General features: G+C 41.2%; 1 protein-coding gene across 1 annotated transcript; it reads right to left on the bottom strand.

Annotated features, from left to right (window-relative positions):
- Positions 1 to 28119: 28119 nt before the first annotated feature.
- On the bottom strand, positions 28120 to 57326 carry LOC148032938 (SUMO-conjugating enzyme SCE1-like). Its single transcript, XM_087683621.1, has 5 exons — positions 57037 to 57326; positions 56830 to 56913; positions 44077 to 44229; positions 43881 to 43994; positions 28120 to 28834 (listed from the first exon to the last, which is right to left on the bottom strand). The coding sequence occupies exons 1-5, from the start codon at positions 57103 to 57105 to the stop codon at positions 28772 to 28774; spliced, it is 483 nt and encodes a 160-aa protein (XP_087539747.1). The 5' UTR covers positions 57106 to 57326; the 3' UTR covers positions 28120 to 28771.
- Positions 57327 to 72089: the final 14763 nt, after the last annotated feature.

Raw genomic sequence — 72089 nt, 5'->3', positions numbered from 1 at the left:
GATGTCTGTGAGTCTTGGCGGTTGAGTGTAAGCTCGCCTCTACAATTATCCATATAACGCACAATATGTTAAGTTGTAGAATATCTTAGGTGTCAATCTAACGTGCCTATTCAGATGCTATGTGGTTGCCATCCTTGTATCAAGTACTCTTTAATACTTACATTTTTATGCAATGTATTAAGTGAGGTCAAGATCTTATTCATTATAATACAATTCCTTTTTGTGAAATTCTCTTATTATTCTTGTACTACTCTTTCCATTCTATTTCATGTAAATGGCATGATTAAAGTGATGCCTTGAAATTAAATCTTACTTTGTCTCGATGCACATACAATGTGCATTTCAATATCAATGTTTATATTTGTTTATAAAAGTATAAACATCTCTTAACGCCATGTTGATTTGTACAGCATATTGACGATTACTAGTTGGACCTAAGATGCTTTCTGTTTACGACTTAACACATACTTATTTACATCTATTCCCTAGGTTATAATTTCTAAGAGAAGAATAAGTATTCTCTCGATAGAAATACGTAATAGAAAAGATAAAGAAGGGAATTGGATCATGGGTATGTATCATTGTTTATTTTGGATGTATATGCATCCAAGTATGAACTGAACTTTCAAGGTGAAAGCATCTACAATTGCAAATATATCAAAGCACTAGAAATGTAAAATTTTGGCCCTTAGGAAAAGGAAGGTTGATTCTTACCTTGTAATAGAGGCATTGGTACAACATGTATTCATGCAAAAGCAAATACATATTGCACCCACTGTAATCGTTCAATGAAACAATGCAAACGGTAAGTCTTTCTAGCACATTGAGAATGAGAAATTTTATAGTATCTATATAACTAGTTGTCTTCTATTTATAGAAGTATATTCTTTGAATTGTTGTGATTAGCAAAATATTGAGATTTTCACATGTTCTTTTAAGTATAACCACCTCAAAATTTGTAGACTGCTCTTTGAGGGGCATACAGCCAAGGAACTTGCAAAGAATCTTATATTTTTCTATGCCTCCAAGTGCATATTACCTAAGGGGAATCGAGAATATGGAACCCTTGAGTCCATACACTTATCAAATCTCAATAGCGTAGAATGGTCATTATATAGTGGCAACATTTTGCACATTTGTAGCATAAAAATTTCAGTAGACATATTGAACTCAATAGAGCCAAGCACTTACTAAAGAATATACATCTAAGTTGGTTCATAGCAATTGCAATTTTTATGTATATGTTCAAGGAATGTGAGGGTTTGGGATGTATCAAAAGCACATATGTCATGAAAAGTGCGTTTGGAAGATTATATAATAAGGATTCTATACAAAACTTGAATGTTGAAAATCACTCACAGTCTTGACACGGTAGAGTGTCGAGTCACAATGAGGGACATGGCTTTTAGATAAAATCTTACTCTCTTGGTTTCCTTTTTTCGTACTTTGGGATGGATCAGCTAACTTTCCTTTCCAATTACAAGTATTTTTTCGCACAATAGACTTTATGCATAATGTTCAAGTATCATAGATGGAGGATGCTCAAGGGTAAATGGTTATACCTTGATCAAGACATGTGCAAAAGTAAAGTTGTGGATGTTATTGTCATCTATGAGGGCCGTGGGCCCCAAGTATTGCAAATGGAGGATGATTGGCCATTCAATATAATATGCTAGAAAATCACAATTTTAATTGAAAATCCATCTACTAGCTTCTATTTTAAATTAGATGGTAGAAAGATTCGAAGTTGAGCTAAGGGTATTATTCCCAGTGGGAAGTGCCTAGCTCCATATATTTTAGAAATTGTAGAGCCTCCTTAAAGTTCTAACTCCACAAGTTATAATACCCAACACTTGTAAACTTTTAGATTTTTTTGGCTAATGGAATATTATGGCTTTCCAAAATCATATACTTGTAATATTTTTAAAAAAATATTTTTTAAATTATCGCGTATTTATGTAATTACATTCAAAACTATTCAAATATATATGTGTACACATACTTTAAACTTTGAGATAAGATGCATGCCCCAAACTACACATGAGAGATAAATGCCTATCCTAACCTTGACTCTTTTGAACATGTATATACATTGTTTTATCAACATAAGACACATACATCCAAGCATCCACCGAGTGACATGGAGAAGGCACCTCCCTTTCCATGCCAATTTATAGAGTTCATGTGTATTCTTGCAATTTACAATGAAATTTTTTAACATATATAATATCTTTTTATTGACATCTGATATACACATGTACACATATGTAACAAGGGAGAGGGGGGAGCTTCTTCTAGATTGTAGCCAATGCAATTTGCAATTTCCACATCAACACGTTTGCGTATGTATGTAAACTCTACAAATACGTTTGGTAAAGTTGAAACTAAATATCGTATGTAAAAAGTCCTTTAATGGTTTAAAACTTAGGATTTTAAGGTGGAACTACTTTAGTTCTTGTTTTATTGTTTCATTTCACACATTCTCTCTTCATCTCTTTACATCCACCACATCTCTCTTCCTTGCTGCAATGGATCCTTGCGTGCACTTTGATGCATGGATCCATGAGACTATCTTTGCCAACTAGGGTGACGAGGTCTTTAAGGTCTTCTCAAATAACTTCAACCTTGAATGTGTGCTCTCACTATTGGATCCCTCATTCAGGTCTTAGAAGACTTTGTAACCACCTGTCGCCACACCTACACATACTCCATCAAGGAATTTGACATGACTTGGATACCTCTAGAATAGCTCATGGTATTTCAAGCAGGTACGAACCACCAAAAAGTAGTAAATAAGTGTTTGGCCCACGTGAATCCTTTGCACAAGGTATGCATTGTTCATATGGGTAATGCACCAGGTACAACACCTTTGGAGCTTGTGGAGCATGATTGTGTATTAGTGATTTACGTCCTTGCATTAGATACACCCATAGAGGAGGAAAGCGATGAAGATACAACTCCATAGGTTATTGCTATCACATGTAGAGGAGAAGAGAGAATTAAGGAGCCAATAAATATTCAAGAGGAACATTAGGTGGTCAGAGCAAGGGTTGGCTCTCACAGTGCCATCCTCTTTAGAAGAGCCACATGTCAACAAACCCAACCTTGCCTCCTTGACACCCATTGAAGTAGACAGCATTCAGCACTTGCATCAATGTATTGTAATACTTGTAAATGAAGAAAAAAGAGTTACCTTGTGCTAGATATTGAGTTTAAAGCACTACAACAAGATCTATTCAAACCAAGGCCCCAACTTCCTACTAAGGAGTTTGTGGATCCCTCTGCCTATAGAGGTGCCTCGTTGTTTACACACAAGGAAACGAAGATACAAGATGATTTGGAAAATGTGATATTCCTAACTATCATACATTTTTATGTGATAGAACTTGACCCTGGGGTGCATCAGATCTCCCAAAGTCCATCTATGAAATCTTGATAAATATTATACATGCATTTGCCATGTCTGAAGTCTTGGCATTCGATGTCATGCAGCTTCCCTATCCAAAGTAAAGTTGAAATGAAAATCTTATATCATAGACTTAAGCATAGTAAAGCAACCTACATTTTTTAGCTTTATTTAAAACATATTACATGTTATGATAATAATAATGTAAAGAATAGTTGAGACTTAATGTAAAGACGTGGTCTTTGATCTACTTTTCTCAATTTATTAATGTGCCCTTTTTCCTTCTGACAACAGGCATTTCAATTTTGTGCAAGCTTACAAAATGGCCACATATGAGCTTTTGAGATGATTGAATCCCCTGATCCTTCATATGATGCAATAATCCCATGCATCAACGTGTGTATGTGTATGTATGCATTTTCAAGTTATCTCATCTAGACAATGTGTCTCCACATGAAGGGAAATCTAGTAACACCATTTGTAGGGGGCCTCAGAGCAATGGCACCTCTTGACCACTTTAACACCTAGCATGAACATTTGAGCAGAGAGATGGTCATTTTTATGCTAACAGTGTATCAAGATGGTATAGTTGAGAGTGCATTAGGATAGTGTATATGAGTTTATAGGTCTCCATGATAGTCGGCAAGGCCAATGGCATATGGATTCTATTACACATGTTACCTTTTTTGAAACTTCTTTATGTTTCATGAGAGTCGTATGTTGTTTGGAAGATCCTATTTAAAGCATTTCTATCACTACTCCTTTTCTTTGTTCACTTTTTTATTTTTATTATGATAGAGATACTCAATGTGCTAAAATGGCAGTTTTAAAGTTATTGCTTTAACTTGTGCTTGATATTACCCAAATGTGGACAATCATAGACTATTGAAAATAACAATTATTCATATCACTTTTTACATTATTTGTGAATGCCCTTATGATTTAAAGTAAGAAACTTCACAGAGCTACTAGATATGCAAGGATCCTTTGTGATGCATGAATGGAAAATGGATTTTGAATGGTTGTGAGAAACAAGGAGAGTGTGTGAGAAGTTTTGTGATATCCTCCTTGAAGTAGTTGACTTGGAATTTTCTTGGAATACCATCAGAGGAAAAAGAGACAAATGGAAAACCTTGCTATTGTTGAAGAAACTGGGTGTGATAAAAAATTTGTAAGTTGGTATGTGTGTGCATACCTATGCATGTGGATGCATGCTTATGTGTACATGTGCAAATGTGTAAAGGTGAGGTTAGCGGCAAAGAAGGAAAGCATGGATGCATCATGATTGCCAGCGCTATATATTGGTTGTTTTGAATCATCATGAGTAGGCAACTTGAGGATATATGGGCTAAGCTATATCTAAACTAGACCAAGAGAAGTGTTGAACGAGCTAGCAATGCAATCTCAACTCAACAATCCTCATTATTGTCTATATTATCAATATTGTATTAATAAGAGATTAATAACATAATCATCACCATCATAGCCATTGACATCATCATCCTCTTCTACCATAACACACCATTCTCATCATATACACCTTCTTTATTGACTTCATATTACACACACACACACACTCTCTCTCTCTCTCTCTCTCTCTCTCTCTCTCTCTCTCTCTCTCTCTCTCTCTCTCTCTCTCTCTCTCTCTCTCTCTCTCTCTCTCTCTCTCTCTCTCTCTCTCTCTCTCTCTCTCTCTCTCTCTCTCTCTCTCTCTCTCTCTCTCTCTCTCTCTCTCTCTCTCTCATGTAAGGGTTGACAACAACAAAGAAGGGTGTGGATCATGCCCTTAGTTTATGTGAGGAAGAGCCCAAAGTACACATTGTTCCATGTTTGTAGAGTGTGGAAGATAAATGCATGATGGAAAAAGTTCATTGCTAGCTCAAAAGATTCCTTTACTCTTAGTATTATTGAGAAAAAGTCATTGCAAATGATTATATGCACAATATATTAATGACTATAGACTTCATTGACTATAAAAAGATGGATGTGCAAAGCTATTGCATACCATGTGGCCAACCACGAACCCAAAATATAGATGCATAACCATTGAATTTCCACAATCTTTTAACATCATTCCATCTTAAAGAGCATAATAGGAGCTCACACCATCACCCACAAAGCTGTAATCAAAGAGAATCCTATCACAACTATGGGAGAAGATGATGAAAGCTTTCTAATTAAGCTAGCAATCATTAGAGAAATGCACGCATGTATGTTCAAAAGGTTCTCATAAAGCTCAAGAATCAAATAGAGAACTACTTGGATACTTTGAGATTGTAGACAATGTATACTATACTATAAATTTTGTACTTCACAAACCTTAAACCAATCCTATGTGGCATAAATTGCATGGTCCTAAGCCTTCTTTTTTTCATTTTAAAAATCACTTATTTCATATCAACTATTACCTCTCTCTCTCTCTCTCTCTCTCTCTCTCTCTCTCTCTCTCTCTCTCTCTCTCTCTCTCTCTCTCTCTCTCTCTCTCTCTCTCCCCCCAAACAGGCATGGGATGCTAGCACACGCCTACAGAAAACGTGGAAAGGTAAAGTGTTTTCAACAGGATGGGTGCTGGATATGCGAAAATGGTTTAAAGGGTGGGGAGTGGATAGATATCTAGATATGGCATCCAAAGATATATGCATGGACACATTTCAATCAAACCTCTTACGAGTATATCAAGAAAAACATCAAAGCAAGGGAGCAAATGGCAAACTTGCTTATTACAATATACATATCTATCCTTCATGTTGGAAATCCTACATGCAGGTAGAGGCACAAACGCAGCCATACATAGCCAACCTACTCTCAGTGGTATTTAGACGGAGTATCACACGACTTCGAACTCAATCACACACTTTATTGATCGAGATAGGTGCATGGAGTGGACAGGCAAGAGAGATGAGGTTATGCAAGCTGTGTGGAATACATAGTGTAGAATCAGAGGAGCACATAATTATGACATGCTCAGCATATGCACACATACGTGCTGACTTTGATATCCCTTTACAGGGGCCACTTCACCAATTTCTAACCACTACTCCTATATCGAAGTTAGGGGCTCTCATCACCTGCATGTTACACTTTCGAGAGAACTACGTTGCATAGATCGTTCTTTCACTGTAGCTACCCTTTCCTACCATGGGGGAGGAGAATCATTGTATATCTGGAAAGGTCCCATGGGTCATAATTTGGCCTTCTATGGACGATAATAAACTTCTCTCTCTCTCTCTCTCTCTCTCTCTCTCTCTCTCTCTCTCTCTCTCTCTCTCTCTCTCTCTCTCTCTCTCTCTCTCTCTCTCTCTCTCTCTCTCTCTCTCTCTCTCTCTCTCTCTCTCTCTCTCTCTCCAACTTGTATTTATGTCACATTTTGTGATTAGAAAGAGAACATGGTATTGGGTGCAAGCACTTGCAACATCGGCCATGGTTACCAGTACAAATGATGTCATTTGTGGATTTGTAAGGGAGCAAGTCTCAGGCTTGTTAGTACATAATCACTTACAAAGTCAAGCAATACACAGCTCAATCTCATATTTCAACTAGAGGAAGAAGATAAGGGATAAGATGCAATATAGCCAAATTAGTGAGGCATGCAAGCATGTTTCTAATCATAGTGACACACGAGCCTAGAAGTATCAATACACCACATGTCAATGAAAAGAGACATATGTGGTGAGAGTGTGGTGAGGGCAACATGGTCTATGGTGGGGTGGGTGTATGATTGGTGGGGAGTCAATGAAGATGAGGTAGCACTTAATCTAGAGATTCTTATATGAAACTATGAGGTGAATATACTCATCAATAATGCCACATAAAATAGAACTATAATACTCCATTGTTAACCCCAACACAAAGAAAGCAAAAGGAAATAAAAAAGACACAGGGAAAAGGCGGAAAAAAGGTAGCTCGACTGAAGAAAGAAGAGGAGAAAAGGCCAAAAGCGCAAGGGCAACCTTAAGAGTCCAAGGCAGCTGCAAAAAGGGGAAAGGTGCATTTTAAAATGCAAAGGCGCACCCTGAAATCTTGTAAAAGAGTGCCAGGCAGTGGAAAATCTAGAAAGCTAAAATAAAAGACAAAGACAAAGACAAAGGCAAAGGCGCACCAGGAAAAGTGCAATACAAAACTCGTGTAAAAGAGCGCAAGCACATCGCGGCTTAACTCAAGGAGTGTTGGGCTCTCACTCGTGCAATTTGTAAATATAGATGGGCGGTGGAAAGGAAGCTAGGAAGATAGAAGGACAATGGGAAAAAGGGCCTAGGCTACGGCCGTAGGCTACGGCTGGCCATGTAAAAAAGGGAAAAGGGGATGACCGCCCAAAAGGGATTTAGGGTTTTGTATATAAACTTGAAAAGTGAATGAGAAGCTCATTCTTGTGTGTGGCAAAAAGTGGCTCTCCTCTTCTTCTTCTCCTTGTTGTTCTTGCTTGCTTGAGCTTGTACTTGAGAGAGGGAGTGTGAGAGTGTGAGGGAGTGAGTGTGTGAGGGTGAGGGACTGTGGGGTGGAGAAGCTCTCCATCTTCTCCTCTCTTCTTCTCTTCTCTTGTCTTGCTCGTGGCTATGGAGCTTGGAGCGTGGAGCTTGAGGATGGAGCTTGTTTGAAGCTTGCACTTGGATCGTGGAGCTACCGGAGTGTGCAGGAGAGCAAGTAACTCAAACGGCATGGAGGTAAGCTAACTACACCCGTAGATATGGATGGCGCGTCAGCTATGTGAGAGGTAGCCATTAGTGCTCGGCTTGGAACGCTTGAAACAATAAGCGGTCTGTGGGTCTTGGCAGTTGAGCGAACGCTCCCACATTTTGGTTCCATTGCCGGGACAACAAATTCAAGCTTTGAGCGCTTGCGCACTTCGAATCGAGCATCAAAGTAAGGGTTTTCCCCCGAACCGGTGCTTGAGATAGGTAGAAAGTGAGGGGGTTGAAGATGGTATTTGATCTCCTTGGCAAGTAGGTTTTTGCTTTCTTGATATGTATGTTGTGAGATGGAGTAGAGTAGGTATTTACTTTGTCATTTGGATGCATTAGAGTAGGAGAAAACAAAGAAAAACAAAGAAAATAAGCATTAGGGTTTACTGTTGCAAAGCAGGGCAAAAACAGGGCAAGAATCGTGCAAAAGTGGTAAAAAACTCGCTTGTGATGCCTAAGGTTGACAAGTGAGCTATTGGGGGTGTCAATACCATACCCGGGAAGGGGTATAAGGGCCATAAGTGGCAAGAAAGGCCACATTGTGCATTGTAGGGTTTCAGAAGAGCAGGAGAGAAGAGAAAAGCTTGGTGAGGGAATCCGCTTCAATCTTGGCATCGGGGAGTCATTTGGCCAGCCCTGGTAATTCTACCCCTTCCCCTACAGTAGTAGGATGGATCTGGAGCTGCTCGACAAGGGGGAAAGGCCTCCAGCACCCGGCACGATGAATTTCGTGAGAATCGACGAAAAGACGCACGACGCCGGCGTATCCGAGTAACGACGACTCTGGTCCGAGGCCCAGACTCGGCCCTCGGACCGCTCAACTCAACCCACTCGACCACTATCACTCGGACGCCCACACTCGGGCCGTCCGAATCGAGTACTCGAACTATCTTAGAGTTCTGCCTCGACCCACTCGGCCCTCAGACACCCGGGTTCGCTTTGGACGGTGGTTACGTACAGTCCTTCCCACTCGGCCCTCGAACGTGCCGAATTGGGCACTCAGACCCTGCAATTCGGACCATTTGGATCAAGTGTGCAGTTTTACCAACTTTTCAAAAAACTTTACTTGACCCGGCCAACACTCAGCAGCACGAACTATCGGAAGTCCTTCGAACACTCAGAACTTGATTCTGGCACACGGAATAGGCAAAATCATAAGGCGCGGCCACTTAGCAGCTAGAGGTAGGCAGTTGCGAGACCAGGGACTTAGACGCAGACTGCTGAGTGGAAAAGCCTAATTAGACCCAAAAACGAACGAAGCAATGAATTAGAAAAACTCTGAACCCCGAAATTGACCCCACAGGCTACATAGAGCGAAAGGCGCATCGTAGACCCACCACTGGGCTGAAACTTTGAGCAAGTGGTTCACGATTTGGCTGAACAATCCTCCAAGTTATGCATGGTGTTTACCGTAACGGCGCTGCCTCCCGGACCCCCGCAAAGGGGGCTCTGCCCCCTCTGTATCCTCCCCAAGTAGATTGGAGAGAGAACGCGTGCCGTGAGACAGGCCCTCCAACTTAGACCCTCGGGCAGTAATGGCCCTACGCGAGCATGGATGCTCACTTGGAAAGGAGCAACCAAAAGCCCGCACCCGAATAAAGGCAAACAGAGACCTTAGAACCTTAACATGCCAATTTAGCCATCAAGGGCAAAAAGGCCACACTACAAGGACACATGTACTTTGTGTTCAATCTATGTCTAGTCAAAGCAAAATGCAACATCATCAAGCTACCAATGCAGAGATGACTAGACATGACAGTCCTGACGATAGATGTACCCTGAGCAGCGCTGCACAAACAACCCAATATCTCTGTGGAGAATCCACGTCTGACTATGCAGCTAGGGACTCAAGGGCATGTATCAGAAGGCTTGAAGCTGTAAACCAAGACCCGGACGATGAAGACATAGTACCACCTACTTATCTTAGGGTCAAACTCACCGCAAAAAGAGAGCATAGTGTTGATGCTCTCATTGATGGAGCAAATTTCAATATCTTGACTTACGAAGCATGGACTCTACTAGGTCAACCAGAGCTCAAACCGACTGATGCAACTTTTAAGCCTCACAGGGAAAACCCACAAGCACTTCTAGGGAAGTGCAGAATCCTTGTAACTATTGAAACAGAAAGCTTGCCAGTCCTGTTCTATGTTCCTCCAAATAGTGAGAAATATGGAAAGGAAATCCTCCTAGAAAGGCCCTTCAAAAAGGCAACGAAGTGTAAAGCCGACTATATAGCACAGAGGATACACCTAGCACTACGAGGTGTGAGGATAATCGCGACTTTTAGCAAGGATGACCTCACCAAACCTCGAGGGAAGGGCAAGGAGCATACTGACATACCAAGCAAGCCTAGTAATGAGAGCAGGGAGCTGTTGAAAGAGTTGATACAAGCGCAGGTTGAACGGAGAGAACCAGTAAGTGAGGCCATACTTGAAACAAAGAGGTTAGGAGATAAGCCCAAGGATAGGGCTTGGACTTACAAATATCGTAGAAGATCACGAAAGAAGCCAAGCCTTACAGACGAAGGCATCCATGGAGAGCTGGCACGACGTCATGATGGATATCCAAGGCGTTGCTTCGTGCTCAAGGGTATTATGCAGGCAGCCGGTGGATTTGGGTGCCAAAACCCCCTGCTAAACCACCTCGGTCAGGAGCCCAAATTAAGTCAAAAGAAACAAGGCATGGGAGGATCTCTAAACGAGAATCCGAGTCTCGGACCAAAAATATTGGAGTGATTGAGCCCCTCACGATTGAAATCAATAAACCGAACATGACCCATCAAATACTAGATCCTCAGCCTAGCATGCCTAGCAAGCAGATATCATAGGGATCCGTCAAATGTGCACGAGGTCCACTAGTGGCCAAGGAGCCTTTGACTTACCAAGGGGACAAGGAGCACCACAGGCACAACGTCACTCATGATAGGGCTGATTGCTCGGCAAAGCTAGCGACGGAATCCTCCAACAATCACAAGCAAATCATTCAACCGGTGCCAGGTCTGCCTAAGAGTCCTAGGTCCCCTACGTCCTCTCTTCCCAAACGGACCTAGGAGGCACTACGACAGTTGTCAATGGTAGGGGCTCACTCCCAACCTCTATCTCCATTAAAGATTCCAAATACCCAGGAGGGTAAACATGACACTGACCGTAGCTCTCGGCCCAAGAATGCTCCCGTGCGACCCAATGTGACTGGATCAACTCAAGATCGATCCCCACAAGTGAGTGTTCAGAGGACAATAAAAGACACGACCACGTCCGATCGCCCCAAGGACTCCACACTGCGATCCACCAAGAGTAACCAACCCACTAGACTAAACGCCACTGCTCCCAACCAGGGATCGCAGCAATCACAGCCCTCGGTTGTGACCACACCCCTTGCAGAACATGTCCCTAACACTTCATCTGAGGAGGAGGTGCCGCAACCAGTATCCTGGACAACTCCAATCCGTCCCAAGCACCTAAAGCCTAGGCTTGAGGAGGAACCCCTCAAAGATGTGGCCAAGGAGATGATGCACCAAACCACTCAACCTAGCAAGACTATTCAGCGGGCCACGGCTATGTCCCATGAGAACACACTAGAGAAAGGAAATGCTAAGGCCCAACCAGGCACAACAACGATTGAGCTAGTCCAAGGTCCTGAACCATTGAGAGATATGCCTTCACTAACCAAGAGAAAGAGGAGAAAACAGCGCAAACAACAGCAGCTATAGGTGGTCATGGACCCCAAGAGCATTGAAACCAAGAGCGTTGGAGAGCTGGGGAATAAAGCATCATGTCCATCCACCAATGAACCCATCGATGTCTCTCCTAATAGCGGTGAAACCTCAGGCACATCCGTGTGCTCTAAAAAGTTAACACAGCCATTACCATCAACAGTTGCTTCCAACACTCAATCCACCAACAATAGAACTCACATCGACCAATCAAGAGTGGAGATAACGCTGCCACAACAGGGCGACAAACTCATACCAGTCATATCCAAAGAGAACCATGACGCAATGACGAAGCCTCAAGAGAAACATGGAGACCCCAAGTGCATGAGCACTCCTAGCATTGATCAATCTTGCTCTTCTAGGCCTGAGCCCCCAGCTACGCTAAAGCCCAGGCAAACTCCTAGAACCTTGCATGAAATGGCAACCGAGCAAGCCCTCGTCGAACATAGAGGTGTCACAGAATGCCTAGCTCAGTTGGATGCCAAGCTCACGGTGTTCGCACGTGTCTATGTCCTGGCAGACATGCACGCATTCCCTCAAGAGCAGCTTGGAGACTACTTGCCCTTTCCTTTATCTTGGGAAGAGCAGGAACACCTTGACGAGCACTATAGCAGGCTCCTGCACGAACGCTTGCTACTCATCTCGGGCGAGGAAGCCGACGAACTGCACTTAACTATCACATTCAATGAGGCGCTCTACCAACCGAATCTCTTAGACATAGAGCAACTAAAGCGATTGTCAGCAAGCCGAAGTCGATTTGAGCAGCGTTGGTGTGAAAGCCGCATTGCAATGGCCGAAATAGGGGCTCAGATCATGACAGCCTCTGAGGAGCGATTGGCCAAATGGCGATCCCAAAGAGACCCAACCTATGTGGCACCAACTTCCCTTCGAGTGTGCTGACTGCCATTCGGGGCAAGGACTTGGCTGAACCAAGCCAAGAAAACCCTCTGCTTGATAAGGTTCTCACTAAGGAGGAGTTACACGTCGCCAATGGACTCGGACAAGGTTCCATGCTACTCGATGTGGCGAAATATTTATCAGTATTGAGTAAGCTGCCACGTGTACTAGATGCGTGTGCCACGCTTCAGTACAATCTCGAGTTCTACAATTGGTTTCTATCCTCGTGAAGTGATAGGGATTCAAAAAAAAATGTATACATATATAAATAATGATTTTTGTGTCGCCCTGTATAGACATTATTAACACACACAAGCAATAAAGAGCCAGGCGCGGACAGAAGAATCGAGGCCAACAGGCTATGCTAGGCTGGTCCCCCTTTCACCAGATCATATCCGCCTCCGGGCAAAGGGCATGCACCCCGCATTGCCACCATGGAAAGCCCTAACCAACATCCCTAATGATGTAAGCAGGGCGCAGTCCCTCTCTACACACTTTTCCCTTCCCGGCCTATCCTTCCGAGGATGAGGCGTCCAAATGCAGGACCAACAACCGATGTAACTAGGCGTGAGTCAAGATCTGCTAGTAGTTAGAGGCTAGAAGGATACCATTACGGGGGCCATCCCTCTACAACGAGTACAACATGTGCCGCACCTTCTCTTCTAGTCATATGCGTTTGACAACCCACACTAAAATCCCTCCTATGCGAACAATCTTATCCTATATCACGGCCTAACCCTTGGATTACATCTTGCAGGCCCCCAGAAGGAAAACATGGAGAACCATGGATAGCTGGCGTGCAGAGACACTCTTCACAGACGAAGGGAGCATGCGGCACGCGCCCCTCCACCGGTGTGCTATGTACCCACTCTCAAGAGATATGCAAAGAAACGCGGACCTAAACGGCACCGCCCTGGACGAAGGCCTAAAAATCCTCGGACCAGGAAAGTCAAAGCTCAGCTAAGCATGCAAGCCGTGGCAACACCAATTGCACAAATCCCCCACGAGCGCTCAAGCACCAGATGCCCAAGAGCAGGAAAGGTGGTCAGGGATAGGAAAGAGTTCGATGAATTAGTTAAAGGCATTTTGGAACTGGTGGCGGCCCGGGACTATACCATCCATATCCCAGCCGACATGTGCCCTACCCGACCTCAAGACAATCCCACACCAACACCAGCCTAGTCGCCCAACCAATCGGACTTGCCCCACCTAGTAGAAATCGACTAAGCCCTAGGATGTACGAGCAGCTTAACAAGTTATCAGGACCTAACTTTTTGTCTTTTGATGGATGCCGCATCTTTAACAAGCGATCGCATGGGCAGTGCAATTAACATCATAGCATTTCAGAAAGTCATGTTTTAACATAACTACATCTGTTGAATTACTTAACGAAATCAAGCATGTGCTCTCATGATGTGACAAGTGGATGCAAGATAACACAGGTCTTTGTCCAAACATGTTCAATGCCTGGGTCACTACAAAACCACGACTGTGCACTAATCGCAACAAAGTCACGCTGTTGAACGTGAACAATCACCCTCGCGAGTGCCCACATCGCACGAACCCACGCGTAGTCATGGGCTACACTCTCTTCTTAGGTCACGCTCTACACTCACTACGAGGGGCAACGGCTCCCCTAACAACGAGGCTAGGGCATTCATCACGGTCACATCCATTTCTCGAGCCTCCGAGGCTTGACATGTCCCGACCCATTGAAAGGCTCATAGCCCCCGCATATTGCAATGGTTGTACTGTGGCCCAAAAAATAAATAAATAAGCACCCACGCGCACATCACCGCACCTAGGAGTCCTCAAAATTAGGTGCGTCCAGTGACCTTGGTCGGCTGGCTCCGTCTCTAGTCCCCTAGTCCCCTGGCATCACCCACAATACTTCAAGGCACATCAAGAGCAGGACAGCCCTAGGAAGCTTGTCTCGCCTATGGTTAAACTTGTCACCCTAAACCATTCCCACAATTCCCTCTCACACTCCGCCTTAAAACCATGGCAACCAATTGGGGCACGCACTGCACGAATGGCCATGAACAGTACACCATTCTCATCCACAGGCCCAATGTCGCCCACCTACAGCTCGTACACTATTCACGTGCCCTATCCTGCTACGTCTACAATCACAATGCACACGATGGCGCACCCACCTTCACATGTACTTCTTTCCACCATGGACCACTCTGCTTCATCCACACGACGTTATGAGCCACCAGGCCGCAGTCTTCTACTTACGTAATATCTAAGTATGCACGGCCACTCACATAATATCTGCACGGAAGTCTATACACAGTTTGGGTCCTCAAGTGCAGGACAATACTCCAGGCTTGCTTAGAGTTCGACCTGTCTCCCAAACTAATCAAAATATGTCTTGTGCACGATAAGAAGACTAGCACTACCCTTAGGGAGAAACCACATGAGAGGTTTTTTAATTGTAGATATTGACGACTCCAACGAAGGTGTCGGTCGCTCTTCATCAACACTCAACTCTGAATTCTTATCCTTATCACCCTGTAAGCCTGCCAAGAATCATCATACACTGAATCCCCCACCAACCACCACTTGTACTCCATCCATGCAACCCCCCTAAATTACAGCCCTACCACTGACTCCCATTGCCCTACCGCCCACAACTTAACCCACCAACATGCCCCCAACGACCTTCCTCCCCACCACTACTGACACTCCGCCATGGCAACCCCCGACGTCCTTGCCACCCACATCTTCAGTGCATGCTAACGCCTGCTACCTACGACGGTGAGTGCCATGGGACTGGCACTCGTCTAAGAAGGGGGTAATGTTAACCCCAACATGAAGAAAGCAAAAGGAAATAAAAAAGATGCAAGGCAAAGGCGGAAAAAAGGTAGCTCGACTGAAGAAAAAAGAGGAGAAAATGCCAAAAGCGCAAGGGCAACCTTAAGAGTCCAGGGCAGCTGCAAAAAGGGGAAAGGTGCATTTTAAAATGCAAAGGCGCACCCTGAAATCTTGTAAAAGAGTGCCAGGCAGTGGAAAATCCGAAAAGCTAAAATAAAAGACAAAGACAAAGACAAAGGCAAAGGCGCACCAGGAAAAGCGCAAGACAAAACTCGTGTAAAAGAGCGCAAGCGCATCGCGGCTTAACTCAAGGAGCGCGGGCTCTCACCCGTGCAATTTGTAAATATAGATGGGCGGTGGAAAGGAAGCTAGGAAGATAGAAGGACAATGGGAAAAAGGGCCTAGGCTATGGCCGGCCATGTAAAAAAGGGAAAAGGGGATGACCGCCCAAAAGGGATTTAGGGTTTTGTATATAAACTTGAAAAGTGAATGAGAAGCTCATTCTTGTGTGTGGCAAAAAGTGGCTCTCCTCTTCTTCTTCTCCTTGTTGTTCTTGCTTGCTTGAGCTTGTGCTTGAGAGAGGGAGTGTGAGAGTGTGAGGGAATGAGTGTGTGAGGGTGAGGGACCGTGGGGTGGAGAACCTCTCCATCTTCTCCTCTCTTCTTCTCTTCTCTTCTCTTCTCTTCTCTTGCTCGCGACTATGGAGCTTGGAGCGTGGAGCTTGAGGATGGAGCTTATTTGAAGCTTGCACTTGGATCGTGGAGCTACCGGAGTGTGCGGGAGAGGAGGTAACTCGAACGGCATGGAGGTAAGCTCACTACACCCATAGATATGGATGGCGCGTCGGCTATGTGAGAGGTAGCCATTAGTGCTCGGCTTGGAACACTTGAAACAATAAGCGGTCTGTGGGTCTTGGCGGTTGAGCGAACGCTCCCACATCTACAATATCCCAAAGATGAGCAAACATGCAAACGTGATGCAAAAGAATGAAAAAATAGCTTTGATAGGTATAGAAGCCAAAATGCAAGTGCTTGTGGCTAAGATGATTCGTGGTAGTTCATGATAGCTATAACACCTCCTAGGTAGCGGTGTGGCATAGTAGCAAGCCAAGGTTTTGATTATATGACAATTCTAGGATGCAATGTATCTTAGTAGCAACAACATTGATTGTCACAACGTTATGTCTTCTGAATTGTTGTGGAAATTGTGTCTTCTAGAATTTTCATGGATGTGTGTAGGAAGTCCAAATGAAATAGCAAAGATGGCATGGTAGTTGGAATGATGATGCTAGACTAGTATGCAACAACACCTCCCATAAGCTAATAGATTTAAACACTATAGTGACAAAGATTGAGACTTGGACTCATCAACACAATCTTGTGTGTGGACACTGTTTCATAGACACTTTATTAAAAAGGAAAGAGTACTACCATATCATTAAAGAAAAAAGGAAGAAAGTACAATGCTTTATAAGAAAGTCTAGGTAGCACATCCTCCTACTGTGCTTATGGGATTCTTGTCATGAGTCATCATTGCTCCTTCCAAAGAGACTGAAGTAGATGTGATTGCAAACATCTCAACACCCCTCCTCAATCACAACCAAAAGTACAAAGTTAGTGAGAGCAACACCAGTAAAGTGTGGGCACACCATAGACATGGCAAAATACCAGAGGTTGTTGCAGAAAAGGCTAAGTGTGGATACCACAAACATGGTGGACATCCAAAGGCTGTAATAGGGGCCTCACAAAGTGTACAGAGGCTGTAGTACAAGGCTACATGACAAGGCTTCTTTTCTTTGCCACTTATGATGGCCCAAAGACCCTTTTCTTCGTTAGGATAAGCTTGATTCAAGTCTGCCAGGTGTGAAACCCAACCCCCTCAAAGCCAACTATCGGAGAGTCATTGCCCATGTTGGAGTTTTAGGGACAGTAACAAGTTAGCTCCAAATTTTTCAAATTTCAGCAGCAGAAGAAATGATCTTGAATGTGCTAACAAGCACAAGTGCCAAGAAGCACTAACTTAGTATCAAGAGATACTATCTTGATAAGCTTGTTATTGATGCTGATCCTTTGATGTAAACCCTTCAACTTGAGTCCCCTCCTTGCTGATGTGATGGACAAATCTTGCTGGTAAATCACTTGAATATTTGTTGGATACTCAATTTAGAGAGAGAGAGAGGAAAAATCTCCAATGGAGTGGAAAGAGTGGGATTGATGATGTTTGAGGTCTTCAAATCCACTAAGGTCTCCACGAATTTTCCCTCCTTGTGACTTGATGGGCAAGTATTTGCTCAGATCAAAGTAGCAGGCACTTTGTTTGAGTGGCAGGAGAGAAAAAAGGAAGCAAGTACAATGCTTTATAGGAAAGTCTAGGTAGCACATCCTGCTACTGTGCTTATGGGATTCTTGTCCTGAGTCCTCGCTGCTCCTTCCAAAGAGATTGAGGTAGATGTGATTGCAAATATCTCAACACTAGATGAGATTGGTCCCTACCAAAGCCTTCCACCATGCTATTCATACCTAGTAGATGAGGATATTGGTGTTATTCTCATGATGGATGAGATGATGAGGCTCATACCACATATGTATGAGTTGTGCAAGGTTTTTCGGCACAATATGTTATATCATTGGAAGCAATACTTCCCATAGTCATCTTCTTGTAATCAATTCTCCAATGGGTGGATGATCAAGCAAATGCAGATGTGTATGTCTCATAGCTGGTCCAATGCATACAAGGCACTAAAGAAGAATAGGGATGTTTGGACAAGGAGGATTACTAGAGGATCATGGAGGAGACCACTTTCTCTCCACATAGATGGTTGCAATAGGAGGAGGCAACAAAGGCATGACTAGAAGCTAGAGTGGTCCATTTGCTTGGCAATGGCAACTAACCTACCTAGAGGATTTTGTAAGTCTCTAGTTTAATTATTAAATTTTTACCCTTTTTTGTGTTGCTTATAGTATTGGCATGTTTCTAACAATGCTTATTTATGTTCTTTGATAGAATTCTATCAAAGATTGGTAGCCCATTGTGCTCAAAAAGACATATTGGGAAAAGCATGGCCTAACCACCCTCATCAAGAAGGTATGACATGTCTCTTTTGATAGTCTAGAAAAAATTTTATATTAATTATGTCACATTTAACTTTGGATTAATGATTAATTGTATTGTAGAACCCCTATGAGGAGCCTTTGGCATCATGATAACCTCATGGCTTTGGCAATGACTTGTAGCAAATCTTACAATCCCTCGTCGTTGGTTGCTCTTGTAGAGTCAGCTACTTGGAGCACCCCCTTCTTTTTTTCCTTATGTTTTGTCCTCTCCCATCTACCATTTTAAGGCCTTATGGCTCATGACGTTGTATCTTTTTGGAAGATCATCACTTATTATTATATACATCTCATATTTTGTATGCAATTTATATCAACAATATTTATATTGTATGCAAATTATGGTAGTTCTACCCATTATCCACATCATCATTGCACATGTTTTTTTGTTACTAATAGTGAATATCTACACAATCTACAAATTTCCATCAATATGTATTTGCTTTTGTTCAAGTATTTGCAACATCTTAAATAATGTAGTTCAAAAATTTAAGTAATGGCAAGGTTTGGTTGCTATTCCAATGTGGCCCTGCCACGTTTCCCTTGCAACCATCGCTATTAGCATTAGTATATTTCACTACAAACATCACTAGTAGCATCATATATAATGATGCAAATAGTGACGCTTTTCTAGAGATGCTAATAGCAACAAGGGGAGTACTCTTTATCCCAACCAAGTATGTCATTAAAACCTCGTTATTGGCCATATATGCTATAGTCTTATTAAGAGACGTGTATTTGTACATATGCATCATTATATTCTTACATATACATTTTGTGTGTGTGTGTTAAATATCAAAATCCCTTTAAAATATTAAAATATATCTTTAAAAATAAAGTATGCCCAAGTAATTGAAAAGACGCTTCTATGATACAAATGCTCTAGAAAAGGTTGTTAATAGAACATGACTCCTCTGTTTTGTGATTAGAGTCCCGAGGGCAACTATTATCAACACCACCTAGTATTGCAAGGCTAGTAATCATACCTACAACATTTAAGAATCTTAAAGCATGCATACCAGAGATCAGAAAAAATATGCTATCTAGACAAGAGTCACTTATTAGCCATGTATGTTAGTGGGTGGCTATGAATATACTAGGTCAATGTATACAACGATACTAACATTAGTAAAATGAAAGACATATGAGTACTATGGATAAACTCCAAGCCATAAACAATGTAGGCGAAGGCATATAATTATACTAACATTAGTGGAATGAAAGATGTGAGTATTACCAAATGAACTCCTAGTTTAGCCACAAACAATTGTCACCAAATTAGTGGTAATCATTGGATAGTAATTATTACTAAAAAGTGACGAGTTTTTTTCTTATGGCCCCTCTAGACATTTGAACACTAGAATATTATAAGAGTTATTTGGAGAATAAGGATCTATAAAACCCAATACTAATCACTTTTAACAATCTAACACTACATTCTTTAACTCAAAGTGCCAAAAAAGTTATAAGACAACTCGATGGTTATAACACAAATGCATCGCATTTTGGCATATCACATATTACAAATCCAACATTCATGTTTATGTGGACCTTCCTAATGGTTGAATTGGCAAAGATGGCTATGACTTAGCACATGCAAGCCCAATATGCATTAGGAAGAGGTAAATTAGCACATTCAAGGTCAAATGATAGGTCGCATGGTTGCTTGGATGAGTTTGTAATAAATTATTGTATAAACCATGCACCTTAAAGATTACAATGAAGAGATAATGAAGCTAGCCAAGCATAATCCAGTTGAAGTTTTTAGTCTCGCCATGCTTCCAAAGGCCATATAGATCAAGTAATACTGACCTATATCTTGTTTTTCCTCTCTCTCTCTCTCTCTCTCTCTCTCTCTCTCTCTCTCTCTCTCTCTCTCTCTCTCTCTCTCTCTCTCTCTCTCTCTCTCTCTCTCTGGGGGTAAAGGTACTTGTGCCTATGTAGCCTATGTATTCACTGCACTTTTAGTGCCTACATGCGTATGCAGTGTAGGTGGCGAGACGACCCACCAACTTGTACAATACAAGTCCGGGAATCCATCATTATCACTTCATTATTTATTATTTCACTGACTAATGAATAAGGAAAGGCTAATCACGCATTGTGACTACTCGAGCTCCAACATCTTGAGTCTCTCTTGCTCCATCCACCATAGTTCACACTTCCCTTGCTTCTACTTGCTCTTGCTCCCTCTCGAGCTTCTCCCTTCAACTATATCACAACATTGATTTGGTGAGCTTCTTCAAAATTAGTTTCAGCCAAGGAAGAAACCTTCTGTTCAACCTTTCATAGCAGCCCACACCCTTCATCCTTCCAAGGTATGCATTGACATTTCCCCTTCGTCAAGTCTTGTTCTAGCATTTTTTCTAGCTTCCCTAAGATCCATTGCACATTGTGGACAAGCGCAATAAGTTGGATCCTAAGTCAGCGAAATGCATCTTTCTTGGTTATGGGGACGCAAGTGAGACGAGCTATGACCTATGGGATCCACATGCTCAAAAGGTCATCCACAACCATTATGTTATTTTCCATGAAGAGAAAATGCATTAGCAACCTGAGTAGGTACTTGTGAGGTACATAGGGTGATATTTCAAGAGGAGCCTCTTGCTTCCATACAACCAACTAGATAGCATGTAGTTGATGCTTTAATGGCCCATGACTATGATGTTAGATAGAATGTACATGCCCCATAGCCTACTTTAAGACATTTTACTAGAGATAGACGTCCTCCCGAGTAGTTTGAGCTCTCCATGAACTATATTATGGTGACAGATGCTGATGAGCCTCTTATGATGAGGCCATGTGTAGAGATGATAGTCACTCTTGGAAGGAAGCCATGCAATCAAAGTATGACTCACCATAGAAAAATCATACATGAGATTTGGTTCCTTTGCCTAGTGGAAAGCATGCTTTGCCATACAAGTGGGTGTACAAGTTGAAAAGTATCCATCGATACTCTAAGCTGACATATAGGGCTAGATTGGTTGCTAAGGATATTAAGTAAGAGTATGGTATTGACTTTAATGAGGCCTTTTCTCATATAGTTAAGATGACTATCTTATGCTTGGTACTAGCTTTGGTTGCTCAATTAGATCTATACCTTTATTAGATGGATGTCAAGATAACTTTCTTGCGACATGGAAACTTGCATGATGAGATTTCTATGCAACAACCTAAGGGCTTTGAGGAAAAAGGCAAGGAACACCTAGTATGTAAGATGAGAAAGAGCTTTTATGGCCTTAAGCAAACACCTGGAGAATGATACCACAAGTTTGATGCTTTCATGCTTTCACAAGGATATACCCGCAATGATATGGATTTGTGCTTATACATAAAGAAGGTCCATGATAAGCAACCTTATGATTTTGGTACTCCATGTAGATGATATGTCAATTGTTATGAGAGCTCACGATAAGCTAAATGTCTTAAAAAGTCGGCTCAATAAGAGCTTTGAGATAAAGGATATGGAATAAGCATCATATGTCCTTAAGATGCACATCACATGCAATCCCACTCAAGGGCTTCTTCACTTATCACAAAAAAAGTACATCCAGAAGGTCCTTGAGCAATTTCATATACAAGATATAAAGCATATTGCATGTTCTTTACCTTCTCATATAAAGGTTAATCAAGTCCATTGTGCACAATTTGATGAGTAGAAAGCCAACATGGCCAAGATCCCTTATGCATCCATAGTGGACAATTTGATGTATACCATGATAACCACTCGACCTAACATACCATTTGTAGTAAGAATTGTGGCACGCTATATAGCTACATCTAGCAAGCATCATTGGATGTCATGAAGGATATCATGAGGTACCTCAAGGGCATTGCAAATATGTGCATATGTTATAGTGGCCAAGATACATGAATCATGGGCACACTAACTTTGATTATGCAAGATATGCAAGCAATAAGAAGCCCACCTCTAGCTATGTTTTCACATTTGCTAGAGGTGTTTCTTGAATGTCGGGTGCAAAAACACACGTCTCTATCTACTACAAAGGCAATATGTTGAAACCACTAAAGCTTGCAAGGAGGCTCTTTGGTTAAATCAATTGGTGGCAGACCTTAGTATTACTAATGTGATTCCAATACCACATTCCGCTTATCCAAGTGCTATTTAATTGGCCAAGGATCTAATATTCCATGCGAAGACAAAGCACATTGAGGTTTTTTCTTAGTGACTTTCCCTCAACCCATCCAATCTACATAGCTCAATCCATACACAATTACAATCAATTAACTACTAGCTCTATAAGTTGCCACACCTTAGTTGTTATTTAAATGACAATATTTACTTGATCCCCTTACAGATTAATCCTTAAGTTGAACTCGACAAGCAATCAAGTCCATTCATATGTTTTAATGAACTTAAGTCAACGTGGGTGAACACTATGAATTGTTTTAATTAACATAACACTCAAAATATATCAAGTTAATAATCTAATAATTCATTAATCTACAACAAAAAGTCATATAAAAAAGATGCAAGCAAGAAGCAAGAAGAGAGTTCCATAAGATTACACGCTATAAGAATGAGCTTATTCTTTAATTTCTTAGTTTTTATTCATGACCTTGATTTCTTGGATAGCCCCTATCTCATTTGCTTAAATTGTTCATTTCCCACTTTATGCATTCTCTATTGGTTACAAATCCTTTCCACCTTGTTGAGCCGAGAGTGTTACACATGCGTCACTCAAAATATTATTACATCCAAGGTTGTCACATTCGATGGTGTTGGATTAGTACCATACCATATTAGTATGGTATTTTGGACTAATGAAGGTTGGGCCTATGTTCAATGTTGTCTAATGAAAAAAACTATACATGTAATTTTAATGCATATACTTAATGTTGGGACTCAAAATAATACACGACTTATACCAAGAGTTTACATATTGAGAGCTTGAGGATATAGAGAATAGTCGATGGAGAGGTTGAAAGTGGAAGTAGGGTGAAGATATGGTGACGGAGAGCTTGAAGAGAAAAGAGTTTGAGAATAGAGAGCTTGAAACTTGAATTTGAAATTAGAGAGGAAAAGAAAGAATATATTGCTAGAAGGGGAGGCAAGGGAGAGAGAGATAGGGGGTATATACAAGTTTGTTGTGGAGAGGAAGCCTAAACAACACCTACAAGTTACCCCAAATGGTCACAAATAAGCACTTTGAAACAGTTGAATAGTTTCCATCGAACGTGTCATACTGGACAGGAGGGATCACACCAGATCTGTTGAATGTGGACGACTAGGATTACAACTTGCACAGAAGTGGGTCTTTCTCTCCTAAATACTCTACAAAATAAACTTTTTGTTTAAATTACAAGCACTTAATATACATTGTTATTTTTGTCTCTTTTTCAAAATTGTGTATTTCTCCTTCTATCTTGCCTTCGTCCTTGCTTTCCCTAAGAGGGTTAGCATTATCCTTCTCTTAGACATGTGTCAACAACCCCATGGCACCCAACAATTTGATGATACTATAATTTTAGGTGGTTGGTGGTATGGATTTAATCAAATTTCTTGCCCTTAGTCCTTTGAAGTTGATTTACAATCAAGGGAAAGAAGGAAGAGAATAGAATGGCAAGGGTCACCAATGTCATTGGGTTGGGTTTGCAGTGGAGGAAAAGAAGGAAGAGAATAGAATGACGAGGGTCACCTATGTTGTTGGGTTGATCAAGCAAAACAATGTGTAATTCTGCAATAGGAAAGTATGTGCACTCCTTAAGGGTGTATGCCTACCTTATTGTGCTATGATTGCTCATGCGAGTGAGAATGCAACTAGGAGATGGATTAAACCCTTAAAAGCTTGAAGTGAGTGTTGTCCCATACTTGAGGACTCATTTCATGCAGGGGGAGGTGTGATGCAAAGCTCATGTTGACAAGTCTATCAATGGCCTCCGTACATTGTGCCCTTGATATGCCTTGAGTCTATGAAGTGAGAAAGGGCTAGGGGATTGGGAATGAATCTTAGCAATTGTTGCCACAAGATGTCCCCTACTTGAGGGCCCCTAAGTGTTGTGATTGTGGGTTCACCTAGTCTACAATGGAGCTTTTGTTCACCTTTCTTATTCTATTTTCTTTTATTTTATTCTCTCTGTCTCTCTTTTAAAAACTTTGGAAGCTTCATTATGGTTCATTTTCTTTCCCTTATGTTGGTTGAGGAAATGGTGGCAATGATCTTTCCATGCACACCTTGCTCATCATGTAAGTCTTCACGGCTACTCTTGTAGCCAAGGGTGTAGTTGAAAGGAAGGTTTGACTGTAGCTAGTGAACCTCCTGGCATTCATGTCCCCTGATAGCTCAAAATAATGCAGGTAGTAGAGTGGCTCAAAGAAACAATCTCACCATGACGAATCTATCTATCCTTGCGTTTATGTCAAAGAAGAGTGGATGCAAGCCCTCTTCTTCCACCGCCTTATTCTAATTGAGTAGCTAGAGAAGTAACTATAGATAGTACATGTGGTATCAAAAGTAAGCTTAAGACAAGCTAAGAAGCTCTCCACAAACCATTTGAAAGAGGGAATTAGGTCCTCAAAGAACTTGAGGCAATCTGTAAGCTCATGACAAGCTAAGTTCTCCACAAACCATTTGATAGAGGGAATTAGGTCCTCAAAGAACTCGAGGCAATCTTCTAGCTTGTAAACGTTAATATTCAAGAAAAGATGGAAGTCATACCTACCATGTTTTTCAAGGTCATAGTCATCCTTATGCCTTCTAAGATAAGGCATGTGATTGGAATCTCCCCTTTTAAAAGGTAATGCACTGCAAAATACTATACATGCTTCCATGTTGGTTGGGAGCCAAAAGCCATCACAATCCTTGATACCTGAAACACCTTATCACACCAATAGTTGATTGGTTCTCGTTGTCACATTCCATCCAAGATCTTGAGTTTTTCACTCAAACTACCTCTCCTCCAATAAGGATACTAAATCACCTTTGCATTGTAGTCAATGGTAGAACCTTCCTGAGCCCACGTGGAAAATTGAAAAAGAACTACATTAGGGTTTCTCAGGTCTCTCATTGCCCCCATGCGATGATCTCTGTATCCCGATTTGATTGAAATATATTCCCTTCTTTGTAGGAAGAACATGTCTAATACTAGTTGAGGGATAGTGGTGAGTTTTCTCATGCTTCTTTCCACCACCTCTTATTCTTTGCATGACCTCTGTTATTTCTTCTGAGCAAGTGGATTCCTCTTCAACCCCTATAGGGGTTTTTGGATCTTGTGCTATTAGCTCTTCGCTGATCACAGCTATAATTAGTCATGAGTCTTCTATTGGGAGTTTGGCTTCTCCTAGCTGCATTATTTGATCTTCCTTCACCATCTTGTATTCAAGTTTGGATATTTGTGCCTCTAAGTTGTGCTCAAGTACCTTCCCAATGAGATGCATCTTCCTTCTAAGGCTTTTAAGAGTCCTCGTCAAATGGCTCTAGCACTACAAGCAATGTGTTGATGAAGCTTTGTGGCTGCAACTCATCACCAACTAGCCTTTTACTTAGTGAATTCTAACTTTTTGTTTTGGCTTTTATATTCTAAGTTATGTCAATCCATTAACTCCAATTTCAAATGTTCTTCACTTGAGTCGATGTTTGTGTAGCCTAAGTGCTAGGTGCCTACCCACGCTCCGCACCCCTTGAGCGGAGTCTTCCAAGGATCTCAATCCTAAAGGAAGTAGCGAAATCATAAGCTAGTGATTAACGGTTCCACCTTCGAGTCTAATTAGGCACCTGGCTCAAAAAACCCAAAAAACAAAAAACCAAAAAAAAAAAAAGCCCATCTGAGGGCTCACGTTCATGCTCTCCTAAAGAGGCGTTGCACTCCATTCTTGCCATCACACACCATCATTGGGAGAGCGTCCATCTTCTACCGACCCGGGGATTATCATTTGTTGACGGGGGCAGCAACACGAGCTTCCTCTTGAATGTCGCCTGCCATGCTCCTTGCACGGACTCAACGTATGCCCAACTGCTGTGCTTTTTATAAAAATCCTTTTAAATCACGGATCACTCGTACCACGACAAGGCAGGCGACGGTCTCCAAGGTACACAACAGAGCTAGCCAAAGAAAGCTAGTGGAGCAAGGGGCCCAGTCAACCAAACCCTGGATCTACACCGGATCCCTAATGTCCTTTAGACCATCCCTAAACCCCATGTGATCAGGAAGATCACACTGTTACCACTGTGTTTGAGGTGATCCATAGCTGGCAAGGGTTGTTGGGTCCGGTGCTTACATCGCCACAATCTATCCTGTTCATCATCATCTCCACTATTATGGAGTCTAGATAGGCGACCGGTTCTGACGCAGTCATAATCATACACCTTTGCGGAGCATTTGCAAAGTACTATGGTGCATATTTCCGAATCGTACTGTTCCAAAAGTCTCCTGTGTTATCACCCCCCAACAAAAAAAAAGGTACAAATTTTTCGAGTTGTCGGTTGCATTAGTTTTTTTGTCAGCCGTTTTACCCATACGTCTTACTAATCGTTTTACTGCATTTGCGACGCAATCATTGAGTAAGCATCTACATCTGTCATGTGGGGCATTGTTGATGCCACAGTTGTGCCGCAGGCCTGTACGCTTGCATTAAGTTGAAGAATTCAGATGAGAACCATCGAGGAAAAGTAAGTGACCGTAAGTCCCTCCTGATAGAAGCTTCAGAAGGAAACTGAGCAAGGCTCTCCAGACACTCACGTGCTTCAGTACGCTAAACCATGTGAAATAATCATTTTCATTTTTCTAACCAATTACCTCCCTTCATAAGATACCCCATTAGAAAGACACTGTTCAAGCTCTCGATGTACGCATACGTAGCTTTAGAATGAGACCCCAAGAGCCAGCACCTTTCGCAACGAACAGAATTTTGCAGGGAGAACAGTTAGTTACACGCACAAAGATCTACCAATCATACAGACATAGAAAAGCCAACCCACCTTACCAGTTATGCGCTTACTTCCGAGAGAGAGCTACTTCTACCCAATTTCATGATTTTCTGGTATAGTGGGATGATGATAATCCCGAGATTAGGCTCCAGAGGCATGCAAGGAGGATTATGAGGTAGGGCAGGAATGAGAACGTCACCACAGAACCGTGAAAAGGAAGGATGATACAGATGACAAGGGTACAAGACATGCATGCGTACTTCTTATCATCCATCAGCACTAACTAGTCCCATCGCAAGAGGGCCCAGTTCAAGTTAGACTGCACCTTAGCAACGGCCCTAAAATCATATCCGAACCTCCTCCTACCCACCCAACAAACTGGAAGTTCCATGGACCAGGAGCGGGTATATAAAGATCTGAAAAACACGTGGCAGCATCGATTTTACAACTTTCAAAAAATAGCTCAAAATCTCAGTCAAAGCGTATATTAAACTTGGCAAGTAGGAACTCATGTTTGTATATCGCAAAAATTATTCTCAATAGTCACATTCTGAAGCCAACACAGGCATGTCTCAATGACAACCCAGGCATTTCTCAATTGATTGCAAAGCATCGAAGCCCTGTAAATTAAGGTATCGTTGCTTTCTCATACTTTGCGGAACTTTATATCAAATGCTTGCAACTCTTATAGTGACCCGGCATACTTTGCATTCAACTTCTCTTCTTAAGATGACCCAAGTTTGTACGAGTTTGTCATCTATGAATGTATTTTACGCCTGTAACGTTGGGGAAGCTATTTGAATGGGATGGGGTATGTTAATGTTTGAGAGCAGCTCCAATATTTCGAAGAAGTTTTCACTGTTTGACAGAGATTTTAGGCATATAGACCCCTTTGCTGTAGAAATTTGAGAGGTGTGTTATGCCATTGCTAGAGTCATAACTGCATCTGAATAAGTTCTGATAGGAACTACACTAAACAAGGCAAGAAGCATGTCCATTACCCTTGATATTTAGAGATAGAAATGACTAACATGAATTGACAGATGGCTCAATAAATGCGAGTACAAGATCTCGGATCTTGACGCTCATCAAATTACATTTCTATCAGTAGCAAGAGATATGATACATAGGAAATCACTTTACCAAGATATCAAAGGCATGGCACCTGGTAAAATGATATCGAAGGCATGGCACCTGGCAGATCAAAACTTCAGACTGAAGGGTGCTTACACATGATATCCAGTCTACAAAATGGACGACTACAAAATGGAAGGATACTTCTTAGCTTGCTCGATCACTCTCCTTTTATATTCAGCTGGGTCCTGAGTCAAATGTAATCAAAAGCTCCAATGTTAAAAAGGAATCCCACTTAGATACAGATTCTTACATAGCATCAGAATACATATAAATCCTTATGTGGGACTTTTCCAAGGTCTACTCGTGTCAACAAGATGATCAGATGCATTTTAAGTTCTTTATATGATTTGGTGTTAAGGGCGGTTTGACAAACCTTAGGTTCCTGCAAGCAAAAAGCCAAAGAATTTATGGGAAACGCAAAGCAAAAAAAACAGCACATAATATGATTTTACCAAGCGGAAACTGGCCACAGTTGGACTGGCCGTCCGAGTGTAGCTGCGATTGAGAATCAGAAGGGTCAGAGAACAAAGGTCAATTTAGTGACATTTCTGCACTGTCTACTGGAGTCTCAAGAATTTTGGTAGGACAACTGCCTCTTGAAGTTCTAAAAAGGGAATCATTGTCATTGCCGCTATTGTCCCCTATTCGTGTCACTTCAATGTCAGCTCCCCAACTTCTCTTTGATGGCATCTTCATCGCCAGTATCATCATCTCTCAACTGCTGCTGCCTCACTTTCCAGAGCCTCCCAAGCACCGCCACTCAGTTGTTTTTGGCCTCTTCTAACAATCACCACCACATGCACAATTGTGTTTTGCTCTTACGCACCAGCATCTTCATTCAAATACTATCGCCAAGCTGTACATGATTTGTTTGCTTTTCCAACCATCTCAATGTTGCATTTTGCTTCCAACCTTCAGTCACACTAGGACTGCTGCATTATGGGACTCGTGCTCCCCTCCTAGCTGCCTGGAGTCTTCTCCTCATCATCAAGAATTGAGCAGTAGTGATCTATTGGACTCCGAATCCATTGTGAAGGATGATATCCTCTCTGCCTGCTCCCACGAGGGACAGTGGCTGCTGGACAATGCTCCCCTTCTCTTCCTATTTGCATTTATCTGAACTCAATCATCAGAGCATTCTCATGGTGTTTCCAATGACAGCACACACTTTTCTTCGCAAAAACGTAGCATCCTCACATCATCTACACCCTCCAGCATTACCAAGGCCATGCTCATGGAGCAAGGCATTTTCATGGCTCACCATCTCACAGGCTGTCTATGAGTCAGTTGCTTACTCCCCAATTGTCTTCGTGAAGGAAGTCATCTCATGGTGCGTTGATAGAGTGGATTCACAACCTTTAGATTCCGCCTTAGCCACTACTTTCCCCAAAACTTGATTAGCTGCCTCTGTTAGAGATTTTGTCATCCCTACACTAGCATTCAAGCTATAATTGGTACAGTTGGTACAACCAATTCTCTCAAGCACAATTACACATTTCCTAGCAGTTTTTGGGCATTTTTCAGCAGTCACCAAGTGCGGGCCTTTTACCATGTAGCAGCAATGCCATGTGGCAGTACAGCAACAGATCATTATTAGGCATTTACTGCAGCCAATCGGCTGCAGGTCAACGAGTTTTGCTGGCCACCCTGGTTATTTCATTTCCATATTTTGTGCTATTTATAGCCACTAGTCAGCCCGCCAACTTCACTTGTCATTCAAGTGATGGAGGATGGGATCTGCTCGAGGAGATACTTCGACAACCCGTTTGTATATCTTCTGTTTTTCATTTCAGCATTCATTGACTGCAGAGTTCCGCATTCTCTTTTCTCTCTCCCTCTTCTCCCATGTTCACTGTCCATATGCTTCTGCCTTCACTGCCCTCTGACAAGGTATCAGAGCAACATACAAGGGCTCATTGATTGTATGCAGCCTAATCACGAGGATTCTTTGCGACAAAGTTTTCATTTTCAGCATTCGAAGGCTGAGGCAAATAACTAAAGCACAAGGGAGGCGTGAAATTGCTATTTTTTGCAGCTCGTTGTTTGCAAAGGGCTTCCCACAATAGCTAGGGATGGATTTCCTTATCACCTTTGCACCAACAGCTCAAATTGGCTACCATTAGGATCATTCTTGACTTAGCCAACCATAAGAGGAGGCCACTTTATCAACTTGATGTGAAATCTGCCTTTCTTAATGGTGATTTGAAGGAGAAGATCTATGTTGAACAACCTCTTGGCTTTTCCCCATATCATGGACAAGAGTACAAGTTGAAGAAGGTTCTTTTATCAAAAGTGGATGCAATGATGGAAGCATGGAAAATTGCTATAATAGATTGCTAAACACGAGAGACAAAGGAAGGAGAAACACTGCAAAAGAAATAACACTACACAAAGAACTCAAAAGCAAAGAGATGTTTGGGAAATGGAATCCATATGCCGAGATATGAGATAGTTAGATCCAACTTGAGTCGCTAGCTATGAAGGCACCGACACGGACTCCCTCTCTCCACCAGAACCTAAAGAGGTGAATGATAGATGATACAAATTGAGTACCTACTAAATAGGCGAAATCAATTCCATAAATGATGTCAAGTCAACCAACAAGAAATGCCTTAAACACCATCAAAATGACAAATATAAAATATCTAAAATATCTAGAACATGCCCAATCCTCTCTAGCATGCACAGACTCACACATGAACTGACATATCCACTAACACCCTCTCTCAAATCATGGGTGATCTGCTACAATATAACGATACAATGATAAGAATCCATCAAAGTCCATACAACAATAAACACCAAAAGTGATCTATGGATAACCAAGTAGTGAGTGGCCAACCCACTGCCAAGATGCCTCAAAGAAAATCTGATATCAATGTCGATCATACCAACTCCTAAAAACAAAGAAGAATCATAGTAGCTCTCAATATCAATCAACAATGTCTCGCAACAACATACAAAACTATCCTATCAAAAATATCTCTAAACATATGTGACAATGGATTCCCTCTGCCTTTAGATAGACTACCAAAGTGTCCCCTAATGTGAGCTCGAACTAGGAGCCAATCCCACTCTCTATCAAAGAAGCAACTCATTGTGAACCTCAATGTTAATCCGAGCTACCCTACCAAGTTTTGGTGGATGCATATGGGAAATCCCTCTAAAACCTATGCACTTGTATACCTACATAGATGCAATTTACCAACCCTAACGCACCACCCTCTCACACTCCCTCTGGGACTAGAGAGTTGAGGAATGACCACATCACCTATACTAGCAACCTAGAAGGAAAGCCCTTGCAACCATCATTGAGGCCACAAAGCTAGAGCCTAAACTTGGACCTAGAGATGAGTAAGACTTGTCGAGACAATTGTAACCGTCCGCACCTAGTCCTTCTGTAACCCAAAAGAATTGTCTATAGTATTGTGAAGTTACGCAACAAGTTTGAAAAGAAAGGTGCAAGATCCTTCATCATTAAGAGACTAACCTTCAATGTGTCACTTGAAGTGCTTTCTATTGGCAATCAATCAACTTGAAACATCAACTATTCATCCACCTACAAGTGCATCAAATAATATCATTGAGGTTGGCTCATGTGCAATCATGGGCATGGAGGTTCTACCTAACCAATAGGTACTAGACCTCCAACATCAAGATCAAAGGTTTGAAAGATTATCAATAGCCTCACAAGGTGGCACGTTTAGAAGGCCCGCTATCCAACGAATCTTCAACGATTAGAGCCTTTGGTATACACCACTTTGGTAGCAATTTGATCATCTATCATTCACTCCCTCCAAAGCTATTGGGAGCCCTTTCAAGGGGACTCTCAATTATAGCAACAATGTCTATCTCAATATTAGTTCTATGGAATCCTACAAACTAGATAGATGAGCCTAGCTCATTGGATGTTCTCACAAGGGATTCCCTCCTTGAGGAGGATAGAGACTTGAAGACCCATAGATGCACTTCACGGCAAAGTGATGATAGGCACGAAAGGGTCACCCTTCCAACTGTACTTGTTCCAAGAAAACTAGTACAAGTAGGGCGACCTTCACTTGGCCAATCTAGAAAATCCTTCAAATTCATTGTCAAGTACACTAATCAAGAGGGAGGCTTCCTCCTCTTATCGTTGTTTCTCCCTCTCCTCCTCTTCTCTGCCAATCAACTAGCAAGCCAAATTCTCAAGCATCTTTTTATTCCTACTCATGTAAGGACCCTCCCCTACAATATCAACCTTATATAAAATTTAGCATACAATTTTTCTCCCAAGGTAACACCTCCTCACGTTCAAAAGAGAGGGCACCCCCTCCCAAGCCACATGCAACCAACTCCGATAAAGGAGGACTCAATTTTAAGGAAGGATTGGATCTAGGGAACTCCACCTCCCACTTACAAAGAGTCAATTTGATGCACAAAGTTTCACTGGAGGTTCTCTTTTTTCTAAGCACCTAGCCATTCGACGATTGCATATTAGTAAGGCTAAGTTGAACACTTGGATAAAAACTACGACATGCCATAGACATCACAATCCTTGATTTGAAGAAAGGATTGGATCTAAGGGCCTCCACCGGCCACTTGCAAAGAGTCGATTTGATGTACAAAGTTTCACTGGAAGTTCTCTTTTTTTAAAGCACCTAGCCACTTAACGTTGCATATTAGTAAGATTGTCACCAACCTTCCTTCCGTGGAAGGGTGGTAAATCCCTAATTACAACTTAATTACAGCAACAAACAATAACTGCAAATCTAAAAATACAAATTTGCCTACTGATCTTGGATAATGCACACCCGATTGGTCCTGAAATTAGCACCCCTTTCAATATTTCTTTAGCTTTTCTGAAGAAGAAGTTGATTTACAATGGAATTCTTCCAATCCCTTTTGGTATTCCAACTTCCCTTGCTATGATGAATCACTAGCAAGTCTTTAATCCGATTTGCCCCTTGATTCGGGCAATCAATTGGCCTTCACCCGCTTTGATGGAGATGGAAAATGCCCCAAATTCAATTATTTGTTGGTCCCTCCACTTGAATAGGCTAAAAACAACTTCAACCCTATTGAACCCAAGTCTTGGAGCTTCCAATTTCTGGCATGCTTCCCGAGGCTGCTGCTAAACCCTAATCTCTCCTACAAATTAGGATTTACAGCAGTAAATCTAAAATTTTTCAACCTTCAAGGGTCCAAATTTTGGATCTTTGAAGCAAAGTTGTGAAATGGCTGGGAGATAAAAGAAAAAGCTAGAGAGAGAAAATGCAAAGTTTTGTCGTGAAGAATGACTGAAAATCAGTCAAATGCAACTGTTGTCTTGCCACAACAGCTTGTAGATGCAAAGAACTGAAGAAAATCAATCATTTACTGTTGTTGCTCTGTCTCAACAGCCTATAGATGCTGTCTCCTGCTGTTGATTGGTCTTCACCTGCCCTTGGCAGCCTCGAAAGGTCCTCCAATGGCTGCAAATCAGATCAGCAATCTCTCCTCCCTCTCTCTTGCAAGCTGAATTTATAAAAATACCTCTCTCCAACCTCTAAAGAGGTTTTTTAGTCTTACATGGGCATTTTTGACAAGTGGCAACCTTCCCAAATGGTTTTTCTAGTATTTTTCATAATTAAATATTTATTTTCAACCTTTATATACTGAAAATTAATCTAATAATTATTTCGATACCCTAAAAAATAATCTAACTGGCCAATAATTAAATTGGCTGGGCAACTTTCATTTCTAAGTGTCTTTATGTCATCTTTGACCATCAGATTGGTGTTAGGTACCACTAAACACCACTTCTCTAGAATCACCAACTAACACTTATGGCCAAATGGATAACCTAAGCCAACAACTGACACCAAATACCACCAAGTACCTGTGCGGCATAACTTATAACAAATTTTGCTTTTGACATCCCATGATTTCTTCGAGTCCCGAACTTGTACATTTACTTTAACCCCAGTTGGACCTTACATGTGCAACATTTACCTAATCATGTGATTAAAAATTAATCCACATGTTAAGTGAGGTTTCAAAAATACATATCCTCGTGACAAAGGCTAAGTTTAGCACTTGGATAGAAATTGCCAACATGCCATAGGCATCACAATCCTCGAGGTACTCTAGGTCAACGTATTTTATGAGTAGCCTAATGGCACGTAGAAGTGATCACCTTCCTGGAGTTTTAAACCTGCATCTGAAACTACCTCAGATTGTTGATATGCTCCCGCATAGAAAATGACTTCTTGACACTCATGGTCCACATTTGCACTTCCAAAGAAACTTGCTTCATAACGATCATCCAATTGTACATTTAATCAAGCTCTAGCCATATCTTCTGGGCCACTGTCAAATGCTCAATATAAGAGATAACATCTGCAATACATGAGAGATAAAAACGAGTGAATGCAAGCATTGAGTTTATCCCAATGTGCCTGAGCCTTTGTCAACTCCATCATATCATTGGAAGAGAGCTGGGACTCGTCTCACAAAGAAGGACGGTTAATAGCCTCCGTAACAAGCTCCACCAAATCATAGGACTCTAGAATAGCAAGCATCATGATCCGCCAAATGCAATAATTTTTGCCATCGAGCTTTTGATTTGATAGAAGAGCCAGTAGACGAGCACCTTCGGGTCCGTGATCACCTGAAACTCTGTTCCAACCTCAAAAGACATCTTTACCTACAATACCGACACAAAACACAAAAAGCATCCCCCTCTGACTATGAGAATGCAACCTACTAAGACTCTTGTCTACTCATTCCACTCCATCTACCAAAGGCAATGAAAATATAATATTTGCACTTCAAGGACCAAAACGCAATCTTTTTCCTTCTCTAACAGCAAAAGCCAACAACTTCAACAAATCTTCTCCTTTCTCGTACGCCTACGCGTGTCTCAGCCTTGCTCTGATATGCAACCATCCTGCTTGCCCTTGAACGTTGAAAACACTACCTTGTGTCGTGCTGAAATATCTTCTTCAAGTAGGTCCACCCTATGTCAATCCTTCAATGCTCTGATACCATGTCAAAGTGAAGCAATGCGGAAGCAAATGACCAAGACAAAGAGTGAACAAAGAGAGAAGAGAGAGAAAGAGTGAAACGCTGAAAATTTGCACTGTAAAATGACCCCCAATATACGTGAGATTATCTACTCATAGTCATAGAGCTCAAAAAAAGCTTATCCTTACTAGACATAAAAGCGAAGGTGTCTACTTAGTCCCCCCTCCTAGAGCCCATTTGAAACGCCCAAGACATCCAAGCATTTCTAAAACGTAAGAAATTATAGAATTAAAATGTTGACCCGTGATGATTACACTTGACCTAGTTTTGCACATGGAATCGTATTGTCCTTTTTCCCTTGTCAAAGCTAGTCTATAGAGAGATGGATTTGAAGTTTGAACATGTTCAATAGTAATTTTTATAGCTATGTGACATGTCACATGGTCCATGGATTCATTTTGAAATCCTACAGAGACATGGGTTATTATTGATTGATGCTTGTTTGTATGTTTACACGGTTTTTAATCTATGGCTTTAACTTCTTTAATATTTATTAAATATGCATGATGAATCATGAAATATGTTATATATGTAAATTGTTGGTCTACTAATTGTTCACTTAGATTTTTCATAAAATATTGAATCATGTGCAATATGTGTTTTGTTGTGGCCTATGGAACTTAAAATACATTTATATGTATGACATATTTAAATAATTTTCATCTTGAATGAAACTCGTTTCTTATGTTCTAGGAAACTCGTATCAAACCTTGAAAACCCATTTCATACTTCTCGTTTATGAAACCCTTGGCAACTATGGACACGCCTAAAGACCAGGTTTCTTAATCAATAGAAAGAAATAAGTGATTTTATGAAACGCGGTAAAACCCACCAAAATACTTTAAAATAGCAAAATTACTTACTAGAGTAGCAAATAATCCCATAAGTCCTAAAAACAGCATATAAAAAGCAAGGCAAAGGAGCGGAGGGGGCCGTGAGGGCGGGGGGAGATCCCCCTTTAAAAAATACACAAGGTATATAGGAGATACAACAAGAGGGGAACAAGGTCAACAAAGGGTGAAAAGAAAGATTGCAAGACCATAAATTTATGACAAGCCATGCCAATTGTGTCGATTATGTGTACCATCCAATTCTATCCACCTTAGATGCAACTCTTTCCTAGCAAGCTCTGTCCAACAAGGATTTCATTTAACAACTGATATGATATTTGAAGCCTTGGTTGATTGGCTTTGCAAACTACTTACACTAAACTTTAACCCTACAATGCCATTTAGTCAACCAATGCAACATATGATGTATCAACCATCTGTATAGCTCTTTCCCCTCACCTTTTCTATTTGCAATGACTTATCAAAGGACATAGTGATGCCCCTACCCTATGTTAGCAGATTAGTCAACTCAAGGTGAGTTTGTGCTGCAAAAGCTATGGCCTTTTTTTAGTATATTTTTTGGCATTTTTTTGGTGTCCTTCTTAGGGTTGGGGAGCATTTATTAGTGGCCAACCAGCATTAAATGCTGGTCGACTGCATTTAATGCTCCCTCCATTCTATGCCTATATATTACTAGGGCTCCTCCTCTGGTGTACTTCAACCATCATTTGTAGATTCTTCTGAGGAGAGAGGAGACGGTGCCAAGGTGCCCACACAACCAATGACTCATTGTTGTATGTTGCTGTCTCGCGTTCGATATGGATTCCGTTTCCTGAGCATACATCTGAGTTCTCGTCTGTATTTGTGTTTATTTTTTCTTGTCTTGTGTTTCAACAGTTTATTTCAATATGTTGTTTATGCTTCCATTGCTACACCACTTCTGACATGGTATCAGTTTTCAGATTTTGTGTTTCTATTGTGTTTTATTGCTGATTTCAGGACTATTTTCCCTCTTGCTGATCAAGCAGTTGTTGCTCCAATCACGCGACCAGTTTTGCCTGCGTTTTTTAGTGACGTCAGCATCCGTATAGCTTGTGTTTTGGTGTTTTCGCATCTCCTCTTGGCTGGGCGCTTACATCATCAGGCCTATTTGCTGTTTTTGACAGTTTTTGACTGATTTCTTGATTTTTTGCAACAGCTTTTGTCTTATCCTTTCTTTTCTCTACTTCTTTTCTAAATCCTCTCTAGATGGCTCCTCCATACACATCCACTGATGACAAGCTCCATGGACCTGATCATTACATGTGGAGTGCAGTAATGAAGGCTTGGTTTATTCAGAAGCGGTTATGGTACGTGGTTAACGGAGTTGTGGCACGTCCTTGACAACCTTCTCCAATTCCATCTAATTTTGATGAAGACAACAATGAGGAGGCAGTGTTTACATGGGATTCGGATGATGCCCGTGTGTATTCAGCCTTACTTCGATGTATTTCCAAAGAAGTCCTACTGGCGGTCACCTCCTGTATGACGGCTTCAGACATATGGTCGAAGTTACAATTGATGTACGAGGCTCCTCCACCATGAGGGTTGTTACTCTCTATGGCCAGCTCCAACAACTAAAGTTTGAATCCAAAGATACGATTCCTCCTTCCTACTTCGTGTTACCCAACTCTAGGACCAGCTTCGCACTATGCAATCTTCCCTATTAGAGGCACATCTTGTTGGTACAGTACTCTACAAGCTTCCTCGGGAGTTTGATGGAGTGGGAATGCTTTACGGGCACAAGCATCTACGACTCTTGTCAATTTTCTTCACATGACTTGGATGCTACTTAAGCATGAGGCTACTTTGCGACTACAGGGAGGCTTCCATCACATTATGGAGGTTCATGTGAGACTCTTGCAGCTTCAAAGAGGGGTTCAAAGATGAAGAAGTCGAAGGCCCAATGTTACCACTGTGGTAAGAAAGGTCATTTAAGGAAGGACTGCAAAGAGTTAGCGGCTTCCAGGAAGAAAAAGAAGCAAAAGATGAAGCGGGATGCGGACTCCTCCAACGAGTCATCATCTGCCTCAAATTCTGATTCCAATCCTCCAGCCAAGGCGAAGTCCAAGGCATGGAAGGGATTCTCTTCTTCGGATCGTCGGAAGAGCTTAGTGACCCCTTCCTCAACTGCTTTCTAATGGTGGTGATGCAAACATCCCTCACAACTCTCCAATGCCAAAGAGGAAGTGTGAGAGGATGGTGAGATGGAGCAACCATGCCTCATCTATATGTCTATACAGATGCACATGATCCAAAGAGGGACATCCCTGACGCATCGTCCGAAGTCTGGCAGGTACAAATCCTGGAGCTAGGATTGACATCCAGGTTCATGATGGGCTGGTTACTTGACAGAGAGCGGGAAGCTTTCGTCTGGAGCTCACATGAGGGGACACTTTGGCGGTTTTGGCCGAAGGCGGGGATTCCATGGTCACATATTCATAGACATGTTTGGCAGATTGGTCTTGTGTCTTGAGTGACATAGGTGGCATAACACAGAAAGCTGCTATGATTCTTCTCTATTTTCAGGTGGTCCTGTTATGATCGACATCGACGTCAAATACTCTCCGAAGCATCTTGGTGGTGGGCCGGCCACTCATTGCTTGGATATCCATGGTTCTTCTGGTGGTTCTATATTGTATAGTTTATGATACCCCATCGTTATACTATTGTATTGTATCAGATCACCCTTGATCTGAGAGAGGGTGTTAGCAGATTAGTCAGCTCAAGGTGAGTTTGTGCTGTAGAGGCTATGGCCTTTTTATAGTTTTTTTTGGCATTTTTTTGGTTTTCTTTTTAGGGTTGGGGAGCATTTAATGGTGGCTGACCAGCATTAAATACTGGCCAGCTGCATTTAATGCTTCCTCTATTTTATGCCTATATATTGCTAGGACATCCTAGACTAGCTTCCAAGACCTTTCGGTTATTTAGAAATTTAGTTTAATCAAGTTAAATGCATAAGCTACAATGTCATTAGACTAAGTACCTTTAAAACTTTCTTTTCCTTTTTCTTTCTTTCACTACACTTATGCTCTTGCTTTGTCTTCCGCTACATTTTTAATCTTTAGCTAGAGTTTGAATACTTTCTCAACTTAGCACCAAGGCATCATAATATAAGCACTAGTACGCAAGTTCTTGTCTCTTTGATGTTCATGCTAGGCTTGTATTTCAATTAAGGACTAACATTGCAAGTATCCACCTATCTTGATTGGGCTAGGCATGCAATTTGTTGGGCATACCTTGGTGGTTGCATGTTCTCTTTTGGTTGAGCCCTCTTTCAATCAACACAAAGGCTTTCCCTACCAAAACCAAGCTTCAAGCATCTATTAATCCTACCACCACAACTACTTCACTAACACAACTCTCTTAACTTAGATACTTCTACATCAATTTTTTCATCGAGTTCTAGAACTCATCACCATGAGTCAACATCAATTTTTGCTCCTTGGTCATTGACACCTAGTTTAGTTGGGGATTGCTTCTCCACGTGGTACATTTAAGTTTTGACATTGTCTTCTTTGCCTTTGATATCAACATCATGCTTGCACAAGCAAACAATTCCTCTATGAGGTCATGTGTAATGACACCTCATTGCATGAGCATGCCTCTTTATACATTACCACTTTGCATTTCCATTGTGTATGTTGGATTTCGAAACAAATAGAAGCCTATGATTGTAGACATCCCCCCAAACAAAAACCCATGCATTGTGTAGCATGATCCCCTTCTACCTCATAGAGCAAAGCATCTTGAGCACTCATTGCTTACCCAAAATCCCAAGCATTCCCATATCCTTAGAAGCAATTACACTCATCTACTCCTGTACCTCTTCATACTTCTACATCAACCCCCTTGCCATACGATAGAAAACAACAAAAATAAAAATAAAAATAAAAATCATAAGACCTGTTAACTTTAGTTAACCAAAAGAAAATATCCATCACCTCTCCAATTTGGGTAGGCCCTTAGGGCATCCATTGAATGGTTGATGCTTTGGTCTCTTTGCGATCGAACCTTTTGCATACGAGGGTAGAGTTACACTCTCTCTCCCCCTTTGGGCACCCTTTGGGTTTGAGAGGGGGGTCGAGCAAGTAAAATTTAAGGCTTCAATTAAGAGAAAATTATCATGCATTTCAGCCCAACTCCACTCCCTATCCATCTTTCATCCCTCACTCCCACTCTTGTCCTAGTTCTCCATCACCACCACCATCATCATGACAACTGCCGCCCATGAGCCACCTTTAGCTATTGCTGCCCTTGCTGCTAGACCTGTTTGCCACTCCATGGGACTGCAACCTACCACCTGCTACTTGTGTCTTTGCCCTCCTGGTCGCAACATCTTGCTGCTGTCCATCTCTGGACATCTACACTGTTATCAAGTCTGCTGTCACCAGCCTGTTTTGCCTGTCACAAGGTTGCTTCTGGCAACATTTTGGGCTGTTGGCATTGCTGTTGACTGCCAAAGATCTCCAAATTGCTGCATTGTTGAGAAGAGAGGACACTGCGTGGGTGAAAAGAGGAAAAGAGAACAAGTGACGTGGCATTGATGGACAACAAGAACAATCGGCATGACATGAGGAGGCAACAAACAAAAGTTGAGTAGTTGAGGAGGAAACGAGTACTCAAAACCAAGTAATGTTACACAACTAGTTTATTTGTGTTAATAGCAGAGCCCGAGTATTGATGAAACAAGAATCCCCGTCTACTCCTCAGGATCTTGATCATTAAGTCATTTGTATCGAGCATCAAGGGCATTCCCAAAAATATAGCCACACTCACAACCTTAATCTACAATCCTGGCCTTTATCAAGAGAAAACTCACCCTGCCAACATGGAAAGGCATGTCTCTTGTTTAGAATCTTTGGATAGAGCTGTGCCAACTCTCCAACATACATCATGTATGGAACTTGCATAACTTGGCACACAAGGTATCTATCACACTTGCTAGTGTGACGCACAAAATATACAGTGCGTGTAACTTTTCATCCTTGTAACCATCCTTCTTTCTGTTTAAGCTTGTCACACAAAGCATCAATCGAGTACGACTACTTACTGAGCAACCGATTCAACCCTCTTAATTTTGAAAGATTGTTCACAAGATTTTGATACTTTAGGTATGTTAGATACCATTTGTTTGCGACTTTACTCCCATAAGTACCAAGCATATTGAGATTATCCCACGCCAACAAAGCTCTTGTTCATTGATTCATAGGTTAAGATTGTACACATTAAGTGCTCACGACTCCAACTGAAAAAAGAAATTGAAAGGATAGTTTGAAACCTTAGGCACAATTCATAAGCCAATTCAAACACAAATCAAAGTCGATCAAGCATACCAGTTATATGCCATAAGGATGATCGATAAACCCATAAAAAGCATTCTTCACAACTCTTACAAACATTGAGAACCAAAAAAGAAACCCTATGCATTAGTCCTGACTCCTAATAAGCATGTCAATTGCAAGTTATTTTTCGATTGTAAGGTGATTTGTTGGTCAAGCACAAAAGAAACCCTATGCATTAGTCCTGACTCCTAATAAGCATGTCAATTGCAAGTTATAATTCGATTGTAGGGTGATTTGTTAGTCAAGCACAAAAGAAACTCCTCCAAATAATATACAAACAAACAAAGAAAAATCGAACTTTCTTGACCATTTTAGCATAATGTTTTCAACCTAGAAAGCTGTATATTTATTGTGATGCTTGGAGGCATATTTCACGGTGGATTCCGTGCCACGGTGGATTCTGTGAGGTTTTACGGTGGATTCCGTAAACTTTGATTACCAAGACTCATACACAAAGTGTATTCTTTGTGGAGAAGACGATGGGGACGCCTATCCTTTTCAGGCATTTTGTTAATTTAGTGTATACATAAGTGATTCCATAGCGGGTGATTCCGCAAAATACATATTAAATTAATAAACGTTTATGAGTTTAGAGTGCGTACTCGTGATAAATTAAAGTTAGGATTGATTTCTAACCAATTGATTTATTTATGTAGCTGAAGACTGCTAGGTATTCACTTTTGTCGATTTAATTGTATTTTTTTACTAACGATTGTGAATGCTTCAATTGATGTGTAGAGACAGCAACAGTGGCGGTGGAAAGTATTGGAGAATAGCGTGTATTCGAGTTATCATCTATATTTTGATGGGCGCATACCTTAGGCATGGCGCCTATATTTTGTCACGTCTATTTATCAAGGCATTGGATATTTATTTATTATTTTTGTATGCGCATAGACGCAGATTATGATATTTGTATTTGGACATTGTATTGGGTATGCTTGACTCCTTGGGCGCCCGCCCATTAGCTTTATTTTTATTTGGCACTAAAGCAAACTCAAAAGCCAAAAGCATGCTATTGTGTAATTTGAGCTATTATTTGAGCTTGAAGATGATTAATACAAAAAAATACATGCTTTGTGAAGCGCTCACACAAGGCATAGGGGGAGATTGCACCCAATTGGTCTCTTGTTCATATCGTGTATGTTTTCTACCTTAAGTTTTGTGCAAAAAGTAAAGTTCTTTTGTTCTTAGGGACCTTCCGACGCTCACTACGCGCGCTTACGGCATCCGATCTGTGCACCATATTGCATGAGTAGAATAAAAATTCCACTACTAAAATGCAAGTTCCCCGCATTTTGTTGTATGGTAGCTACCTATATGTGAAAAGCAAACCTTGATAGTCTTGGAAACCTAGTTTAGCCATTGATAAAACTTTTTGACTACAAGAGACCAACATACGTCTGTGGCGTCTAGTAAATGAACTAAATTTGAAAAGCCTTGCAATTGGCGAGAAAGGACATACATTAATACTAGAGGAATCCTAGGCCGACGATTGTGCATCGCTTCAAATGCAGTTTGAATACAAACTACGTAGGACACCCAAAGTGTCCTTAGAACACGTAAAGGACCTGTGGCATTTTGGAGCTGAATATTAAGCAACCCCTCTTTATCTCTCCCCTTACCATGTAGGATGTAGACATGAGAAAGAAGAAAAGGGATGGCAGCATATGTAGAAAAATCTTGCCATAGTCCTTTCTTTTAACTTGCTTATCATTTGAAATGCACAAGTGCAAAAATTGCCCTTCTGTTATTAACATTCTTGAAACGGACCACTTATTAACATTCTTGAAACGGACCACTTAAATAAGTTAACTACGGGTGAATTTTAAGGAAGAATTACCTTGTCACCTGCTATTGTAATAGCATATATATTACTGATGTCATCATATCATAACAATGAACATTCGTATTACAGATTTCATAATACTACTACTATAATGTGAGCAAAGAGACAGACTGTAAGCACTCACTTTTACAAAGAGACGGTAAGCCTCGTCTTGTGCAGGGCTGCTAGGGTTAGGAACATCCAGAAGATCTTGAATTCCCACCAGAATTTGCTTCACTGTAATTGCTGGTCGCCATCCCTGGAATCAACCCACGAACAGAATCAACGGACAGAAGCAAGATCTCAGCTTGAGATAGAACAAAATGAACGCTCAAGAATACCTGGTTCTCGTTGATAATCGAAAGACATACAGTCCCTGACGGATAAACGTTAGGATGGAAGAAGCCCTGAGGAAATTTACATTTGGGCGGCTTGCTTGGATAGTCCTCGCTAAACTGGAGTGTAAGAGGAAAGTAGCCACCTGCCCAATCAGTCTGCCAGGAGAGTAAATCAGCATTAGCGTAGCGATTGGAAACACGTAGTTGAAAAATACACCAGGATTGCAGAAACCATGACTTGAATAGGCATAACAACTCTCTTATGAACCAGTGAACACACTACGTCGTCCAATCATATAATGCCGTTTTCCCAAGGGCTTATTGGTTTTCAGTCATAGCTGCAATATCTCAAATTCTGTCCTACAATTCTTGCAGCAGCTGGCAACGATTCATCCATTCTTCAGAAGAACTTCTGATAGTTAAAGCATTTGGCTTATTCAGAGGAGATATCTAGTGCCTCGGTTTAGCCATGTGCAACGAACATTTAGTTTTCAGGAAACAGCAAAATCGAGCCCAAAAATTTAAAACACGATTTGAAGCAAATATGTTTGGTGGATCTTGTTGAAAATGCAATCTCGTTCATCATCAAACCCTAAGTAAGGAAGAACTGAAGTCTATGGATATCCAATGAGATAGTGCCTTTCCTTTGGTGTTGTTGGAGTAGGATGTATAATATATCTTTTTGATGTACTAGAGTCTAGTATGATGTGTCTTTTTGTTTTGATAGTTTATTGAGTGTTCACTGCTCGATACATTAGTTTGTATTCAGTTTGAGTTCTCAATCTATGTGTCCGTGCTATTCATTCTATTCTATGTGTTTACAACAACTCCATTAACACGACCTCTTTGCTTTCGTTGCTCCACACCATTTTGACAAGGTCCTCGTGTTGCCTAGCTCAAAACAAATGGTTATTAAAAGATTTGTTAATAGCACGCCTTATTACCACGTCCCGAAGGCAATGGCCTAGCGGCTAGTTCATGGCCTCATAAACACAAGGTTGTGCGTTTAACACAAGGTTGTGCGTTTAAGTCTTGTTGGGTGAATCACTTGGTTGGACAACTATGGTTATATGATGTGTTTGTGAAGTCTAGGCTCTTGCCTACTCGAACACTCGGTTATGCTTATACGGTGTGTTTGTGAAGTTTAGGCTCTTGCCTACTCGGACACTCAAGTTGATCCTCCTTAGCAAGGTGACCAAGGAGGATCCAAATGTGATCAACCTCCACTATTCATTTAACTTGCGAGCTATCGTATTTTCATATAGGAAAATTCCAACATGGCTTTTCGAAGTCTCTCAACTAATATTTGGAAAGAAAGCGCCCCCCCATGGGACACCATACTACCATAAGCATGCTCCTACAACAGCAAGCACTGTCTTTGGCAAGAGCACCAAAAAGCATCATGTTCATTTGTTTTAGCTCCCCAATATCCTATCTAGCGAAAGGAAAACCACTTCGACTTCGTACCAAAAGCACAAAGTCCTTCCGCTGCCTAAGGTGTCACCAAGCATAGCACTTAATGATATATAATGAAATGATGTGGCAAGCAGGTATGCATGCAAGTGACACAACTTCCCAAAAATCAATTACGAGACACGAACTGAAACATCCCTAGAATCTTTCAAGAAGAGGCTTCTCTTGTTGTTGCAAAGGTTCCTGAAATAGGCACACACTCTGTCTCTCTCCCTCTCACAGCTTGTTTGCTTTCTATATGCTCCAAGTGCTCTCTCACAGCTTGTTTACTTTCTTTTGCTCCAAGTGTTGCTTTTTTTTTTTTTTTGCTTTTTTAGAATGCCTAAATTTGGTATGCAGCGTTTTAAATCAGCATGCATGTATCCGTGTGTTAAAGGGCGCATGTAAGAGATTGCTTCATTTTGCGTTTGTATACACATTAATAAATGCAACTTTTTAAACGGGTGCGTCGCTTATTTGCGTTTGGTGAGTTGCCATCTAGCAGAAGCCGATTTAGCAATTGCACTAACAGGCAACAAATACGGTCTCATATGCAGCCGGACAAAAGCAGCCTAGGGTGAACAGCAAGTTGAATAGGTCCATCATCACATGGCAAGTGAATCGACTGCCTCCTGGCACGTCAACTAACCAATTTGCTGGATTTTCGCCAGTCACCAGTCAGCTATTGTATTTGATCCTATAATTAGTCAACACTTCATGCCCATATGCAAACATTGAGATCCCATATGCACTGGCCTGTTTCCAACACCCTTGTAAGATTCTTCCCTGCTATTCACAGTAGGCCAGAATTGTGGGTCTATAAATTCAACCGTGCTTAACAAGTTTGCAAAAGCTCTTGGAAGTTAACACCAGCAGAGAGCGGGAGGGAGAGAAAGGTGGGAAGTCCAATGCATGTTCTGATAATGTGGAAGACTGCTAAGGGTGTCTATATGCAGTAAGAAGTGGGATACTATACCAAGGACCCAAACAAGAGTGGACTGAAAAGTCAAAAGTCTCAAAAATCCCACATTATTTCAATAGCCCTCGTAACTTAATTGGGAGCCAAAAGATCATGAAAAATAATAAAACCACCAATAATCTCACTTCTACAACTAGATGAAAGGAAATCACTTGTGTGCTTCTATAAACTATCTCGTGCACCCCATAAGAGCCCTCTAGACAATAGGGGACATGGGAAAGCTCCACAAGGGTCGTGTAGTCCATGGAAAGTGCCACAACGGTGACGGATCCACGATTGCACACAACCAACACCTGCAAGTCTTTCTAGAGTTAGCAATCTAGACAGCTCACATGTGAGTCTGAGTCATGCCACACATTGCTAGATATTTTTGGCTTTTTTTGTGGCCATTATGATGTGTATGTGGGCATTTTATGCTGGTCGACCAGCATTAAATGTTGGCTAACCCGTGGCTATTTTGGCATTGTATTCTCCTATCTATGCTGGGCCCCCTCTTCATTCGGTCATATCATCAACACAAGTTCTATTGGAGAGGGAACCAATGTCAATGCCTACAAGCCAATGACTCACTGCTATACGTGACATTCTCATGTTTGGTGTATGGATTCCGTTTCCCAAGCATTCTTCTAAGTTCTCCCCTTTGCAATGTTCTTTTGTGTTTTTCTCTTTTCACACTGTCTACAACCTAGCAACTGCTTTTTGCTGCCCATTGCCCTATTATCAACCTTCTATAGGCTGTGTTTTGGTCCAACAACCTGCATTTTGATTTTTTGCATTATTTTATTCCTAATTAACTTGTATTTATCTGATCAGCTGCTGCATTTCTTGCGTTTATTGCCTTTGCAAGTTGGGCGATAGCACTCTTTGACTTCTGACCATGTCTATTGATTGTAATATTTCTTCTTGAGATCAATTTTTGTGATCAGCTGGTGTACTTTGCAATTGAACTGTGTTTGTGCAGTTTGGGCTGTGGATTGGTTATACTCTCTCTATCCTCCTCTTCTTTCCTTTATTTTTTCTTCCTACCTCTCTAGATGGCTCCCCCTACTGTTCCACTAATGACATTACATGGCCTTGATTATCTCACATGGAGTGCTATTGTGAAAGCATGGTTTGTGCAGAGCAATTATGATATGTTGTGTCTAGAGCTTGTAAACATTCGGAGCATCCTAGTCCTCTTCCAGTTGCTTTTGATGAGGACAACTATGAAGAAGAAGCTACGCTCACATGGGATACTAATGATGCCTATGCATATTTTGCCCTTCTTCATTGCATCTCCAAAGAAGTTCTTCTAACCATCACCGCCTACAAGACTTCTCCCACAATTTGGATGAAGCTTCTTATGTAGTATAAGACTCCTTTACCTATGCATGCCGTCACTATTTATCGATAGCTCCAACAATGAAGTTCAAGCCAAAGCACAAGATTCAATCTTTATTACTTCGTGTCACACAAGTCTGAAGACCAACCTCACCACATGTAATCTATCCTTCTAGAGGCTCATCTTATGGAGACTGTGCTCTGTAGGCTCCCTCTAGAGTTTAATGGAGTGACCAATGCTTTGAGGGCTCGAACATCATAAATACCCGTAATCTTTCTACATATGTCTTCGATGTTGCTTGAACATGAGAGCCTTTGCATTTATGTCTTCGATGTTGGTTGAGCATGAGAGTCTTTGCGTTTATATAGGAGGGTTTCATCACAATCTCATGGTTCCAGTGAGGCCTTTACAACTTCAAAGAGGGGTGACAAAGAAGAAGAGCTCAAAGGCCCAATGTTATCACTATTGTAAAAAGGAACATTTGTGCAAGGATTACAAACAACTAACAGCTTGAAGGAAGAAAAAGGGAAAGAAGAAGAAGCAAGATACGGACTCCTCCATTCAATTATCCTCTTTCTCAGACTCCAACTTGGATCCTTCGACCAACGCCAAGGCCAAGGCAAAGACAAGGTCATCTTCTTCAAACCAAGGAACGGGCTTGGCAACCCCTCTTGCTTTCTATTACAAGTGATGCGATCATTCCTCACAACTCTCCAATGTCAAAGAGAGCATGTGAGAGGATGGTGAAGTGGACCAAGTGAGCCTCATCTATACAAGTATACAAGTGCACAAGTTCCAGAGCAAGATTTTCCTGACACACTGACTCAAAACTAGTAGGTTTCAAATCTTAGAGTTGGGATTGACATTAAGATTCATGATGAGCAATTCTTTGACAGAGAATGAAATTGGCTCCTAGTCTGAGCTCACATAAGAGGACACTTTGGCAATCGAGCCGAAGCAAAGAATCCATAGTCGCACATGGTCAAATGCATTTTTAACAAGATGTCTTATATGCTACTACGAGACATTGTTGACAAACACAAAGAGTTGTTATTATTACTCTCTATTGTTTAGATTCTAACACAATCGACATCAACATCGAGTTCTCTCTGAGCACCTTGGTGATGGCTTGATCACCCACTACTTGGGTATCCATGGTTTTGGTCCGATGATTCTTAGTTATATGGACTATGATTAGACTTTATCATCGTATCATTGTATTGTATCAAACCACCCATGATTTGAGAGAATGTTAAAAATCTAGATAGCTCATGCTTGAGTTTGAGTTTTGTCGAGCATGGCTAGATATTTTAGGCATTTTTTTGTGGCTATTGTGATGTATACTTGGGCATTTGATGCTGGCCAACCAACATTAAATATTGACCGACATACTGCTATTTTGAAATTGTTTTCTGCTATCTACACCAAGCTACCTCCTTATTTAATCATATCATCACCACAAGTTTTATTTGAGAGAGAGAGTCGATGCTAGTGCCTATGAGCCAATGACTCATTGGTATACGCATCATTCTTGTGTTTGGTATATGGACTCCATTTCCCAACCATTCTTTGGAGTCCTCTTCTTTGCCATATTATTTTGTGTTTCTCTCTTCCATCCTTGTGTTGAGTAATTTATTACAGCAACTAGTTATGCTTCCATTGCTACATCCATTTCTAACATCTAGAGCCTTAGATAGAATAGCACAATTTCTAGCACATATTAGTAATCCCCTATGAATTAAAATAGAAGACCGAATGCAAGTAGGGGCATTTTCCATCACAATTCTCATGTCAATTAGGACAATCTTAAGACAAGAAGAACCAAATAATTGTCACATGCCTACTCCTCAAATCGCGGAACACGTCTTAGCAATCCATCGAGAGATATATCTAGAAGACGCCGCCCGGCACTCCCAAGGAATGACACGGGGTTTGCCAACTAGAGTCTCTCGAGTCTGCCCCGCAACGGAACTTATCCGACCGTTCCCACTAGGATTGACCTGAAGTCCGGGTTCCTAGCCAACATTGTCTAAGGTCATAGACTGACTTTTTCCTAACATTTCTCATTAACATTTCCTTTGAGGAAAGCTCTCAGCTAACCGAGACCACCCTTCCGTAGGATAGACCCATTGGTCACATCCACCACGCTTACCTCAGGGGTTGTTTTAGTTATCTAATTACCTACCACGTTATGTTTGACACATAAAAACAGCTTTCTTAATTAACCCGTTAATCACAGGTTCCTTTATGTAATTTAGGCCACTGACATGAAGACAAGATAAAACAAGATCAAATACTTCCTTAACTTATCTTCAAATTAATGTTTGTCTCCCGCTCATAAGGGAGAATTAAGTGTTCCTTTCTGCCTCCGCAGAAAAAATCCTTCCGTCTCCTGGCAACAAAACCCGAAGGTTTATCCTACCAAGATTCTGCCTTGTAACTAGTATCAAGGCCTCGAGATCCCATCTCGAGTCGCGTAGAACACTTGTGTAAGGCCCGGAGGCATTGGGATTTACGGCCAAAGTCCCCACTGGCACCCAAGCGTCCTCCTTCGCCAAGTAATTTCCGCGAAGAGACCTCTCGCGGAGGGTTCGGTCCACATTCCCGACGCGGATTCACAACCCCCTTGGTTAGGGTTTAATGGTTCGCAGGGAGTAGCTAGCGCCATCCTTCCTCAATTATCCCTTTAGGAAATCAACCACAGTTGAAGCAACCAGCTTAAAAACAATTACTAGGAAAAACATCCCTTTGGTTTCCATGGCAATCAATCATCTCAGACCCGGCCATGCAATCATCAATCACACCCCACTTGGGTTAACATCCAAAACCACATTAACAAACAGTGGAACGCACAACCACTTGCTTCAAGGCATCGCAATCCCATTGCATGCACAACCAGAATTTAACTTAGATGTATCAAAACACTTTTACAACCTTTTTAAACAACCAAGCATTACTTGGGTCAATATCCATCTTTAACAAGATCAACCTTCGTTAAAACCATTTCAACAGTTCCAAGCAACATGCTTAGCATGAATCAACTACCCTAAAGTTCGCTCTCCCCCTTGGGTTAGGGCTTCGCAAGGTCGATTTAACAAGTTCCTTCCAGAACCTTTAAATTAACTAAGTGATTTCATCTTGATCTTTATTAATCCTGGCTACCTATTTAGGGTAGAAGATCAATCCAATTCCTAGAGTAGCTATCTAATATCACAGGTCACCAAGTGCTAACCCATATTGCTAGCACATCACCAAGTCACCAAGAGTACATTAATGAGATTCCAACCTGATTAACCATAGGTTATCCAATCCTCATCTATCGGCTAGAGTTTGGACAAGGATCTCTCAAGTTGACATATATCGACATGTGCATGATCTAATTGTTACTTTAATGTACTCTATCATTCTTGCGCATGAAAAACCTTATCATTTCATGTGCGTCAATCCATACAGATTCCATTCTATTTGTCCCCTTGACTCCCATGCAATCATCCCGTATTTGCAAGATTTCATGTGACAATATTTCATGTACTAAGCTAGTCAGTATTTCATGCAACTCACGCACTTGAGTTTTCATAGTCATGCACTTTAAGTATAGAAGAGAAACCATGAATGATAAGCAACGAGAATAGCAAGAGGGTTAGAGGACACCATTTCCAAGGGGGGAGTGATCAATGGCGTTCCCTGATTTCCCTTCAAGTTCTCTTCTTTCTCACCTTTTCTTCTTCTCCTCTCTCTCCCTCTTCTTCTCCTTCTTCCTTTTCTCTCTCCCTTCCTCTTCTTCTTCTTCTTCTACGTTTCCTCTCCTTCTCTTTCTCTCCTCTTCTTCTTTTTCCTCTTCTTCTTCTTTTGTTCTCTCCTTCGCTTACTCTCTCTCTTTCTCTTCTTATCTTCTTCTCCCTCTCCTTCTCTCTCCCTCTCCTCTTCTTCTCTCTCTCTCCTCTTCCTCTTCCCTCTTCTCTCCTTCCTCCTCTTCCCCTTCTTCTTCTTTTACTTCTCACTTCTCTCATTCTCCTTCTCTTCTCTCTCTCCTTCTCCCTCTCTCCTTCCTCTCCTTCCCTCTCTTCTCTCCTTCCTCCTCTTTCTTTTCTTCTTCTTCTTCTTTTACTCCTCGCTTCTCTCCTCCTCCTCTCTTCTCTCTCTCCTTCTCTTCTTCTCCCTCTTCTCTTCTTCTCTTCCTCTCCTCTTCCTCTTCTCTCTCTCTCCTCTTCCTCTCCTTCCCTCTCTTCTCTCCTTCCTCTCCCTCCCTTCTTCTCCTCACGATCAGGCGGAGCACTAAAATTACGAGGGCAGGGGGGGCGCGCTACCAACGGAGGGGGGGGACTCGCTTCTCCAAGCCCACAAGGGACGCTGCTGCTATTGCCGACGGAGATGGGGGCCGCTCGCTGCCTGTAGTCCAAGAGAAGAGGGGGGGAGCCTGCTGCCGAACGACGAGCTGGAGGAGACGCCTGTGCTTGAGCTGAAGGAGAGGGCCGCTGTCGTCGAGGGAGGAGGGGAAAAGGCTCTCCTTTATAGGGGAAGGGAGGAAGGCGCCTCCCACCACCTGGGGGGGCTGCATGCCCCCCCTACTCCACATTACTCTCACTCTCTCTCTCCCCGCCATGCAGTCGACAGGGGGAGAGAGAGGGAGTTTAAAAAAATTTAAAAAAAAAATCTTAGGGGAGGAGAGGTTCCTACGGGGAGCACGGGAATATTACAATAATAATTTCCCAAGTAACTAACTGCATGTTAATACAAATCAACTACACTTCAAAATCCATCTAACATGCATATGGTGATTATTCAAGTTTGCATATGCCTTTGCTAATGCCTAACAAGAAAGAATGGTTTAGAGAGTTTCAAATTCCAATAATTAACTTAAAGTTCAAGGTGTTTATGTGCACTCAAAAGAAGCCTCCCAATACATGATAAATTTATTGTCTTACATATTGCCAACTTAGACATTTGCTATCTTAGTCTAATAAGCATATTATAGTTATTATTAATCTTGCTACAATATAGATTTAGGCTAGAGACGCTCAACAAGGTGGTCTATACAAACTCGCCTCTTATTTCAAGCTAGCCAAGGGAGCAATCAACATTGTACATAGCCCTCAATTGCATGACCATGGCCATGAAGTGGTAACCAATGTGCTAACTAAAACGATAAACTTATAACCTACATATGCAAAATTGGTCAAAGCTCAAAATTCCTAAAAGTAACAAGGCAAGTGTTGGGCATCACTAGAGAAATGATGCCCCAAATCCCAAATGGACAAGGACGCTTCAATATCTACAAAACATTTGCATACTTGTATAAAGATGGCCTAGCATAGAAACATAATTTCTAAGAAGCATTCTATAAGGCTCTTGCTCTACCTAGTACAATAATGACTTTTAAATAGCCCATTCACTCAAGCATTCACCCTTGCCTGCTTTTAAAACATATGGATACAAGGAGCTATGACTCTTGCCATTGGTGATTCACACAAGATTACAAACCACCCAATCGATAAAGCAATGTTAATACTTCCATTATTAATTTTGGAATCATTTGACAACCCAAGTATAAAAGGGGACACAAACAATAGGTTGAGAACTACATTTTTGTGAGCAAACAAACAAAGACTCGAACATTGCTATCAATTTGATCCAAAGGATATTATAAGATTCTTCATCAAACACATTCATGAGTATAACTCTTATTCTTGAAACATTTATGAATATAGCTTCTACTCTTCAAACAATTGTTTCTCAACCTTTAAAACTTGAAGGTGGTTTTAAATAGCATAAGCACCATATCTATCAATTTAAAGCCATACAAGCCTAGCCTACTTTCCTGTTGGAATATCAAAGTGAGAGTATGAGAGGGTGTGCACAAGAGGGAGAAAGTCCTCGAGTTTTTTTTTTTTAAATCTTGCTTAATGAGTTGTTCACGAGTACAAATGATGCTCTCTTCAATTGAGAGTGACATTCAATCCATTCACACCTATCTATCCTTATCCACCGGTGCATACATAGAGTTCACAATATCTATCTCTCAACACCCCCCTTCAATGCCAGAGTAGCATTGGACTATAAGACATGTTAATGTTTCCCCCCTCAAACAAATGGAATGCCTTTATAAATCAGGCTACAAGAGTACTTATAAGTAGAGGATTTATAGATTTAGAAAATTCGATCATCAGGTATTTTGGAAACAAAGTTGACCTCCAATTCTTTTGGTACTTCAAGGGTAGTAGGACATTTACTGATAATATGCCATATCTTCTTACATTTGTTACACTTCATTTTGTCAGTATATTTTTTTTAATAGTTGCTTACAAGATATCCCTTCTTATTGCAAAAGGAGCACTTGGTGGAGATAGCATGAACCAAGAGTTGCTCACGAACTATTGAAATAGAGGCCTAACTAGTATTGCCTTCTTTTTTATTTCTTTTCTCCTCATCTAAACAAGATTGGATGGTGCTTTCCAAGGTTGGATTAGGAATATTTATAAGAGTACTTACAAGGGTTAAAAATACATTCTTTACAACTTTCAAGAGAATTATAATTGCATCTTCATCATGAATTTGAGCTTGAACTCAAGATAGCTATATCATGAGCCCCTTCATGTGTGAGATGAACTTACCCAAGTCTTCTCCTTGCTTGTACTCTGAGCTTAAAAATCCAATCTTAAGGAAAATTTTAAAAGTCCTTTCCTTTAGCTCCATGAAGCTTTTCAAGCTCACCCCATTTCTCCTTAGCAATGGAGAGTTGGTCAATATGATAAATCAAAGATTCATCCAAATGAAGCATGATTATAGCTTGGACTCTTTCATCATCTTCTACATCAAGGAAGTTTGACGGGTCAATAACCTTGGTCCCTTTGGTGAAGGGCCAATAGCTCCATTTTATTATTTCATACTTCACTAATATATGTCGTGGATTAAAGTCTTTTCCATCGAACTTACAAAATTAAGATCTAACATCGGCATGTCACATAAGCCATGGCCATAATAGGAAGGTCTTACTAATTGCACTAGGCAATGGTAGTGTCTAGTCCTTTACACAACGACCAATAAGTGCGAAAGCAAATGAAATGATTAATAAGTAGCAAGCTCAAATATAATGCCTTATGAGATGAGATGAGGAATGAGGACAATGGTCTATGTGTTTAAAATCTACACATAGCCTTACACTGATCAAGAAGAAAGGTGGCAATTAAGCACTCAATGAATATGTTTAAGACAGAAACTAATCTCCTCAAGATGGAGATTTAGTATAAAACACCTTTCACATATTGACTAGAAACAAAATTGTAACTATGAAATGTAGTGCTAGTGTTTACAAGCACTCGTCTCATAGTATATATTTACAAGTCAGCTTTTTTAAATGAGCTAAATGATGTTTACCAAGTGTCATTGAACTTAAAATGGAGCTTTCAGACCTACAACAAACTCCAAGGGCTTAAATCAATGAATAGAATCATTGATGATAATTTTTAATTAGTAGAAAATTTCAAAAACCAAGGCTATGGTTGCCATAGAGAACCCCAAGGTTTTGTTTATTGGGAGCAATAGAGAGGGAATTCCTCTAAAACCTCTTAGACTATCAAAAATGGCACCTTTTCTATGTTTGCTACAATGCCAACTTGCTGCATCTCCAATGTCTAAGTTTTTCATGCTAGGATGCTATGCCACGAGCTAGAAAATAGACCTTCAAAAGAGATCTTGAAATGAAATGCTCTCTTTTGCTCTCCTCAAGTCCTCCAACAAAGGTGGCTATGGCAAGCAACTATGGAGATGAAGAGACATTATGAGAAAATAATATGCTCTTATGCACTTAGTGCGAAATGAAGTTGAGAAAAGCTCGTTGGGTCGAAGTTAGCTCTAATAACATGTCGGAATATCAAAGTGAGAGCATGAGAAGGTGTGCACAGAAGGAAAAGAGAGCTCAAGTACAAGATGATCTTGCTTAATGAGTTGCTCACAAGTACAACCAGTACACTCTCTCTACAATTGAGAGTAATCTCTAGGTTATTTAAATAGCCTTTGGATGGCTAGGGTTAGGGTTTCCCCTTGCCCTCCAATCCTTTCACATCCATCTAACCTTATCCACCGTTGTATACATAAGGTTCACATGCCTATCTCTCAACATTTCAACTCATATAGTAGATATGTTTCAACAATAGCCCTAAAATTTGATTTCTAAACCATTATCAATAACTATCATGTAGATAATTGAGCAAACAAAAGACATAAGCTTATAATAATAAATGTATATCAACCATTAATGGACTTGTGCTCTTTATTTCTCATGATAAGAGACACACCCAAACACCCTCGAGGAGACACCTTCCCTACAAATATTAGCTTAACCATACCAACAGTCTATGTGTAAATAGAATAGCTTCCAAATGAACGAGTGGCAAAGCTTGATGGTGACCCTTCTCTATGATTATCCCACTAAGGACCAGCCAAGAATTTGAGTGGATAAGAAGCCATACTTTGATGAATACTTGGCGGATAAGAGGCCATTCTTCAATAAATACACCACGCTGATGCACCTGAGGAAACTTGAACCCACAACCTCACAACTGCAAGTTCTTGTGTCTTTTGGGCGAGTTGAGACTCATTAAGAGGATAAACTAGCCTAAACACTCCATGTGATTTTAGATGTCCAACCGAATGATCTTGAACGCACAACCTTACAAATAAAAGTCCCTATGCCTGTTCGAGGCATCGAGACATTTGTATCAATTGCAAAATCACTTGTGCGCCGGATATTGCTTTTGAAACGCATTCACATATTAATGCGTGGCTAAAATGGTGATGCAAAACGCGACGGTTACGAGACAACTCTGCAGGTCCCTCCTTCTTCTAAAAGCGGAGGAGTCCCCCGGATAATTTTATGAAGGCCCAACTTGGATGGTTATGTCCTCTCCCATAAACATGCGCTATCGCCAATCAACAGTCACTAAGGCAGGGAACAGCCTTAATCGCCAACATACGGTAACCAAAGGACAAGACAGCCCAAACTCACATTATGTTTGCCGGGAATAATGCATTGCCACAACATCATGTTCAAAGAACCATCCGGTTGCGAGTCAGGCCTTGCCACAAACCCCTGCAAAAAAGAGAATAATAAGCATCTCGAGACGACACGACCACCATTGATTGGAAAGATGTTAAAAAATAGAGAGAAACATAGACAGGAACAGGCACGGGGATAGAAACAGAAACCACTTACATGAGGGTGATCTTTTCGCCATGACTTCCGTTCCTCTGTAAGACGGCCTCGTGCGATTCCTCCTGACATGAGACAGTCGCGCTCGGAGGGGCAGGGATGACGGCGCAGGTGCGAGTAGTTCGACGGGAAGGATGAGAGAGAGAGAGAGAGCGCGAAGGCGGGAAACGGAGCACGACGACTTTTCGACTGCACAGGCGGGAAATAAAAATTGATCGTACTCTTAAGTACAGGTATTAATAATGCAAGAGAGGGGAAGGGCTCCAGCAGGATTCAGAGTGTCTTTCCATGAGCTGCAATTATCAATATCTATGATTTCTCTCTAAAACTAGTGAATTCTAGGCGAAACTTCCTTCATATGTGGGGAGGGCCGGAGATCATCTTCATAACACCATCCAACAGCACATACTCCACATTTTAAGGAGGGATTTGAACTACAATTGTTTGTCACCATAGGAAAGGAATTTTCTCTAATTTTCCCATTCTCCCGTTTATAGGAAATGTCACCAAATGCTGCCAGTTTAATAGGAGTTGAGCTAACAACATATAAAGTTGATATTGCAATTGCACATAAGGACATTTCTAGCAGCCATCACTAGAGTTACTCCTGAAGATCTATGCTCGTGGAAACTTGCTCTTAGGGCCTAGTTGCACCAGTATGAGCAGAGATAGCCGAAGATCATCTTGATTGCGTTAGGGTTCACTTAGAAAAAGGAAGTCTCCTGCATCGTCATATCAAAGGCTTGAGCCTTTTTTGCGAAACGGAATAGAGGATCCTTCGTTGTTACCAATCAAAATCCTTAATTGGACTAAACAAATCTGGGCACTCCCTTTCAAAAGCATGAAAGCATGCTTATAGAGGTTTGAGGGTTCATAGTACCCATGCTCACCCCCACCCCTTGCCACACAATGACATCAACCCCCCCCCCCCCCCCCCCCGACCCCACAATAGACAAGGGTGGCCCGGCCAACTCTTAGAGTATCCCCAATAAGGCATCTATGTGTATAGCATGAGAAGTCAAGTTCGATTCCTAGGGATGAACTAGTGGGTTTTTGGCTCTATCCCTATGGATATTATGGAGGTACCAAATAAACTACCAAAAATGGCATCGCATGGAAATAAGAAATAAATTTACTGTCTATAGCTTTCAAAAGATTGATGAAGGCAAGAAACTTGGCTAGCAAAAACAACAAAGCATGTCAAAATATTCCATGAGTGTTGCGTATGCCCCAACCAAAAGAGATTTGAATGTGAAAAATGACTTGATTGCATTGTACAAATACAACAAAGCCTCCTAATGAAACATTGGTGGAGCTAGATTCCTATGCAGGTCAAGTCAAGAACAAGTTGATTAACCTACAAGTTTTCCTCGGAGCTTTAACTATAAGCATCCAGAAGCTCAATGATATGAAACAAAGCACCCTCCTTAGTTAAGAGAGCGCACAAAGATTTCATCAATCTTCCCACAAAGAGCTTGTGTATGAAGTGCTATGATTTTTCTTATGCTTGCTTCTTTACATATTTCTTAGGGAGAATGCCCTTTCAACCAGAAATCCCCAAACAATTCGTAGCCACCTTTCAAAACATGTGCATTGTTGCATTCCAAGTTTGTGAAAAGAGGATTCTATCAAATTGTTGTTGCCTCTTAGGTGGAGCACAATTGAATTCAAGCATGCTCTATGGGTTTCAAAGGAAATTTAGTGCATACACTACCTTGGATTGCAAGATTCTTTCTTGCAAATGTGATGCTCTCAAAATGCCATATTTGATCTTTGAGGCCAAAATTTAAAAAAATTGCTATTGCATTGGGTAGGTTACTACTTCATGAGGAGCACATTGACAAGAGAATATCCTACTAATGTTTCAACTTGGGAGTGATGGAAAAGGAAAAGAATATATGTATCATGTAAGTAGTCGCTTTAAAATTTGGTTACAAAAGGAAAGTCGTTTGTTAATGTGTATGCTACCCTAAAAGGATGACTTAGGCTATTTGATGGCATCTGGATTTTGAGTAGACACATTACATTACTGATGTTGAATGTCTGAAGGGTTTGTTCCATTGACCAATAGGATTCACTCATGAAAATCTCGTGACAATACAAGCTCGATGTGGTCTACCCGCTTTGCAAGAGATTAAATGTGGCTCCGATACTGTAGGACCATTTGACAATACATGTCGATAAGGGATAGTGGGGTGCCTTGATTCTCAAGTTATAGCTCCATTTGAAATCGGTTGTGATTAGGTGCAATTGCAAAGTTCATCCAAATTTTGATTGGACTAGAGAGGTCGTTCGTAATACCGATTTTATCTACACACCTAACCTTTCTTATGACAATGCTACTTTATGGATCCATTTAGCCCAAACAAAATTAATGGATGACTTTACTTTTGTGGGTGATTAGAACATGATAGCAAGTGATGATAGTAAAACAAATGTGGGTGAACACATTACTACATGTGAGCTTCATGCATGGGAATCATTTGTATCCACCTATAAGTTGTTTGATCTCTCTACTTTAGACATGGGTAATGACTAAGCTAATCTAGTTGGCATAACCAATGGGACTACTCATGGAGAGCTCTTTAGTTGGATCTCATGTGGATGGTGGATCAACCCTACAATCTCACCATTACATTTATCTTCCATATCAAGCTAAAACGGTTAGCCTCTTGTTTTCCAATTTTCATGCTTGTTGAATCATAGCTTAATCAAGGGGTCCACCTCCATTCAAGTTATATGTTTTGTTGTATGAATCATAATGCTTGTAAATGTGAGTTGATGGGGTGTGGATGAGGTTAATGTTGGAAGGGACCCAAGAGTGGGGGCCCATGCTAGAATTAATGCATGCAAATCCTATGGCATGGAGCACGCTAAATATAGAGGGAGGTAGTCCCACTTGTCGTGAGTCACTTAAGGGATGATCTTCTTGTTGAACCACATGAGGAGATCGTGTATAACCTTTTTCATGAGATTGGGACTTTCCTCAAAAATCAAGAGGAATTGAGAGTTGTAGGTGCAAGAATTCAATCTCCAATGTTCTAACTTAGAGTAGAAGTTTGTCTAACTTCTACATTCTTCAAGGTAGTGAGGAACAAAAGATTGCAAACTACTATTATGCGGGGGATGGATTAAGGTGGTATTCTACTTAAGGGAGATAAAGAAGTAGGATCGGCCTTCGACTCTTTCCCATTGGATATAGTTGGGCATGACCTTATAATGAATGAAAAAGATTGTGATCAACTCTTTAAGTCTTTGAAGTAGATCTTGAGCTTTGCCTCTCTCAAAAAGGTTACAAATTTGGAACAACCTTCTTTGGAGGAGGAGCTTGAACTTATGGTGGGAAAATTGAATGTGAAAAAATCTCTTGGGATGGACAGGATAGCAACCTAAGTTTTTTCAGTAATATTGGGACCTTTGTGCTGAAGATCTAACTTGTATGGTCATGAGGTCATGCTAATGGGTGATTTATTAGGTTTTACCAATGTTGATGTCATAAGATGGTTCCCAAGAATGCCAAAACACATTCTTGCAAGAATTGGAGGCTTATTACATTGCTCAATGTGTCTTACAAATTCATGGCAAAAGTCTTGGCATTACACATCATGTTTTTGTATGGAGAAATCATCCACTAGATGTGGTCTGGTTTCATCCATGGTCATGAAGTTCATGAAACAATTCTCAACTTAGTTTTCTATGTTGAATATTTACTACAACTAGATCACACGTCTATCCTTGGACCTGAATAAGGCCTATAATATAGTTAGTTTGGACTTCATGCTAATTCTCTTTGCTAAAGTGGCCTTTGGGCCTAACTTATGCAATATGGTAAATGTACTATTTTTCACTTTGCAACAATTTGTATTAATAGGTATTTGCATTCTCCTTTCACATTAAAATGCTTATGGTATGTAAAGACTTCCCCTTACCTCAACTTTTGTTTCCCCTACTCACAGATCCCTTGATTATGTAATCAAGTTCATGGTTAATTGGGGTTAACCAAAAGATGATAAGAGGCCTTCCCCTTCCTGCTCATATAGAATTCTCATGTCAACTTTTTGTTGATGATTAAATGAATATCATGGTATAAGGTCAAGAAAGTAGGCATTGTCTTTCAAGTCTATGATGATTTCTTTAATATGTCAAGCTCCAAGCTTAGAGTTGAGATAATAGAAGTCATAAAGCCATCTTGAGAAGGATAACAGTGTCCTGAAAGTCTTCAACCTAAAGGAGATTGACATGAGCAAAGTCTTCTCATACTAGGGGTACCCAATTGGTTTAGGGATTAACTTCAAGAAAAATGTCTTAGTGCTTTTTGGATTAGCTTTGAAAGTAGAAAAATATGGAGACATCTCAGTTATGGTAAATTTATTCTATGTCATCATAAATGTAGTTATGAAATCACTTTCTATAACAGGTTGTTGACTATACAGCAAGAATGGTGTCATAATGTAAACATTGGTTAAGGAAAATAGGCACTGAGGGTTTGGCTGCCCAGACTTAGAGACTATAATATGATATAATGCTTAATCATACACTTCAATCAATGATCACCATTGTAGCTATGTACTCCCTATCCTAGATTTGCTTGGCAAGAAGTTGCAAGTATAATTGGGGATTTCATATCGAGAAATGAACCAAAATCATGATGCAATAAAATAGTCTAATATTAGTTCATACAAGGAATTGGGAGGTATGGGATTTGCTAATTTATTTAATAGAGCTATTTGTTTTACCCTCAAGTGGGTTGAGGATTCAAAGAGATCCTAGTTGTGGGCCTAATTACTGGAATTCTAGATTGGCAAAGACTCTTACAAAGGAAGGGTGTGATATTGAGCTAGTTGATGGGATTGTCCTATGCTTTAGCCATTGAAATGAACATAAAGCAATCTCCCTCTACTGACTTTATTCTCAACTCTTGGAAAGAAGCAATAGGACATATCGAATGCAAGGGAAAACCCTGAAGAGATGATACTTCCCTCAGGCTATATGGTTGGTTAAATTCACTTTCTTTCATCAATGGTCAATAAGTAGATTTACATGAGAAGAAGCTAGTAGGTAGAATGAACAAAAGAGACATCAAATGTAGGCTAAACTCAAAGAAAACATGAAAATTTCCTACATAATGGTGCCTCACTTTGAATTCTAGCACCTAGAGATACAAAGGGTACAATTGATTGGATTTAGATAGGACATGTTTGAAGTCCCCAATCTAGATTTGGGCATGAGATGCTTAAAGTCCAATCTAGCTAGATTCCAAAGGCTCGCTTGTATTGGTGCAAATTTGATGGACATATGTCAAAAGAGGCCTCACAACAACTAATTGTGGTGCAAGTGTGGAAGGCCATTCATTTTAAAAATGTGAATTATATGCTCTAGAAAATTGCTATGAGAAAGTTGCCTACTATAAACATACAAAGGACATGGTATGAATTTATTATCTGGTCAACTCTATCACTTGGAGAAGAGTCTATCTTCCATCTATTTTGGGAATTTAGGAGATCCAACTAGCATTAAATCAAATGTAGAAGTGGTTGTCGATGACCGGCCTTCATGACAATACTATTTGGAAATAAGCTTTGCTAGTTGCAAGGGAGAATGAGTATCACAAATTGGTCCAAATGGCATGTCATTTGAGGCACGACTTTGATTGCTATTTGGAGAGTTAGAAAGCAAGTGGTATTTGAATCTCTACCAAGTCTCCCCAAGTGAGAAGTTTCAAATGTTCATTAACTAGCTTCTTAATGAAGTCCTACTGTAAATAAGAGAGCGATATGGTCTTATTTTGTAAATTCTCCTCCCATGCAAGGTTGTTTTGGCCAACCCTTAACATTGCATCTATCATTGTTGATTATAGTACATAACCATACTTTTTGCATTTATAAATAAATTACAACGATCAATTATTAAAGTATCACTCTTTAGGATTAAGTTGTGTTCTAGTCCCAAAAGGAGCACGATTTAGCTTGCATTGAAGATGAGGAATATTTGGACCACAATCGTGGAAATGATGATGGAGGTCCCAAAAGGAGCACGATTTAGCTTGCACTGAAGATGAGGAATATTTGGACCACAATCGTGGAAATGATGATGGAGGTCCTTTTACAATTTACAATGAACAGAGACTACAACGCTAAGTAGGACTACAACATTTAGCAATACCCAATTGACTTATTGATTATTGTGCTTCCTATGTTGTTGTCGTTGCTATGATAGATTGGAAAACAATTGAAGAACTAGTGCAAGTGACTTAATGTAACAACTCCGAAATAAAAATATGCATTTCCCATGAATGCCCTCTTAGGTTGGGATAATTATTAGGGATAATATTTTTCTTTTGAATTAGGATTTTTTTAAAAAAATTATTGCCTCCTTCCCCCAGCCGACTATCGTGTTGGGGGAGAGGGAGAGAATGGTGGATGACTAAGCATCCTTGTTGGATGCTCTGGAGGGAGGAGGCTCATGCGTGATGCCATGCAGGGGAGGGAGGATCCCCCTCCCCTCACCTATATAAATTGAGGGTGTGCAGGCAGAGGGGGATGGCTGAGGACGCTGAAGAATTCTGCAGTTGTTGCAACCACAATCATGCTTCGTGGTGGTGCTAATCAGTTTATCGAGGAGGCTGAACGTAGTCTCCATGATGCCATCATGATTGTGAGGAGGACGATGCCATAAAAGCTGAGTCGGATCGCTGCAAGCCTGAGAGGAGCTTTGTCGTCGAGTGCTGCCGCCAACGACGTCTCAGGTCGCCGCTGTCATCGCCATCAATCCGACACAAATTCGCTATCCCTCTCCACGCCACATTACAAGCACAGAAGCTTCTTGGAAGCTTCTAAGGTGAGGAGCTAAGCCCCCCTTTCTATGGTTTTCCTTGAAGGGCTGTTAAGTGGTCTTTAAGCCCCTTTTCCATGCAAAAATCCCTTACTTTCCCTTTCATACCCCTTTCTTTTTTCCCCCTAGCTGTGGTTCGTGTGGGTTTGTTAAAACATCCCCTCCCCCCCCCCGAAATTCCAAAGCCTTCATGTGCTCTTACATATAACACCCCCATACACGAAATTTTCTCCCTAAGGGCCCTTTCATACCTTGTTCCCTCCCCCCCCTCCCCCCCCGCCCCCCACACACACACACACAAAAAAAGAAAAGAGGGTGTTAAGGTTTTTTTTGACACCTTCTTTCCCCATACCAAAAGCCCTCGTAAGGGTCTTTTACACTTTTCATTTTCCCTTTTTCTTGTAAATCTTTAAAAGGCCATTAAGCCCTTTCCCGTGACTTTAATGAGCCTTACTCGCGGAGGATTTTAAAATACCCCCTTTCCGGGTTTTAAACCTTTCCATGGTTTCTCCCCTCCTCCACAAGTATCCCTTCAAGGAGCTTCTACGACAGGAAGGTAAAGAAAACTCTTAGAGGACGGTGGAATTTCAAAAGGGGAGTTCGCAAAGCTGCATCCACGACGGAAAGGCTCCATTCGCGATGGCTCCTAAGAAAGCCCAAGGCGCAACTGCAGGAGGATCGTCTCCTAGCATCCACGTGGACATCTCACCACAAGTCTAGGTTTTCCTTCCTAATTTTTATTTGGTATTGTTATAATTCAATTGTGCGAGGATAATTGCTGGAGATAGGATGCATTTTTCGTCTTAAATACTTAGGTTAACTCTGAAAGAATTAGCTTACGACGGACAAGTTCGGTCATTAGTATTTTCAATAAAACGAACAAAATAAAGTGAGCAGAAAATTGATATACATTTAGTTTTTGTGCATTTCAATGAATTGAACTTAGATTAATGTCCATATTTACAAAAATGGAATTAAGATAGTGCACCTTGTTTAGGCATGGAAGTATAAATTGCATGTCGCATTATTAGGCCATATCTTCTTCGCAATGAGTCATTATGGAAAGTGCTAATAATCCATAGGAAAGTGCAAGGCATGAAATGATTCCTAAGTTGCATAAATTGGTCAATTATCATTTTCCAACTGCATAATTATTAGTAAAAGGTGGCTTGTTTAGCATGAATCTTGTTCGCAAGTTATAGGATGACTAATTGAAATTAGATTATAACCTAACCTATGCTTGATCTTAAATCGATAAGTTAGGGTTGAAAATCGATTTACGCGTAGACAATGAGTCATGTGTTTGTGGAAATGATAATGTAATTATCTTCAAGAATTAAACATATTGGCTTAAACCTAAACACCTAAACCTGCGGAGTACTCGTTTTAGAAAGACTTAATTCAATTCCAAAGAACTCACTAGGATTTAATACGTGGCCTAGTCGCACGTATTGCTAAAATTGAAACTCCTATACCCTAAATACTTGCCCACATTCACCGAATGTAGGGACAGCGGAACATACTTGAGAAGTGATCTAGGGTTTGTCCCTAAGAATCTTTCGCTAAAAAGATGGAACTTGGAACCCTAGGATTGACAACGTCAGCCTAATGTAATCAGGAACAGACGGTTTCGTGACTCCATTTGATGGGTAGAATAGTCCCATAGTTCGATGCGACACTTGTGCAACAAGTGCAGAGTCGTATGATCTTGTGATTGGATCACAAGGGAATGGCCAATTCTTGGAATGAGGTTGGCAAATTCTTACGCAAGTTATCTTGCAAGAGGATGAATAATCGTCCTAATATATCTTTCTGGGGCAAAGATAATTGCTTGGAGCAAAGGACAAACCAATAAATTGGAATAACATATGAACTTAAGATATTGACCAAGTCGGGTTAATAGGGTACGGCCCTAACCCAGGATATAGGGGATCTTGGCAAGTCGCAAGTCATTCCGAATCGAGTGCTGGATGCATTTGAAAAGAAGCATTTACTCCTTAGCAGTTGGCTAACAATAAACGACCAATGGAAATGTTTGTGCTTGTTACAGATTTAAGAGCACTGTTTTGCTTTGTTTGATCAATGAATTAAAGGATAAATGGATATCTAATGCTTTAGGTTGAAGGCCTGAAGGGAGAGGCAGCTTCAGTTACCCCCGACTGCTTGCTTGACCCTAACCAAGGGGGTTGTTAACCATGCCGGGAAGGTGGACCGAGCCCGCCGTGAGAGGTCTCTCCGTTAAGCGCTACTTGGAGCAAGAGGACGTTTGCACTACAAGGATTTAAGCCTATAGCGACGGCGGGTAGCGACGCAGGTGGCGGCGTCGCTATTTACATTGCTATTTGCAACGCATTTAGCGACGCAAATAACGACGCCCCACAAGGAAAAAAAACAGGCTGAAACCGAGTGCGGGTTTATTTCACGTTTTTTCGTCTACTGTTTTGAGAGCGAGAGCGAGAGAGAGAGCAATCGTCATGAGAGAGGGAGAGGAAGAAGGCTTGCCGTCGCCACCGTCGTTCACGAAGGAGAGGAGGAGCCTTCGTCGCGAAGAGGAGTCGCCCCATAGTCGCGCCATATCTCATCGGTGAGTCTATTCTCTCCTTTTGCTTGTTTAGGGTTTAGTTCTCTTTCTCTTTTGCTTGTTTAGAAGAGGAAATGAGAGAGAAAGAGAGGGGGAGGGAGAGGGAGAGGGAGAGGGAGAGGGAGGGAGAGAAAGAGAAAGAGAGAGGGAGAGAAAGAGAAAGAGAAAGAGAAAGAGAGGGAGGGGGAGGGGGAGAAAATGAGAGAGGGAGAGAAAGAGAAAGAGAGGGAGAGGGAGATGGAGGGAGAGTGCATTCTCTCTCTCCCTCTCCCTCTCCCTTTTGGTTTTATAATTTGTGTATATATATTGAGAGAGGGAGAGGAAATGAGAGAGAAAGAGAGGGAGAGGGAGAGGGAGAGGGAGGGAGAGGGAGGAAATGGAAGAGGTTGTGGGCAAAACTCTCTATTCACTTTTCTGAAGTGTTCAAATTAACATAGGATGCATGCATAGATCATTCTTGTGTGTGCAAACTTGAGAGCTCTCTTCTCTCTCCTTGTATCCTATCTTCTTATGCTTCACATTGAGGGCGAGGGTGAGGGTAAGAGTGAGGGAGAGTGAGAGAGGAATTAAGTGAGGAACTAGAAGAGTGAAGCTTCTCTCCTATCTTGCATTCTTCTCTTCTTCCCCTTCTTCTTCTACAATTTGGAGGGTGAGAGGTGGAGTTGAGATGAGGTTGGGTTATCCCTCTTTCTTTTCTATGCTTCCTCTCTTTGTTGCAGTACTTGAGGAATGGATGGATTGCAAAATGGAGTGGCGTAACCAATTGAGGAAGCCATGCTTGGATTGTGAGGCTGAATTGATTTGAGATGATGATTTGATTGGTTGAGTATATTAGAGTAGATAGAAATCAACAACTCAATTTTTTATTAAAAAACTCTCTAATCATTTGTAGTAGAGATTCGAATTGCATTGATTGATGATTGCTATGGAGGATTAGTTATGTCCAACGTTTATCAATTGCATTAGGAAAGAAATTAGTTATGTCTACTGTTATGTCTAATGATTGTTATGGAGGATTAGTTATGTCTAATGTTTATCAATTGTATTAGGAAAGAAATTAGTGAAATTTTTTTGCTTACGACATGAAATTAGTTCTCTAGATAAAACACCCTATGGGTTGCATTCAAATTGAACTCACAATGTAACTCATCTAAATGCAACTCATTGGAGAGTGTTAGGAGCATTTAAATGGAAGGACCTCTTGAGTGAAAGCTAGCAAGAAGAGAGGGAGATATTTTCCAAATAAAACATGAGAGAGGGAGAGGAAGAGAGAAAACGAAATGAGAGAGGGAGAGGAGAGAGAAAAAATGAGAGAGAGAGAGGAGAAAGAAAAGAAAATGAGAGAGGGCACTAAGGCTCAATACATAACCTAGAAGCATATAAATACCACTGACAACACTATGACAGATATAAGTGCTAGATCCAAGACAAACATCAAACCATCCTACGATAGGGGTACTGCATCCAATGAGTATTAAGAGAGCATGTACATGTCACAATTAGTCCTATTGTCTCACTATAATATATCTAACAAATGGCTCATGTATCATCCAATGATAAGAGGCACGAAGTGTCTTAAATTAATGCTTGATGTGAGAAGTGATAGTCAAACTCAATGAGACTAAGCTTCAATCTCAATCCAAGTGCATTCTAGAAGCATGGCCAAGTATATGGCATCAACCATAGACATTAGTGTAGCATACAAAGTAATCAATAAGCATCAACAAGCAATAAGCATGAAGTTTCTCTGACAAAATAGCATTCAATCCTACTTATTATAGAAGTGAAAACCTCTATAAAATTGAGTAAATGAGTGCTTAAATTAGTCCAATAGCATGCCAAGACATTGACATAGCATCCCAAGTGATCTCACATCAAATAGACATCTCGAGAAACATAAGTGACCTCCAATAAACAATGAGTGAAGGGTTTTCCCAAATTGTATTACAAGTCATTAAATTGCTTGTTGTAACGTAGACAAGATGGAAAACGAAGAAGGTCCTGTTGTTCAAGATCGCAAGGCGTATCTTAATTAGTGTGTCCCATGTCCTTGCTCTCAATGCAAGTTGACAATTAGAAGAAAATGCTGATTGTCTATAGAACACGTATGACAATTTGGCGAGTTTCAAATCTGAGATCATTGATCAGGCGATTGCGGATTTTTAGCAAACGGTAATTTGAAGTTAATATCAATCATGCATTGTACTTGCAAGCTAATTGAATATCATATACAATAAGATTGGGTCTTGCTGGGAAATTTTTTATCCAGGGAGGTGATGTCTCATCCCAAGGGGGAGTGCACCCTTTGCGGCCAATTAGAAGAGTACGTGGGTGTGCGATGAATGGAGTGCAAGAGCCAATCCACCACTCGCAAGGCCAATCTATATCGTCAATGCCAGAGGAGACAGGCAACCTTCCAGATCTACTTGCAATCTTGGAGCCTGAGATGGAGGCAATGATCGATGCATTGATTCCCATGGATGTCGAGACTTCCAATTCGCTTAGAGAGGAAGCATCCATACCATTATATGATGGGTGTCGAGTATCTCGGTTGAAGACACTACTTGCACTGTTAAGTGTGCAAGCAAAATACGGGTGGAGCGATACGAGTGTGACCGAGTTGTTCAGGTACCTTGTACATATGGTTCATTGATTTTTTTTTTCCAACACTATTATTACAAACATTTGTGCTTTTTCAAGGTGTTATATGGTTTTTTTCAGGTTATTGAAATATCATATATTACCACCTGCAAATACCATGCCTGAGTCTCGTGATGATGCACGACATGTTTTACGGAAGCTTGGCATGGACTACAATAACATCCATGCATGTATCAATGATTGTTGTCTGTTTCGAGGAGAATACGAGACTATGGAAACATGTCCAAAGTGTGGTGCTACAGGTATCGACAGGACTTGCAAGGGCAAACCATCCCTCAAAAAGTTCTCAGACACTTTCTGCTGATCCCCCGCATAAACCACATGTTTCGTACGTCCGGCATGGCGAGCTTGACAACGTGGCATGCGCAGAATAGGTCCATGGATAGGGTTCAACGAATATCAGTGGATTTGTGCGCATGGAGCCACATTGACTCTACCTTCCCAGGCTTTGCTCGAGAGCCAAGGAATCTTCGGCTTGGTCTCACAATGGATGGTGTGAACCCATTCGGTTTGTGCTCAACTTCTTACAGTGTGTGGCCTATAGTCCTTGTCAACTACAATATCCCTCCATAGCTTTCTATAAAGAAAGGACATCTCATCCTTAGCTTGTTTGTCCCAGGCCGCTACAAAGTAAAAAATATGGACGTGTATCTTTGTCCATTAGTCGATGAGCTTAAGATTTTGTGAGGGGGGGGTCACTATGCAAGATATAAGCAGGCGCGATGGTCGGCGGTCAGCCAATATTCGAGCCATTCTCATGTGGACGATGCATGACTTTCCGGGATTGGGAGAGTGCTCAGGTGAGCAGGCCTCCATTCTCACTGGTAATATCTATATTTTATCTCGTTCAATCAAGTATTCACTAGGTCGTGGTGTTGGAATAGGTCTGGTTACCTCAGGTTATCATGCATGTCCATTGTGTAGGCCACAGTTAGACTCCCGAAGGTCACGAACCATGAAGAAGATGGTATATCAAGGACACGCTGCTTTCTTGCTGGAGGATCATGAACTCAAGGAAGGTTTCCTTGGACGACCTCCAACACGTATGAACGCTGCAAGCAGGTACGACCTGAAAATGGTCCACGCGAAATCACATCCAAATGGAATGCGACAGTTCTCAGTTTTCTACGAGTTGCCATATTGGACCCACTTACAGGTCAACCACTTGTTGGATCCCATGCACATTTTCAAGAATGTGGGCAGCTTATTATGGGACCACATCACAGGAAAGAGAGACACTATAAGGGCATGAATGGATTTGAAGGAGGTAGGTAAGATGGAGGTGCTTTGGCCCAGTCGAGTATCGATGGTCGCGTACAGCTTCCTTGCGCTCCTTGGGTTTTGTCCACTAAAGAAGAGTGCATTGTGAAGCAAGTAATCAAGTCTATCCACACTCCGACGGGTATAATGTGTTCTCTCAGGTCCGCATTTTCTAAAGACGACCAATTATCAGGGCTAAAATCCCATGATTGGCATAAGATATGTCAGGTTTGTATTGCAAATGGATTGCAATTAGCGTGGGCATTTTGCTATTTGGAATGTAGCCATTATTCATAATGCTTTCTCATTTGTAGCAGTTTGTACTACCGATCGCGATAGCAGGATGTCTTACTTCAGAAGTACGTGGGGCCATTTACAAGTTGTCGACTTTGGTGCAATGGATTTCTCGAAATGGATTTCGAAAAAAAATGGACGGATTTGCACGACACCTTTGTGTTGTCGGCCCATTGTGAACAGGTGCATGGACTCATTTGCTTGCTAATTGTATTACGACATGGTTTATGTCACAATGGTTTGAACTCTCTTGTACGTGTTTGTGAACATGTAATCTTCTATCCAAACCCTCGACAACCTCGATGGTGGTATGTTATACCTTCAACTCCCCGAAGTGTGAGAGTATATGATCAAAGTGATGTTTCGAGCATAAATGAAGATAATATGCAAATAGAGGGGTCGATATTGCAAGGGGTGGAGGCCATCGAAAGCTTGGAGCTAGCATCGGCTAACAATGATGGAAATACAGGAGTCCAAGAATTCTTTGAGAACGAGGCAGTCTCATTCTTTTGTGGTGACATGTCTATCGACCTTCCAGTATATGCAGAGTTGTGTCAGGAGATTAACATGGGACCATAGGATACTTCATACTTGGAGCATCCACTTACTCAATTCGTTGACCAATCGCTTATAAGGGTACATAAGATATGTAATTTTAAGTGAGATTTTTTTAAAATGATTTATATTACTGTGCTTTATATGATTTAAATTGATTATTCTAACATCATTTTTTATCTGTGCAGGTGAGATTTTCAGAATGAGTCGAGGGATGAGCGATGAGAAGTTACAAGACATCTTCACACGCATGTCTCCAGATCAGATCGCCAGATTCAGAGAGATGGCAGACCAGGAGCTGTCTCCGTCTTTGTCAGGGTGCTCTACTAGATCTGCTTCAGCGCGATCAGATACTTCGGCTTCGAGCAGACGATCTCGACGCTCACGACTTGGACCAGAGGGAGGGAGTGCATCGAGATCAGGGGGATGCTGCAGAGATACAGAGACAGTGAGCCCGCGGTTGACACGGGATACATGTGCGACTCCTCGCTCTTGTGGCTCAGGTGGATGCTGTGGAGACATGGACGCAGTGTCTCTGTCTCGTTGTTCAGCTGGAGCTACATCACCTCTAGGATTTGTCACACGTGTGGGGACGTCTACTCCAGTTACTCCGGATTTTGCGCAACCATCAGTAGGTGGCACCCCTGTGGGTGCCACTTCAAGAGAGATTATTCCCGTCGGTACACCGGATGCACAGGGGTCTCATGGATATGCCCATGAGCATGGACGTAGATGGGAGAGGACCCATCTTAGGCAGACTCCTGGGGGTTATGGATATCTAGTCGATAGTAGGTCAGGAGCCATTATCATGAATGATGAGGGGAGGAGGGTGATGGCTTGCATGAGAGAGTTGTGCCAACAAGTTTTTCAACAC

The sequence above is a fragment of the Lygodium microphyllum genome, chromosome 8, assembly GCF_053477565.2.
Source record: "Lygodium microphyllum isolate KBCC chromosome 8, Lygodium_microphyllum_v1.1.10, whole genome shotgun sequence".
Classification (NCBI taxonomy): domain Eukaryota; kingdom Viridiplantae; phylum Streptophyta; class Polypodiopsida; order Schizaeales; family Lygodiaceae; genus Lygodium; species Lygodium microphyllum.
This window is presented reverse-complemented; position numbering and strand designations above follow the sequence as displayed.

What these genes read in the sequence shown, in the direction of transcription:
- LOC148032938 (XM_087683621.1), bottom strand. Translation starts at nt 57,105, where the DNA reads ATGTCAGGAGGAATCGCACGAGGCCGTCTTACAGAGGAACGGAAGTCA. An exon ending in GGCGAAAAGATCACCCTCAT is followed by an intron (nt 56,914 to 57,036) that starts GTAAGTGGTTTC and finishes TCTTTTTTGCAG; the next exon opens with GGGTTTGTGGCAAGGCCTGA. An exon ending in CGATTATCAACGAGAACCAG is followed by an intron (nt 43,995 to 44,076) that starts GTATTCTTGAGC and finishes GGTTGATTCCAG; the next exon opens with GGATGGCGACCAGCAATTAC.